This window comes from Tachyglossus aculeatus, chromosome 7 (assembly GCF_015852505.1).
Source record: "Tachyglossus aculeatus isolate mTacAcu1 chromosome 7, mTacAcu1.pri, whole genome shotgun sequence".
NCBI classification, from domain to species: Eukaryota; Metazoa; Chordata; class Mammalia; order Monotremata; family Tachyglossidae; genus Tachyglossus; species Tachyglossus aculeatus.
In genome coordinates, this window is record NC_052072.1 from 38,981,740 (window position 1) to 39,053,828 (window position 72,089).

The window sequence follows — 72,089 nt, forward strand, 5'->3', positions numbered from 1 at the left end:
GAAGGCCTCTTGGAGACGATGTACTTAGTCTTTCCAAGCAACATGGTCACCATGGGGGAGAAAGCCTAGTTAGGCTTCCTGCATCATTTTCAACAAGCACATTGGTGAGCAGTAGATGGCTACTGCTTCTCTACAGCAGCTGATGATGCTTTGGGGGATTGAGTCAATCAATCACATTTATTCAGCACTTACTGTATGCAGGACACTTTACTGAGCACTTGGGAGAGTACAATATAACAATAAACAAACAAATTCCCTGCTCACAGTGAGCTTACAGTCTAGAGGACCGTCTAGGTTCCACCTCTTTGCTGTCCCTTTGTCTTGGTTGTTGCATTGGGTCAGCTGCCCCATCTGCCCTCAGCTCCACACTTGGCCTGCGGATCCCTGACTGCAACCAAGTGTTTATGGGAAACACAATAGCTCCTAATTAGCTTGGCTCCTGTACAAATTTGTCTTTCTTCTTGCCAAAAAACCACTTCTCTGTTCTTCTTTCCCTTCAGTTGACTGATGTGGATTTCCTGTCCATGGTTCCCTCTGCTCTTTAAGTTAGCTCTGCAGATAAATTCCAAAATCATCTAGCACTCGTTAAGGGCTGAACCACCACTTTAATTAGTTTCTCCTCCTAGTTAAGCGGTTTGATATGTGAGTAATCTTCCCGTTGCACACGGGAAAAACTGAGTCTAAGTATTTTAGTATTTATTTAGCCCTTGCCCAGGGGTAGAAACAAGAGTTTGTGATCAGCCAAAGTCCACCATCCCACAGGGCTCACAAGCTAACCTATCCCCTTTTATAGATGATGAAACTGAAACTGAGAAGTCATTATTATTAATAATGATAATAATTATATTGTTGTGATATTTCTTAATAATAAGGGTATTTGTTAAGAGCTTACTATGTGCCAGTCACTGTACTAAATGCTGGGTTGGATACAAGCAAATAATAATAATAATTTTGGTATTTGTTAAGAGCGTACTATGTGCCAAGCACTGTTCTAAGCTCTAGATGGATACAAGGTCATCAGGTTGTTCCACATGGGGCTCACAGTCTTAATCCCCATTTTCCAGATAAGGTAACTGAGGCACAGATAAGTTAAGTGACTTGTCCAAAGTCACACAGCTGATAGTGGTGGAGCTGGGATTAGAACCCATGACCTCTGACTCCCAAGCCACCGAGCCACGCGGCTTCTCTGTGGCTGCTTCACAACCACGCTGTGTCCAAATCAGGTTGGACACAGTTCCTGTCCCATGTGGGGCTCACAGTCTCAATCCCCATTTTACAGATAAGGTAACTGAGATCCAGAGAAGTGAAGTATCTTGCCCAAGGTCACACAACAGACCCAGTGGTGGAGCCAGCATTAGAACTCATGACCTTCTGACTTCCACTCCATTGCTCTACCCACCATGCCATGCTGCTTTTTCCATGAAACGGGAATTAAAACCATGAGTCTCAAGTGTTTACAACATGTCAAACACAGTTTAAAGGCCCAGGGTAGATCCAAGACAATAAGGGTGAACACATGAGGCTCACAGTCTTAGTAGGAGGGAGAGCATTGAATCCCCATTGTACAGTTGAGGAAGTAGAGGCCCAGAGAGGTTAATCAATCAATCAATCAATCATATTTATTGAGCACTTACTGTGTGCAGAGCACTGTACTAAGCGCTTGGGAAGTACAAGTCGGCAACACAAGGTTAAGTGAGTTGTCAGAAGTCACATAGCAAGATTTTGGCAGAGCTGGGGACCAAATTCAGTTGTCCAGACTCCTTGCCATGCACTTTCCATTAGACCATTTTACTGCCAAAGACTAAGTAAGGCTAAGGCCAAAAAATGGTAAACTGATTTATCTGCTGAAGGCACTTGGAAAGGGTAGAATTCAAGGATCATTCTTTAAATGGTCTTTACTGAATGCCTACTGTGTACAGAGCAGAACACTATATTATCACAAGAGAGAGACTGTGTGTATCTCTCTCTCTCAAGGTTTGGGGAGAAGCCCCTGGGCTTGTATGTTTCCACTTTCTTCTCTGCCTGCTCTGCCCTGGCAGGACTGGGGGTGCCTTGGATGGCATAGAGGGGAGGTTAAGAAGCCTGACACCATTTGAGTTCTCCATCCACTCAGCCAAACCCTATGGCCTGATTAGATAGTCGTCACAATTTCTTTGATTCTTCCTTTGTGATGCAGAAGTTAACTGGGATGCTTGGCTTCCCTTAGTTCAGGTGGGCAAGTCAAGCAGTTTTATGCAGCACCTAGAATTAATCAATAAACCCTTTGAATGTCCTCAGTTGGGATGAATTGAATTGAACTTTAGGTACAAATATCTCCTTCATGAAAGATTAACAGGGTTGGGTAGAGTTTCCCTTAGAGAGAGGAATGGTGTCAGATACTGGCAGTTCTGCACAGGGTGGAGAGCTGAGAAGGAGCAGACTTAAAGCTAGACAACTGCTCACTTGTAAATAGTTTAATCTTTTAAATATTTTATTTGTTTCCTAAAACTTGCAGGGACTGGCTCACTTCCACTGAAGTCCCACAGTGTGGTAACAGGAGTTAATCTGAATATAGACTGGATGGGGAAGTAAAGAAAGAGTTCCACTTTTCTAGGAAACAGCTAGAAACTGAGTTCTGTTCAAGACTGGAAACAATTTTAACAGGAGTATGTCTTGTTCCAGAGAGTAAGTGGTCTATAATTTGAGCAGATTGGAGATTGTCGGGATCAGAGTTCAGAGCAGGGTTGGGGGAAAGGGAGAGGCTTGAGGGATCTCTGGTCCTCCTCCAGCAGTCAAGAGCCAGGGTGGGGCCTAGGGCTAGGAAGGGCTTCCTATTTGTTTCCCTCTCAGTTGGGGTTGCCAAAGTGACCTTTGGCTGACCATGGAAAAGTAGGTGGAGCTTACCAAAGGGCAAGACCATGGGAGCTTGCTAAAGGGCAGCCCAGTGATCCTGCTGCTTGCACAATTCATGAATTGTTCTCTATTGATATGCTAAAATAGAAAAGAGACAAATCTAGTGAATAAATAGAAAATAGCATGGCCTAGTGGAAAAAGGACAGGATTGGAAGTCAAGACACCTGGGTTCTAATTCAGACTTCATTACTTATAATAATAATAATAATAATGATGATGATGGTATTTTTTTTAAGTGCTTACTATGTGTGAAGCACTGTTCTAAGTGCTGCGGGAGATACAATAATAATAATAATAATGGCATTTATTAAGTGCTTACTATGTGCAAAGCCCTGTTCTAAGCACTGGGATGGTTACAAGGTGATCAGATTGTCCACTGGGGGCTCACAGTCTTAATCCCCATTTTACAGATGAGGTAACTGAGGCACTGAGAAGTGAAGTGACTTGCCCAAAGTCACACAGCTGACAATTGGTGGAGCTGGGATATGAACCCACAACCACTGACTCCAAAGCCCGTGCTCTTTCCATTGAGCCACGTTGTTGGGTAGGGACCGTCTCTCTATGCTGCCAACTTGTACTTCCCAAGCACTTAGTTCAGTGCTCTGCACGCAGTAAGCGCTCAATAAATACGATTGAATGAATGAATGTGTGACTTTGAGCAACATTGTCTAGTTGATAGAACATGACGAGCCTGGAAATCAGAAGGACTTGGGTTCTAATCCCAGCTTTGCCATGTGTCTGCTGTGTGACTTTGGGCAAATCACTTTACTTCTCTGTGCCTCAGTTCCCTCATCTGTAAAAAATGGGGATTAAGATTGTGAGCCCAATGTGGGACAGGGATTGTGTCCAAACCCAATTACCTTCTATCTACTCCAGTGCTTAGTACAGTGCCTGGCACTCAGTAAGTGCTTAATCAATCTTGTATTTTGCTGCCGAGTCGTCTCTGACTCATAGCGACTCTATGGACACATCTCTCCCAGAAAGCCCCACCTCCTTCTGCAAAGATTCTGGTAGCGTATCCATGGAATTTTCTTGGTAAAAATACAGAAGTGGTTTATCATTGCCTCATTCTGCGCAGTAAACTTGAGTCTCTCTCCCATGCTGCAGCTGCCAGCACAGGTGAGTTTTGTCTTGTTGCAGACTGCCTTCCAAACAATCAATCAATCAATCGCATTTATTGAGCACTTACTGCGTGCAGAGCACTGTACTAAGCGCTTGGGAAGTACAAGTTGGCAACATATAGAGACAGTCCCTACCCAACAGTGGGCTCACAGTCTAGAAGACCGTGCTAGCCATTGCCCAAGCTAGTAATGGAATGGTTAGGCCTCTGCTTGACTCTCCCTCCCGTAGCTGAGACAAGCAGAGTACTGGAAATTCTCCAAGTGTGATTCTGAGAGGGTCTTAACAAACTCAACAAATACCATTATTATTATTATTATTACTTATATTTTTTTGTCATGACTTCTCTGTGCTTCACTTTCCTTATCTGTGAAATGAGGATTAAATACCTGTTCTCCCTCTGCCTTAGATTAGGAGCACCATATAGATCAGGGACTCTTTGGCTTAATTAACTTGCATCTACTCCAGCATTTAGTACAGAGCTTGGTACATAGTAAGCCCTTAACAAATACCACTATTATTATCAATACTATCATCATTAACACATTTTTATCTACTAAGAGTATGGAAGGATTAAATACAAAGAGTAAACAGTGTCATGGAAAAAAACTGGATACAACAAGATGATGGTCAGAAACATTGCAGAGTGCAGAGTACTGTACTTTGTGCATAGGAGAGTAAAATAGTTATTAGACATGATCTCAGCCATCAAGGAGCTTACAGAAGTGTGGGGAAACTCTCACTACAATCAGTTATAGGCAAAGAAAACAACTAAGTATGGAGGTATGTACTTGAGTGCTGTGGAGTTCAGGGGTAGGATGACTACCCAAGTGCTTAGGAAATAAGGACTCATATACTTTGGTAAGAAGACATATAGAAAACAGGAAATCACCCCATTTTATCAGTGGCTCGATTCTCCCTTTTGAACATACTTAGGCAGTTAGAGAAGCAAATGAGCTACTTAAACCCCAGCTGTATTTGGCTAGTGAATGAGGCCTCCCCCATCCCGATACCCACTTCCCACAGTTATTTGGTGAGCATCAAGAGGGGTGTATGTGTGGGGGGGGGGAGGGGAGAAGGGAGACATTGCTGATAATTAAGTAAATTATTTGAAAGCATTTTTAAGTTCTAACCATCAATACTGACAGATTTTCCACTTCCAGGGCAATTTTTTGAAGTTACCTGGGAAGACACATTCTGTTTCCCTGTGGTCAAGCTATCACAACTAAAACCATTTCAAATTCTATGAGAGCAAACCCCTCCAAGCAGAGCAGTGTTTCTTGAACTCAGACAATTTGAAAGGCTTTGGTTGGCTGGGCAGGACTGTGGATCTGTTTATGAAAGTTTTCACTTCAATCAAGGAATTGTTGCTAAGCCATCAGACCAAAACAGCCCAAACACATCAGCCCTTGGGACCACTGGATCTTCACTTCTCTTGAGCAGCTGTGGAGAAGTGTGTGAGTATCATTTTTAGAGGAAAAAATGTCTTCAGTTTTACCATTCCTGATAATATGATTAGTGTGTACTTAGGTGATATGTCTGCTTTAAATGGCGAAGATTTTACATCTCCCCACTCTTTCTTCTGAGGCCCTGTGAACATGTCTCTTAGTAGTAGAGGCAATAGCAGGTAGCAGAATGGGCTGATAGCAGTTATGCAGCAGTGAACTTAAAAGCCTTCACTGTAATCAAAATAATGAAAAAAAAAGTCTTTAGCACTTTTTAGAAGTTTCCAAATATCTATTCTTTTCACATATTTTTAGCCAACTACTAAATTTACTGAAAAATCTGCCTCTTGTCTCTCAGAGTATACAAACACAAATCCATTAGGTAAAAATAAAAAGTCACATCAAAGAATATAGATTCATTTAGACAACATATTAGGCAGCAGTCACTGAAACAACCCTGAAGATGAAAGACCTCTCTTTGGGTTTAATCTCTCCATGTGCTTTGGAAATTCAAATCCATTCTTCTTTTTTCCCCAAGGAACAACAGCTGTGTATACTAACAGTTGTCGTGTTTTTATACATATGTCTCTGAAACTCTGATATCAGGCATCTGGTGGCTTGATAGGAAGGGGATGAACACACCTAGAGGAGATGCCAGGAAATCTTAAGCTATGGTATCCCGCTGCCCTAAATGTCCCCTTCTATGCTAACTAAGAATATGATTATTACCCAAATGAGATTACCTGATTATGCTAGGGATGCAAATATCACAAGGGGGGTCTCAGATAGTCAGCTCTGAATGGCTCTCTCCTGCATTCTGCGATTAAATAACCTTCTTAGTCATCAACCCCATAGAGGGGAATGAACAACTTGTCTTCCGTTAAACAGCCGACAGGATTTTCTTCCCTGTCCCAGCATGTCTTTCCACTTGTACGCTCCACCTGTCCTGCCGAATGGCAAATTAGATATCAGAAGTGTTGTTGCATTTAGACTGGTGTCTTGTGTACGAGTGTGAGGTGTGTGCGTGTGTGTACTTACACATACTTCCCATAGGCTGTAAGCTTGTTGGGGGCAGGAATGTGTCTTCCAACTCTGTTGTACTCTCTCAAGAGCTTAGTGCAGTGCTCTGCACAAGGTAAGTTCTCAATAAATACTAGTGATTGATTTATAGCACTGTATTTATCAAAAGTACAGCTTATTTAGAATTGTAACTCAGTGACAATCGATGGCCTGATTAAAGGGTTCTAGTCACAGCACCCCTTTCCCTAGTTCATGCATTCGTTCATTCAATCGTATTGATTGAGTGCTTACTGTGTGCAAAGCATTGTACTAAGTGCTTGGGAGAGTAAAACATAACAATAAACAGACACATTCTCTGCCCACAATAATCTTACAGTCTAGAGGGCAAGACAGACATTAATATAAATAAATAAATAAACTATATAGAGAGAAAGAATGGTTTTGGGTGATTTCCTCCACCTCTCTGTGGTACTCTGCTAGTGAAAGGAATTTGGGTCAGTTATGGAGTGAGGAGTAGAGAAGAGAAAAATCCAGAATCGTATTATTTCTCCTTAAGGGGTACAGTAACCTGGGTATTTTTGAAGAAAACTCAAGAGTCTAAGTATGCACATATTTTATGCATAATAATAATAATGATGGCATTTGTTAAGCGCTTACTATGTGCCAAGCACTGTTCTAAGCGCTGGGGGGATACAAGGTAATCAGGTTGTCCCACATGGGGCTCATAGTCTTAATCCCCATTTTCCTGATGAGGTAACTGAGGCAAAGAAAAGTTAAGTGACGTGCACAAAATCACACAGCTGACAAGTGGCCGAGTGGGGATTAGAACCCATGACCTTTGACTCCCAAGCCAGTGCTCTTTCCTCTGAGCCACGCTGGGTACCTAATCAGATGCAAGTCCAGTGGTGACTCATCTAGCTATTTTATACACCTGGACTTGGCCCTTGGGAAAATTCCTGTGGAGACCACCCAACCGGAATGTGTTGATTATAGAGACGGTCGAGTATGCCTAAATGATTATTCATAATATTTGCCTGAATATTTATGAGTTCACAATCATCCTTGGCCGAAGAAAGACATTCTTATTTTCTTTTCCTTTCTCTTTACGACCCAATTTTAGGGGTGTGTGAAAGAGAAGGGGTGGCAACGGAGTGGGAGGGAAGCCCCCCTTCAGGAAAAGGAGAGCCTGGGGAGGCGGAAGTAGCCTATTTGTTTAGTGCGGGAGTAAATTATGTTAATCCACTGCCTGTTTGTATTTCTTTAGAATGTACTAGTAGAAGCAGAGAGTATATAAAGTTCCTTCATTGTGTTGTGGGAGTGTCATGCTATTTGAGGTTGAGGTGAGAAAACACTGCCAGGCAGATGGAACCTGCTTTTGGGGTGAAAGATTTTTTTCGGCTATTTATGATAATTAGTGGGAAACGTTCCTCAAGCATTTCAGATGATGCTGTAATGAAGCTGAGCAGAATGTCCCCGCTTTGTTCCCTTGAGACCATTAAAAATCTCCCTTTCCATTGAGGGCAGCCCCCTTCCTTAGCTTCGGTAATGCAATGTTGAAAAGGCACAATGGAATAAAAGTAACTCTGGGCAGATTGGAACGCCCCTTTTATACAGAGACCTTTCTAGTTGAGATTTTCTGGGTTATAAACCTCAGCGCTCACAGGGTTCTTGTGCAGGTTGGAGAATGCTGATCCTTGGGGTGATTTTGATAACGAAATGTTTCCTCCTTCCCTGCAGCCTCATGAAAAAAAAGAAATGGAGCTCAGATCTGTAGTGTAGGCACTAAACACACAAAAAGGAAGACAAAAGCATACATTTTTTTAAAAAATGGCCTGGCCACAGTTAGGAGTACAGCCAATCCACTTTGTGAACATTACTTATTCTAAAACAGATGTGGCTCCAACAGATGCAGATGGTGTAATATTAAGCATCAAAGCACCACCACTGAAATTTCAGAGAGGGACTCCACACCTGAGCAGAAGAGAACAAGTTTGGTTTCCAGGACAGACGTCTTCTGATGGGCTGACTCCAGCTTTTCTTTTTTTTTTTTTAACACATCCCGATGCATTTGTCACTGTCAGGAAGAGTTAGTTGATTGTTTCATTCCTTCCATTACTTTCTGGTTCTCTTCCTTTCCTTTTTTTAAAAAAAAAAATAAAAAAAGTTAGCCAAGAAATCCTCTAGTTTTAGTTACAAAGAAATTCCACTCTTGTGAAACAAATGGGAAACATTGATGTCTCTAGCACTCGTTTTTAAAGGTAAACTTGTATACTAAATATTAGAAATCAATAAGAAAGGAAAAAAGTCGATAGCATTTCACAAAGTTCTGGTGGGATTATTTCCAAAGGAATGGCCCTTCCTCTGCTTTTTAAGATTAGAAAGTTTAGTCTCCATTCCTTTTTCAGTAATGACAAATTTTTATTCCTGCAGGGTCTCTAGAGAAATTTGTTTCTTAATTGACCCAAGCAAGATTTAAATCTACCAGAATGTATCATTTCTGTTAAAAGCTCTGATTAGAGTGATAATAGTCCCAGTTTTTCAACATGCATAAATATCTTCATTCTATTCCATCACAATTATGTTTATAAACTGTGAACTGGAATCACTTATCCAGTCTAGAGGTGTAATCATTCTTGGGGAGTAGTTGTTGAATGTAATCTTTGGGAAATCGGTATTCCCTCCACCCTCAGCCCCACAGCACTCATGTAGGAATCCTTAATTTATTTATTTGTATTAATGTCTGTCTCCCCCTCTAGACTGTAAGATCGCTGATTGATTGATTATTGTAGCTATTTAACAAATAATGGAACTGGATCATTAGAATGCTACTATGTCATATGTTGTTCTGCCTGTGGTCCTGAATTTGGAGATTGAAATTAGTCTTGGAGAATCCTTACCCAAGAAGAGAAATATAGTAAAAACCATAGATTTTAAAAGAAACAAATGATCTCTCCCTCCCCCACAAGTGTGTGTGTGTGTGTGTGTGTGTGTGTGTTACCTCTAATCTAGGGGCAGGGAGCATAGCCTGATAGAACTTGTTTCCACTTGAAATAATTGCAAACTCTTAAAAATATATACCCTGGATTTTATATTACACAGATTCATTTCATTACAAACCGGGCTTAACCAGAGCTGAAAACACTTAAAACCATCTTAACATGTCTCAAAAAAAAAACCCCTCTAATTTCAATGCTTCCAGGAAGCTACTGTCAGAATGGACAATGGGCAAATTACGAGAGAAAATCAGTAGTGTCCCGAGGAGAGGTTAAGGACGGAGAGCACAGATTTCCTTTGAGCTGGCTTCTTGCTACCGTGTCATCTGTTCCTGGCCTAATCAAGTTATCATATCAACCCTGCGTCTCCTGGACGCCATCACTTTCTTTGAATGAGAAAAAAAATTTGCAGACAAATTTCTAGCAGCAGGAAGTTGGTGCTCTCCTGTGTGGCTGGATAAAAAGTACCTGTAACCTCTGCATGGCCTCCTCTCTGTCTCACGCTGAGAAACTGCTTCATGTTAGCACCACGCTGGTTTTGGAGCCTGCCATTTAGATGGAGCCTGAGAATGGGTAGGAGGAGGAGGAGGAGGAGGAGCTGGGGCAGGGAAGGAGTTCTGAGTGGTAAGCTTTTGTGTGTTAGATAATACACCAAGTGCAGCAGTATCGGAGATTAACCGCATAGAACAGTGCTTTGCACACAGTAAGCACTTAATAAATGCCATTTAAAAAAATCCCTGAATAGGCAGACACTCTCCTCTGCAGTTTTAGCTTACCAGACGTTTTCAAGACTCTGAGTTATGAATTAGGAAGAACACGAAGACATGAAAAGGAGCTGTCTTGGACCTATAAGTTGTTGCATGGATTATATTTGAAAGGTGTAAACTCATTGCTCCATTTTCTACCAACATAGAATCAGGGCAAACCCTGGAAAATAGAATCAACTGAAATTTTAGCACCACACACAGATCTGTACTTCTGAGCCCTTAGGCATCATGGCATGTCTCTTTCTGACTCAGCTAAATCAAGTTTTTGACCCCTTCTCAGTCAGTAGTATTTATTGGAGAAGCAGCATGGCCTAGTGGATAGAGCATGGGCCTGAAAATTAGAAGGTCATGGGTTCTAATCCCAACTCCACCACGTCCACCACTTGTCTGCTGTGTGACCTTGAGCCAGTCACTTCATTTCTCTGTGTGTCCTTTACCTCCTCTGTAAAATGGGGATTGAGACTGTGAGCCCCATATGGGGTAGAGGTTGTGTCCAAGCTGGTTTGCTTGTATCCAGCCCAGCACTTAGAACAGTGCCTGGCACATAGTAAGAACTTAATGAGTACCTACTGAGTGCCTACTGTATGCAGAGCACTGTGCTAAGCGCTTGGGAGAGTATAATGCAACAGAGTTAGTAGACAGGTTCCCTGCCCACGAGGAGTTTAAGGTCTAGAGGACTCTCCACCGAGATTGCTCTCTGAGATCACCAAAGACTAACTTTTAGCCATGATTAAAAGCCTATACTCCATTCTGATTCTCTTTAACCTCTCAGCTGCTTTTGACTGTGGGCCACTTTTTATTTCTTGAGACACTTTCAAGCCTTGGATTTGCAGACCCTTTACTAATCTTGTTCTTCTCCCACCCCTCTTATTGTTCCTCGGTTTCATTCAGTGACTCATCCTCAGCCTCTCCTTGTTCTTTCCATGGGCATCTAGCAAGGCTGTGGTTCTTTTTTTTAATGACATTTGTTAAGGCAGGCACTGTACTAAGCGCTAGGGTAAATAGAAGCTAATCAGGTTGGACACGGTCCTTGTTCTAATTGGAGCTCACAGTCTTCATCCCCATTTTACAGAAGAGATGTTGGAGGCACAGAGAAGTGAAGTGAATCGCCCAAGGTCACACAGCAGATAAATGGCAGAGCTGGGATTAGAACCCTGGTCTTTCTGACTCCTAGGCTCGTGCTCCATCCATTAGGCCTCACTGCTTCTCACTAGCCCAAACTACTTCTCTTGACTCACATCTCTTCTCGAAACCCTCCACTGCCTTTCTGTGTCCCTCCATATCAAGCAAACACTCCCCCTAATCATCTTCAAGGCTCGCCAACAACTTGCCCCACCTTACCTCCCTATCTGCTTTCTTCCTCAACTATTCCCCAACTCGCTCTCTTCATCCCTCTATACTGTATGCTCGTTGTGTGCAGGGAATGTGTCTGTTTATTGTGGTATTGTACTCTCCTAATTGCTGGGTACAGTGCTCTGCACAGAGTAAGTGCTCAATAAATATGATTGAATGAATAAGCTTCTAAATGTATCTCCTGTCCACTGACTCTCCTGTCTCCATCTCTTCTCTCATGCTGTTGTTTGTTGTAATTCTCTCCCTCCCCTTCCTAAGTCTAACAGACTACAACTCTCCCCATCAGTCAATCTACTAATCAAATCTATGAGCGCTTTTTATTTGCAGAGTGTGTACTAAGAGCTTGGGTGTGTACAATACAACAGAATTAGCAGACATATTCCCTGCCTATAATGAGCTTACAGACTAGAGGGGAAGGCAGATATTAATATGAATAAATAAGAAATGTATAATATATAATTTAAAGATAATTAAATTCACATTCACAATCCTCTGAAGAAACCTGCCTCCTCCATCAAGTCTTCCCTAATTAATTCCCAGTACCCTAAATAATCTAAAACCTTGGCCACTTCTTGGATTTTAAAATGTATTTCTACTCATCCTCAGCACATCTATCCAATTGTATATTCGGTTATTTATACTGCTAACTCTACTAGTAAATATTTTTATGTCTTTCACCTCCATTAAAGCATGAACTCCTTGCAGGGAATCACATCCTTTGTTTTGTGAGGGCTCAATAAATATTACTTCTCAATCAATCTATTGACTAAACATTTTATTAAATTTATTTAATCAATTTATTAAATTAAATTGTTGAATTATTTAATCAACTTATTTATTAATTATTAATTCATTCATTTTTTTAACTATGTTAAGCACTGTTCTATGTGCTGGGGTAGATACAAGGTAATTAGTTTGGACATGGTCCCTTTCCCACATAGGGCTCACAATCTTAATTTCCATTTTACAGATGAGGAAACTGAGGCTCAGAGAAGTGAAGTGACTTGCCTAAGGTCACACAGCAGACAACTGGCAGAGCTGGGATTAGAACCCAGGTCCTTCTGATTCCCAGGCCTGTGCTCTATCCACATGGCCACTGCTTCTCAGCATTTACTAAGAACTTATTGTGTGCAGACCTCTGAACTAAGCACTTGATCATTGTACTAAATAGAATACAATAGAGTTAGTAGACAGGTTCTCTGTCCATAAGAAGCTTTCAGTCTACAGGGGTTGTCACCAAGTAGGGAGTCTATGTTTTCTGATGGAGGGAGGAAGAGAACTAGCTTGGCAGATGTATGGAAGGAGGGCATTCCAGGCCAGGGGAAGGACCTGGGCCGGGGGTCGACAGCGGGACAGGTGAGAATGAGGTACCGTGAGGAGAAGAGGTGGTCGGGTCTACTGAGAGCTCACTTCCTCCAGGAGGCCTTCCCAGACTGAGCCCCCTTTTTCCTCTCCTCCTCCCCACCCCCCCCGCCCTACCTCCTTCCCCTCCCCACAGCCCCTGTATATATATTTGTACAGATTTATTTCTCTATTTATTACTTGTACATATTTACTATTTATTTTGTTAATGATGTGCATATAGCTTTAATTCTATTTGTTCTGATGATTTTGATACCTGTCTACATGTTTTGTTCTGTTTTCTGTCTCCCCCTTCTAGACTGTGAGCCCGTTGTTGGGTAGGGACCATCTCTATAGGTTACCGACTTGTACTTCCCAAGCGCTTAGTACAGTGCTCTGCACACAGTAAGTGCTCAATAAATACGATTGAATGATTGAATGAACGTTGGTATTTGGGGCACTGTACCTCAGTCTCGCCTATCTTGCTACTGACCTCTGGCCTGGATTGCCCCTCCCTTCTCATATCCGAAGACAGTAACTCTCCCCGCCTTCAAAGCCTTATTGTAGGCCTTCCCTGACTAAGCCCTCTTTTCCTTTTCTTCCACTCTCATCTACATCATCCTGGCTTGCTCTCTTTATTCATCCTCCTTCCCAGACCCACAGTACTAATGTACATACATTTACATTAACAATTATTTCCCCTTCTAGACTGTGAGCTTGTGGAGAGGGAATGCATCTGTTATATTGTTATATTGTACCTTCCCAAGCACTTAGTACAGTGCTCTGCACACAGTATGTACTCAATACATACGATTGATTGTGAGCTCGTTGTTGGGTAGGGACCATCTCTAGATGTTGCAGATTTGTACTTCCCGAGCACTTAGTACAGTGCTCTGCACACAGTAAGCGCTCAATAAATACAATTGAATGAATGAATGATTGATTGACTGACACCTTTTTTACATCACTATGAAGCCAACTCAGCCCAAAGAGGATCCTATCTTGCTTATTTGTTGGCAATCCATCCTGATTCTGATACTCATCATCAGGAACCTGGGTTAGATGTCTGATTCATTGATATTTCTGCAGTGAAAATATGAGGTAACCCAAGGCAGTGCAATGTGATGGGTCATTGTCTCTACAGCTTGCATTGTCAAGAAATTGAACAACCTACATCTTTGTGAGAAGGACTCACAATTAATGTGGATGTGAGAGTTTTCTAAACCAGGACTAATCACTGTAAGTGAACTGTGTAGCTCAAGTACACAAACCTGAACATCTGACTGAAACTCGTTCAGTAATTAAGTGATTGTTAAGCTCAGCTCTTTATGTTAATGAAGTAAGTTACTTGTGGGCAGGGAATGTGTCTGTTTATTGTTGTACTGTACTTTCCCAAGCGTTTGGTACAGTGCTTCGCCTGCAGTAAGCACTCAATAAATCCAAATGAATGAATGACGTTTTTCGTGAAACTCATAGGTCGGCTGGAGGCCAGTCTTGGATGTTTTTGGATGGTACTGGAACTGGTTTGTGTGAAAGTTGAGGGAAGTGGTGAATTACTCTTTTTGACCTTGGAATTGCATTTTACTCTCATGTGATATTTGCTGTACTTCTTGCTGGTCTTCAAACAGATCACCTCTGATTTTCTCCTAGCTCCCTGTGGTAAGAGAAATGATAAAATGTGTATAAGCCTTGCTCCATGGAGCATGCAACTGTGCTGAAGGGAAAACTTGGCAAAGGAGAGAAAGTTGGGTTTCTTGAAATTTTACTAAATTTGAGCCTACGTGAAAGGTACTTTCCACTGAAAAATATTTCAATTCTGGTTTCTTTCTGAATGCTGGACTGTTCCACAGTAGCTCTGGGCTACTTTTTTGGATACTGTTGTTAAGCACTTACTATGTATCAAGCATTGTTCTAAACACTGAGAACTAATCAGGTCAGACACAGTCCCCATATGGAACTGAACTCACCATTTAAGCATTGAATCCCCATTTTACAGTTGAAGAAACTGAGGCACAGAGATGTTAAGTGACTTGCCTAAAGAACGCACAGCAGGCAAGTGTCAGAGACATAACAGAGTCTTATCATTTTAAGGCTGGATTGCCCACACAAGCCCAGCAAGCTTTTCCTAGTGGAACTTCTCCTAGAAGGAAGATTTTTTGTGTAATTTGGGGGGTCTGCTTTCTGTGGGAAGTGGAGCACTTGAGGGAAGAGGATAGGACACTTCTCTTACCCAGGATGACTCTGCTCTTACACATATTCAACACATCATTGTGATTTTGTCTTCTCTGGCCAGAAGATATAAGAAGCACACCTTAGAAAGGAAGATATTCCTTCACCAAGCCACAAGGATGCTCCAAAGGAAGCTAATCAATCAATTGATCATATTTATTGAGCACTCAATGTATGCAGAGTATGGTATTAAGTGCCTAGGAGAGTACAATGCAATAGTATTGGTAGACACAATCCCTGACCATAAGGAATTTACAATCTAGAAAGGGAAACAGATTTTAGACTGTGAGCCCGCTGTTGGGTAGGGACCGTCTCTATATGTTGCCAACTTGTACTTCCCAAGCGCTTAGTACAGTGCTCTGCACACAGTAAGCGCTCAATAAATACGATTGATTGAATGAATGAATATTCAAATAAATTACAGATTGTATACATAAATTCTGTGGGGCTGAGGATGGGGAGTGTATAAATGTGCTTAAGAGCTACACACCCAAGTGCGTAGGCCATACAGAGGAGAGGGTAAACAGGGTGGGGAATGAGGGGATAGTCAGGGAAAGCCTTTTGGAGGAGATGTAATTTTAGTAGGACTTTAAAGATGGGGAGGATTGTGGTCAGTCGTGTAAGAAGGGGGAGGGAGTTCCGCCAGAGGTGAGACAGACGAGATGGTGGTACGGTGAGCAGTTTGGTGTTAGAGTGGAGCGTGGGGTTTGGGTTGTAATAGAAGATGAGTAGGGTAAGGTAGATAGGGGAAGAACTGTCTGAGTGCCTTGAGCCAATAGGAGTTTCTGTTCAGTGTGGCGTTGAGTTGGCAATCACTGGAGGTTTTTGCGAAGAGGGGAGACCTGAAATGAAGATTTTTTTTTTTTTTAGGAAAATGATCTAGAGAGGGGAGAGATAAGACAAAGTGAGATGAAAGAGAAAGTTTAAAGGGGTGCAGACCCAACTGCATAGGCAAAGCAGAAGGAAGGGAGACTTGGATGAGGAAATGAGAGGTTGGTCACCTGAGACATTTATTTCAGGAGACATTGTATAGCAAAATAAGGATTAGAATCTCCTGTAATCACTGTTAAAAATAAAAGGTGAGGGGGAATCCTCGTTATGGTTGCTTTGATCTTATCGTTTTTTCAGTTTAGCTTTTCTATCCTCTTGATGTTTTCTCATTCCTTCTCTACTCATGAGAAGCAGCGAGGCTCAGTGGGAAGAGCATGGGCTCTGGAGTCAGAGGTCATGGGTTCAAATCCCCTCTTCGCCAATTGTCAGCTGTGTGACTTTGGGCAAGTCACTTAACTTCTCTGTGCCTCAGTTCCCTCATCTGTAAAATGGGGATTAAGACCGTGAGCCCCATGTGGGACAACCCGATTACCTTGCATCCCCCCAGCGCTTAGAACAGTGCTTTGCACACAGTAAGCACTAACAAATACCATCATCATCATCATCATTCCATAGAGGGAGTCCATTCTCTTAAATGCTCTAGTTTTCCTAAGTATTGAGCCCTGTGTCTCATAATCATGTATGGAAATGGGATAGGAAGAAAGAGGAAAAATTTATGAGAATGGAGTTCTGATTTCTTCCAGCCCCATCATTGTGCAGATTCCTGGATTGTGTATGCTTGATTTAACAATAATCCAGTCAGGATTCCCATTGTAAAGAATTTTCCTTGCCCAGCATGGCAGACGATACAGGATATTTATTTCAACACTCTAGTTTAAGCATGCCAGGAGCAAACCCCTATTCTCTCTGGCATTTGTGTTTATTCTCCTCCACTAGGCCTGAAGAGCTGCCTTTTGGAAAGCTTTATCTTCTAGAGAATGAGGAGGAGTTGCTATGGAAGTGAAGCCCTACAGCCTGTCTCCTGCTTTCAAGGGGATGATTTCAAGTGGCAGAGCAGGATCTGTGACTGAATCCCCCTATCAGTCAGTGGAAATTGTTTCGTCTTCACTGTGCTTTGTCTATGGTGGGCGTTCTTCATGAGCCAAGTTTGATATGGTAACCTCAGCCACAAAAATAGCCAAAAATCCAAAAATAGGGAGAACATCATTTAACCACTCACTTGTATTTAATGGCTGCTTACTGTGTGCCGAGTACTGTAATAAGCGCTTGGGAGAGAACAGCGTAACAGAGTTGATAGACATGTTTCCTGCCTGCAATGAGCTTACAGTCTAGAAGGGGATGGAGCTGATGAGAAAAGGCAACATCCCTTCTCTGATGAACCTGATTTTTTTGGCTGAGTTCAGAGCTCCAAATTGCCTTTCCCCCTTTTTCATTGCTGATTTTTTTTTTTTGGGGGGGTGACATGGGAGTAGGAAGGCAACAAGGAGGGAGGGGCCTTGGATTGCACCCCAACAAATTATTTCTAGAAGTGTTTGCTTGCCGCCAGAAACGAAAAAAGCGCAGGTACAGAAGCCTGGCTCATCCCCGACCTTTCACATCTTCGGACAGATGTAGAGTGAGCAGAGAGGTGGGGGCACAAAAGGGGGCCCCCGAGCTGGCCAGAACAGTGACCCGGCCTGTCAGAGCTACCTGCTGCTCTGGACAATGCAGCCCGAGGCTCGGGGCTTGCCTTCAGAGATGAGGAGAAAAGGGCCCCGGATAATAATGAGTCCAGCTACCGCTGCTCTCTTCAGAGAACTGAGTCAACTTTTAAAAAAAAGTCCTCTGAAAAAGTCTTGGATAATAAAGAAGTAACAAATGAGGAATAAAAGGCTATAGAAGACATCTTAACCCAGGGATGAAAAAAAATGTCAACATCTGTGGGGCTTTCTGCACAAATAGACCAAAACCCTAATGAATACCCCCTCGAAAAGGCATTCACTTGAGGAAAGGCAAAAGGCTACATTTTTCTATGGAGGCATAAAGATTTTGATGAGTCTGCCCTTTCCCTTTCTAATGCTGTTGAACCAAACACTAATGTTCATCTTCAGCTTTATTAAAGAATCAAGGGTGGGAAAAGAATGGAGTATTAGGATGATCTTTATCCCAGAGTTTATGGGGATGGTGGATTTAGGAGCCGGATAGATGTCTGCACATTGAGGCGAGGAAGAAAAGCAATGGGAATTAGAGAAAATGCTGTTTAACAAGAGTTTCCATTGACAGCATCCTTTAAGAAAGACTGGGACTCCAATAAAAGTAATCCTCTTAACACTGACTTATATATGTTTTTACAAAACAGGGAAATATAATATGAATGCGGTAGTCATTTTTGCTAAAATACTTGATAAAAACACAAAGGTGCTTAATTTTTATCTCCAACATTGACTTGGACTGATTGGTGTTGCTTGTTCACTCATAAGGCAGCCCAAAATTGGAGTTCGCAAGGCAAATGTCTTGGCTTTGTGAGGGGAAACTGTAGGCAGAAAGAGTTTTTTTTTTCTTTTTTGGAACAATGACAGTAAGGTTTGTACAACCTCTGGCTGTTACTTTGAGCCCACGAAACTTTAGCAGGAGCATTAGGAGACTAAAACATACTTGCGTTTGAGGTTCTCTCCGGGCAACTTGGTTTCTTTGGTTATATTATTTGCTGGATTTTCAAATGACTTTTAGAAGGCTGGAAGGAAGGTTACATCCCCTCAAGGGGTACTGAAATCTTGACCAAAGGCAACAGCCTGAATGAATGATGTTAGTGGTTGTAAAAATACATTGTCTCACCTGAGATTTAGGTGTTTGGTAATGAATTATGTCACATTGTGTCCTGGGCAGAGAGCAATGAAACCGGACTTTGGCAGTCAGTGGTGCTCTCAGTCTGTGCATACATCTCTCCTTGACATCTAAGAGTCACATGGAAAGCTCCTGCTTCTTTTCAGATTAGGTGCCTTGGTTGAGATTTGATCCAAAACTGTAACAGGGGATGCAAGTGAATGGAATTTGTCCTCTGAGGCTGTTCATAATCAGTCACGTGTGCCAGAATGTGGGAGTGTGGATCATGTTTCTTCCTTACTGAAGGGTTAGGGAGATATTTTAAATTCTACTTTATGGCGGAGTACTATATAGTGGAGTAATATGTTGTAAAGCAGGGGCAGGAAATGTGGGGCAGAAGTTTATCGGCAAACTGGCCTTGCACACTGGTTTATGCCACCCTAGAAGGAGTGGGAAGGATTGCTTTTCCCTTAAAAAAAAAATTGTATTTGTTTAAGCGCTGCCAAGCACTGTTCTAAGGGCTGGGATAGATACAAGGTAATCAGGTTGGACACAGTTCCTGTCCCACATAGGGCTCACAGGCTGAATCCCCATTTTACAGATGAAGTAACTGAGGCATTTCACAGAGAAGTGAAATGTCTTACCTAAGTCACACAGCAAACAAGTGGCTGAGTCTGGATTAGAACCTAAATCCTCTGACTCCTAAGCCTACACTCTTGCCACTAGGCCATGCTGCTTCCCTATGTCTTTGGAAAATTCAGTTTTATTTGTGTGTGTTTTATAATTCTGGCACCCACTAGAAAGAGGCCCTGGATGTGAAATCCTGAAATTAATAATTAATCAATGGTATTTATTATGTACAGAACACTGTATGCAGCATTTGGGAAAATGCAGTACAACAGAGTTGGTAGACATGTTCCCTGCCCACCCCAAACTTTCAGTTTAGAAATGAGTTACAGTCTAGAGTGAGAATCTGAAAGATCCAAACCGCTTTAAGCTTTGAACCTCATTTTTAGGAAAAGGAGATGATTACAAATGTCTTCGGAAATACGAACTTGCCTGCAAATGCCCAGGAGCAATTACGTCCCATATGTGACCACCCTGTGCAATCGGACCTGGGAGGTGTGATCCAGTGGGGTCTCTGAGTCCAGTTCAGTCTTTCTGGAGTTTTCCCTCAGCCCTGGGAGAGTTGAATCCAGCCTCCCCTCTCCCAGCAGTAGTTTATTTCCTCCCTCTAAAGAAGAGCCCTTTGACAGTTACCTAATCCATGAACGGATGAAAACAGAAAGACTAATCCGAATCTAAACAAAGTTTAAAGGAAAAGCAGCCCAGTCCCGCACACACGTGCATATGCACAAACACACCCCCCAACATTTGCTCTCACCCTCACGACAGACCCAGCCTGATCTTGAAAATCCTACCCTGGGTGATGTCTGCGAGTCTGAAGCAGCCAGACAGTGATGCTGCTGCCTCGACAGTAGTTGCCGCAGGGAAAATAACTTTCTCCATTGACATTTAGGATCTTATGATATGTCATCGAAGACAGCAATTACTGTACATATGCTGGGATGAAAAGCCCCTGCCTGCCCTACCACACACAAAACCTCCATTTTTTTCCCTCATCCAAACAATAGTCATTTGTGCTTCTTAAAACCCTCACCCCCGCCCCCTCACCTCCCCCACCCCTGCAAAAAAAATGCCAAAAAAACCCACCCAACCAAACCAACCTCAAAAGGCGCTCAGTTTGGGGAGCCTGTAGGCTAGAATGGGAAGAACCGAACCATCCATCTGCCTTTCCTTCCTGACATTCTTCCCCTTCAGACAGAGTTAGATTACCCCAGGGGGAAATCAGGCGTTTTCTTGGTATCTGTGGTATCTGAACTTTTGCAGGGCTTGGGGGAAGAGGGGAGAGAGAGCGAGCAGTGCTAGTCTATGACTCAGCCCCTCCCAGTCCCTGAAAGTCCTGCCTTTGGAAGGCCTTCTCCCAGAACCCGCATTTTGTGGGAGCTGTGTGTCAGGGCCTAGCATCAGTTCCACCAAAGGCATCTAACCTTAGGTCATCAGTGACGCCTGGGTTGAATTATAATAACAATGGGGCAGCCACCTGTGTGGCTGAGGGAGGATTTGGTTGCTATACTGGGTAATTGAAGACTTTGTGTATTTTGGTATCTGAATGATCTAAGTAATATGCTAGAGTCAAACCAGACTAACCTCTACCTTGGGGCACATCGGTAAATCAGTACCATCTTCCTTCAAATTGGCTTGAAAGGCTTATTCATTCATTCGTTCATTCATTCATTCAATCGTATTTATTGAGTGCTTACTGAGTGCAGAGCACTGTACTAAGCACCTGGGAAGTACAAGTTGGCAACATATAGAAACGGTCGCTACCCAACAACGGGCTCACAATCTAGAAGGGGGAGACAGACAACAAAACAAAACATGTAGACAGGTGTCAAGTCATCAGAACAAATAGAATTAAAACTAAATGCCCATCATTTACAAAATAAATAGCATAGTAAATATGTACAAGTAAAATAAATAGAGTGATAAATCTGTACAAACAAATAGACAGGTACTGTGGGGAGGGGGAGGAGGGGGGGGGCGGTGGGATGGGGAGGAGGAGAGGAAAAGGGGGGCTTATCTTCCAGGACCCACTGTGGTCTGTTACCATCCTTTCAGTGATGGCAGAAGTGAAAGGAGTTATGGAGTAATGTGGTCGGGTATCTCCCTGTAGGTGGGATTGGCAAGATTTTGGGAGTTCTGTCCTGTCACCCTAAAAGCCTAAAGCAGGGTACATTATGGTTTCTGTCAAGGTGAAAGGAGGGAGTCATCAGCTGATGGGAAAGACTGCTATCTCTTCAGCAGCCTGAGCTGTGACTCTGCAGGAGCAGACAGACCTGTTGATGATGATAATAATAATAATAATAATAATAATAATGATAATGACATTTATTAAGCGCTTACTATGTGCAAAGCAGTGGCCAGAGCTGTTGCAACCTCCCAGCCTGAGGACCGTTTCTCATCCTGTCTCTGGTGACCAGGAATATGGTCGCACCGTGGAAGGGCAGGATGTCTGAGGAATACAAGTTGAGGGCCATCTTGCAGCGTGGCTCAGTGGAAAGAGCAGGGGCTTTGGAGTCAGAGGTCATGGGTTCAAATCCCGGCTCTATCAACTGTCAGCTGTGTGACTTTGGTTAAGTCACTTCTCTGAGCCTCAGTTACCTCATCTGTAAAATGGGGAATAAAACTGTGAGCCCCCCGTGGGACAACCTGATCACCTTGTAACCTCCCCAGCACTTAGAACAGTGCTTTACACAAAGTGATTAACAAATACCATCATTATTATTATTATTATTATCTTCAATCCTCTCCCACTGCCCTTGGAAGATCTGCCTTGGACCTCATGTTTCCCACTGCCACTACTGTCACTGATGCTGAGGACTGTGGGTAGCCTGCATTTCCCAGTCTCTCATCCACTCCAGATGTGTATATCCCATTTAAAAAGGGTGGTTCCGACTAGAGCACATTAAGGAGGCAGGTTAATTATTACTTGGCTGAGAGAACAGGGTGAGCCAGGTTAATTAACAACCCCACTGTAGCCCAACGCCTGGCGCCATGACTCCTACGGCACAGGCATTGAAGAGTCATTTAGGCAGTGGGAGGTGAGAAGGGGCATACACATTTGCCACCTTCCAAAAGTTTTCTGCCATGGGCTAGGGCGTTTTTGGCCTCAGTCTAAATCTATCCCTGCCAAAGAAGCCATTGTGAAGCCACAGAGAAGCTTTTCCTTTCCCTGGTGACATTTTACTGGCAAGAGTTGAGGCTATTTTAGTGCAGCAGTTATTTGCTCTTTTGATTTCTTGAAATAGTTAGACCAGCTAAAAGAATAGCTTTGCAATCCACAGAGCTAAGACTTTTTTGTTAAAAAAAAGCATTAAAAGAAAAGATTATTTAAGGCCAATGATCTTGGTTCTGTTGTATCTGCCAACTGGTGGAGAGAAGTGTGTAACGTGAATTTCTTTTCAAGGGAATTCCTATAAGCCAAGCATAGTGCTTGGCAACCAACCCAACCCCTGGAGCAGAAATACATTCATTAGTGGAGTCAAATTCCTTTTCTCTACTGGCTATCACATTTGAGGGTCAAGCTAGCAGCCTGGAGTTCCTTAGGTAGCTCTCCTAAACAACGCAAATGAGCTTCTCCCTCTGGGTGATCTGATTTGAGCAGCTCTGAGTTTGTAGCTGGCGGACATGCTGTTTTTCCTCCCCTTATCTGATGATGATGAAGAAAGAACATAGAGGGAAGAAAACCAAACCACTTTTTCAGTGAGTGACACTGAAAGAATGATGGGGGCTTTAGGCATGACTCAGAGTTGAACATTTCCCCCTGACAAGAGCTATTATTTAGAGGAATGAGCTCTTCTTCCTGCATGCTGAAAATATTCATGGATTTTGTTCTTATTACTGATGGAGTGAATTATCTCAAATAAAGGAGCAGCTTGCTGCTTCTCCCCACCCCCACGCAGGACGTTGGGCAATGAAAGGACAAGAAGCAATATACTGCTGGGGCAGCCTCCCGTATCCACGGCCCTCTCAGCTAGCTGGTGGCCATCAAGTTTCAGGGTAATAACCGATCCCTCCCACGGCACCTCAGTTTACCCAACCCCCTTTTCACCAAGGACTCCAGACGACTCAAAATGGCCCAGGGACCCGTGGATCGCATCGTGGGCCTTGGCACTAACCCTCGAAACCTCTTCCAAGTAGCGCCTTTACTGTGCTCTGTGTTGCTCCTGGAAGTCGGGGTGGCTTGCCCTATTCAGATAGGAAGCCCTGAAAGGGATCCAAAAGCCAATTAGAAGGGAGCGTGGGCTGGAATTTGCTGGGCAACTTCACTCATCAACTCACGCTCTCTATGGAGTATAAGGTTACTTGGGCTTGGCCGGTTGGGGGAGGGCGTGCTGATGGATGAGGATAGGGCAGCAGGGGAGGGAAGCCCCCCTCAGATGGCCCAGGTGAAGAATAGCTGGCCGCTTGCCTGCTCTGCCTTCAACCTCCCATCACCTGACATATGATTCCTCCTTATCCTAGTGTTAAAAGACAAGCAGGTCTTGCGGAAAGGTTTGGCTCCAGGGCAGCGGTATTGACTGAAAGCAAGGGGTTAGACCCCTTCCATGTGGACACGTGCTGGAAACCAAGGCTGAGGTAAGCCAAGCCACCGGGAAAAACAGCTTCGTTTAATTCCATTATTTAATATGTTTATTTTAGTGTCCCAGCTGTGGGTTCGAGTGTGAGGAACTTAGGCTGGGGGTCAGGAAAAGTGAATTTTAGGCTGGGCTCCAGGAAGTGATGAGCTGGACAAGTTCTTCAGCCTCTCTGAGGAAAAGGGCAATTATTCCCTGCTCTTATCTGCTTCTCAGGGTGGAGTGGCTATCAAGAGAAATACTAGTTGGGCCACTCCTTTAACGCTTCATAGGAAAGTTCTGTGATAAACCCATGGCACATCATTCTTCTTTTTTCTTCATTTTGTAAGTGAAATGTTCCAGTAACCAAGACCCACCTCCCAAGACTCTCCGTTTCCTGGAATTTTGGATCAGACCTGTGAATGGGCCAGCAACCTGAAACCTTGGGCCTGAGATGGGGCAGCCCAAAGTCAACCTGGAAGATTTCAGACCTCTAGAACCCTGCCAGGAGAAGGGAGGGAAGGAAAGACAGCCAAGATAACTGGGACACTCCCATCCATCCGGCCAGAAAGGTATCCGAGCCGAGCAGGCTGCAGGGTGATTCAGATCTCACATCTCACTTCCAGAGGGCACAGTCTTGCAGTCAGTCAGTTGTATTTATTGAGCACTTACTGTGTGCAGAGCACTGTACTGAGCATTTGAGAGAATGTAATATAACACATTCCCTTCATTCATTCAATTGTACTTATTGAGCGCTTACTGTGTGCAGAGCACTGTACTGAGCATTTGAGAGAATGCAACACATTCCCTTCATTCACTCAATTGTATTTATTGAGCGCTTACTGTGTGCAGAGCACTTCACTATACTATGCAGAGCACTATACTACTATACTAAGTTTGGGAGATTACAACAGTATAACAGACACATTCCCTGCCCACAAGGAGGTTACATTCTAGAGGGGAAGACAGATATTAATATAATAATAATAATAATAATAATAATAATAATAATGACACAAGCATTTATTATGTGCAAAGCACTGTTCTAGGTATAGGAAAATTACAGATATGTACATACCTGTATATATGTGCAGGGGGGTGGGTGCCTGGGCTACATGATGGTGATGATGGTATTTGTTAAGTGCTTACTATGTGCCAAGCACTGTCCTAAGCGCTGGAGCCCACAGCACCCTTGGAGGGTTCCCACTCCACTTCCAGTTTGGCCCAGTTCTCGTCCAGCTCCATACGAGGAGGCTGCAACCTCGGGGAGGATCAGACCAAGCCAGGCACAAACTTTAGTCAATCAGTTGTATTTATGGAGCGCTTACTATGTGCACAGCACTGTGCTAAGCACTTGGGAGAGTACAATACAGCAGAATTAGCAGACACGTTCCCTGCCCACAACGAGCTTCCAGTTTGGCCTACTTCTTATCCAGCTCCATACGAGGAGGCTGCAACCTGGGGTGGGCTCAGACCAGGCTAAGCACAAGCTTGATTCAATCAGTCCATCAGTCAATCGTGGAAACAGCATGGCCTAGTAGAAAGAGCACGCCTGGCAGTCAGAAAGACCTGGGTTCTAATCCCAGCTCCAGCTGCTGTGTGACCTTGGGCAACTCACTTCGATTCTCTGTGCCTCAGTTACCTCACCTGTAAAATGGGGATTAAGACTGTGAGCCCTATGCAGCACCGGAACTGTGTCCAACTTGATTAGCTTGTACGTACCTAGAACAGTGCTTGACACATAGCAATCATTTAATCAATGCCATCATCATCATTATCATCATCGCATTTACTGAGCACTTACTATGTGCTGAGTACTGTACTAAGTACTTGGAGAGTATAGTACACCATCAGAATTAGCCCTGAGAGAAGCAGTGTGGCTCAGTGGAAAGAGCCCGGACTTGGGAGTCAGAGGTCATGGGTTCAAATCCCAGCTCCGCCGCTTGTCAGCTGTGTGACTTTGGGCAAGTCACTTAACTTCTCTGGGCCTCAGTTACCTCATCTGGAAAATGGGGATTAAGGCTGTGAGCCCCATGCGGGACAACCTGATCACCTTATATCACCCCAGCTCTTAGAACAGTGCATTGCACATAGTAAGTGCTTAACAAATACCAAAATTATTATTATAATGGGCTCACAGCCTAGAGGCTGTAACCTGGAAGGACCACGGTGAGCTGAGCCTGGATTTCCTACCCCTTCATGACCTTCTTTTACCCTACCCAGCAGAACATGCCATGTAGTGTGATCACTGAAGGTGCTGTGGAATGATTGGTCTGACTACTGAAGGTGACATGGAATGATCAAATTAACAAGTAATTATTGTTCTTGGCATTTTCTTGCTTCAAAACTCTAACCTCATAAAACGAGTTAAAAAATTGGGGTTTAGCAACCACTTTCGGCTTTCAAAAGTGAAAACCAGCATGCCACAAACAGAAAATGACCAATAACGAGTGGGGGAGGGGAAACCAATCATCAGGTGCTGTCAGCCTCTCTTCCAAAGCTGAAATGCTCTTCCCACTAAGAAGAATAAACCTAAAAAAAAAGGGTTTATTCTCAACATATTTCATTTGCTCTTTCTTAGAACTCTGAAGCATTTACATTTCTCAGCATGGAAATTTGATGTAAATGAGCCACTAAGACACTGTATTTATTGCTCCCTTAAAGTGTGCTGTGGGCAGAGCACTGTACTAAGCACTTGGGAAAGTACAAGTCCATCTGTTAGAGCATTGGTCCAACACAGGATTGTTTGCTTTCGTATTTCCATAGCCACCATAGAGAATGTTCACTAGAGTGTTAAAGATATTTGGAACAGGGAACGTTCTGACAAGCAGGGGACCTCACTGTATTGAAACATTCCTGATTTCTATTCTGGAGCAGCAAAGACACAATATAGAAGTCTTGAACCTCTATTGATTCTGAGCCCATGTAGCATCTCCAGACATCACGTCACATTTCTTCCGAAATCACATTGCTTTCCCTCCTGAAAGACCCACACTGTCAGAAGAACAACAGCATTCTTTCCAAAAGATGTCAGGAAAACACAATTTTTAGGAGAGCTGACTGCGTTTTAAAATAGCTCCCATTCAGGACAGTCGCTACAAACCTGAATTGGTTGGCAGTCCCAATTCAACTTGGTTCTTTTCCCATTTCTTCCTCCCCCAAGCCCCACCCCAATCATATGTTACGTCTAATTGCATTTATTCCCCCTTGGCCAGTTTCAACTTTCCCGGTACTTTTGGAAGGTAAGTCAAAGTGAGATAAGGAGCAACTGCAGCAATAATTTCTTTGCAGCCCATTAATCAAAAGAAAAGGAGTAGAGTGTAGGGGAGAGGTTGGGGGAGAGATTTAAGCCTCTCCTCCTGTGTAACTCAGGTTTAATTTGCTGGTGAGTCCTTGAAGGAAAGCAGCGGGTCATTCATTAAGCGTTAACCTTTTGCAGGGGCTGTGGCTTGGATTCTCTCTCTCTCCCTCTCTCTTTCTCTCTCTCTCTCCTCTCACTCGCAGCTTTTACACTAGCAACAACTCTGCAGCTGCTGGTTCTTTGTGCACACACACAACACGCACACACCACGGTTGACTATTTGTGAGTCCCCACTTCCTGTATCTTTGAATCCAGGAGCGTTTGTGCCCCCAGAGAGGAGCTGCTGAATGGGGAAGTCCACTTCCAAGGTGACCCTTGTCCAGCCCAGAGGATTCCTTTGGGTCAGCGACCCCACGGTAGCAGCAGGGTCCACGAGAAACAGGGTGACTTCATGAGAGTGGAATTTGGCTTCTGACGTAGAACAGCGGGCCTCAAATTGGTGTGTGGCAACAGGGTGACCACCCATCCTTCAGAAAGTTAGCCCGTCACACTTTTCTCTTCTTTTCGTGGCATGCTTGTTTTTCTTGTTGTTGGAAAACAGGTTGATGTATTTAGCTGTGTGGCAGAATGTCTCAGCTTCTAAGGGCCTTATTTATAAAAAGAGAGGTACACTTCTATGTAAACAGCACATTACATGGGGATAAGACAGTTTACAAGCCATTACGCCTGCATGCCTTGATACAAACATAGGCACCTTGTCCATGATGATAATACTTACAATATGTGTAATGCTCCAGGCAGTACCATGAACTTCTGCTCCGGCCAAAAGCTTGTGTACTGAATAGCTCTCTTAGGCAGGGCTTGCTGATTAATACCAGGGCTAATCGCAGCCCATTCTAAACTTTTACTTACTAATTCTGCAAAGTGGCTAGGTTTTGTGGAAATAGAAAGTCATGGAAACGAAGGACTGGAAGGGAAGTAGCATGGCCTTGAGAAAAAAGCACTAGCCTAGGATTTAGAGGACCAGGCAGCTAATTCCTGGCTCTGCTGCTTGTCTATTGTATGACCTTTAGCTTGTCACTTAATTTCTCTGAATCAGTTTCCTCATCTTTTAAAGGGGGGTTAAATTCCTCTTCTCCCTCCTTCCTTCACAAGATCCCTAAAATTCATCCTTTTCTCTCCATCCAAACTGCCACTACACTGATCCAAGCACTTATCATATCTCTCCTTGACTACTGCAAAAGCCTCCTTACTAATCACCCTGCCTCCTGTCTCTCCCTTCTCCAGTTCTTACTTAACTCTGCTACCTGGCTCAGTTTTCTAAAAAAACAAATTTTCAGTCCACATCTTCAAGAACCTCCGATGGTTTCCCATCCACCTCCTCATTAAACAGAAGCTCCTTACCATCAGCTTTAAAACACTCAATCAGCTTGTCCCCTCCTACCTTACTCACTGATCTCGCTCTAAAGCCAAACTATCAGTGTACCTCGATCTGATCTAACTTGCCACCTTGATCCCTTGTCCGTGTTCCCCTTCTGTCCTGGAACTCCCTCCCTCTTTGTTTATAACAGACCTCAACTCTTCCCCACCTTCAATGCCCTATTAAAATCACATCTCCTCCAAGAGGCTTTCCACAACTAAGCCTTCATTTCTCCCTTCTGAGTTGCTTGTGCACTTGGTTCTGTATCTTTAAACACTTGATATTCACCCAACTCTCAACCCCACCACACTTATGTACATATCTGTAATTTACAGATATCTGTAATAATAACAGACATCTGTAATCTGTAAATTCAACTCCCCCGCTACACTGTAAGCTCTTTGCTGAGCGGGAACACGCTTATAAAGTCTGCTGTATTTTACTCTCCCAAGTGCTTAGTACAGCATTCAATAATTACCAATGATTGATTTATTGATTATTGAGACTGTGAGCCTCATGTAGGATAGGGACTGAGTTCATGCTGATTATCTCATCTCTCCTCCGGGGCTTAACAAATACCTCAGTTATTATCACCATACCATAATTGTCATTTTGCAAAAATATCCACAATTAGGAAGAGTTCAGTTCAAAGAGCTATCGAAAAACTCAGCAGATTTTCTCATACGACTATAGCATCAGGAATAACATGGCCTTGGAAAAAGCCCAGGCTTGGAAGTCAGAGATCACGGGTTCTAATCCCAGATCCACCACTTGTCAGCTGTGTGACTTTGGGTAAGTCACTTAACTTCTCTATGCCTCAGTTACCTCATCTGTAAAATGGGGATTAAGACTGTAAGCCCCACGTGGGACAACCTGATAACTTTGTATTTATCCCAGTGTTTAGAACAGTGCTTGGCACATCATAAGCGCTTAACAAATGCCATTATTATCATTATTATTATTATTATATTACCTCCCCTCCCACAAACACCTGCCACATTTTTATTTATTTTTATTTTTTTTTTATAATCTCCATCTCATTTTTCCTAGGGGAAAAAAACCCTGAGTATGTTGAATTGTTTTAGTTCCTCTTAGTGGGAGTAAACTCCCTCAGCCCCTAATTCTGGAAATAAACATTTTGACATCATCATCCCTAAAGATTTTTGAAAAACTGAAGGGAGAACCAGCTACTAACCTAAATGCTTGAGTCACTTAGCTGAATGATGGCCCCATTGATCATGACATCCCTGTCAGCGCTTGGGTTCCGTGAGGGAAAACTGTTAGCCAGCCCAGGGAGAGGGCAGGTGAACAACTGAAATCTGGTCTGATCAGCGACTGGGGAGTTTGCTCTGTGACAGGAAAGTTCAAGGCCTGTGGACGGTTAGCTTTCCAGGCAACAGATGATTGTTGCCTGGGTGTCACTTTCCTGTGTTACTGCGGTATTTGTTAAGTGCTTACTATCAACCAGTCACATTTATTGAGCACTGTGTGCAGAACGCTGTACTGAATGCTTGGGAGAATGCAGTATAACTTGGTTGGTAGACATATTCCCTGACTGCAAGGAGCTTACAGTCTAGAGTGCCCAGCCCTGTACTAAGCACTGGGGAAGATATAATCAGATTGGACACAGTCCCTGTCCCACCTGGGGTTCATAGTCTAAGAGGGAGAGATAGTGGGTATTTTATTCCCATTTTACAGATGAGGAAACTGAGTCCCAGAGAAGTTAAGCGATATGCCTTGGTCACACAACAGGCAAATGACAGGCCCGGGGATAGAACTTAGGTCTTCTGATTCCCAGGCATGGGCTCTTCCAACTAAGGCATGTTGCTTCTCTTTGAGTTTAGATGATCTGATGTGTTACCCAGGATATCAAGGTTAACAGTAAGCAGGGTGTGTGCTCTTGTCTTTATGATCCCTTCTCCGTTCATCCTCCTCCCTTCCCTCTAGTCTGTCCCAACTGACTGTTAAGCCAATAGACCTAGGAAATTGGACTGCTTGTTGCTGTCACATTCATGGAAGGAAGAGGCCCAGGGGTGGCCTCCTTTTTGGAATTTAATCATTAAAATATGCCCACTCCTTTATTCTTGGATAATGGAAAGAATCAACATTACCTTGGAGGAGCAGTGGGAGGAGACAATACACTGCATATTTTGCAAACCATAAGTTACACTGGGCCATATGTGCATTAGGAAAACATGCCAGATTTTGAAACTTTCAAGTCGTAATGACATTTATTAAACACTTATTAGGTGCCAAGCACCACTAGGTGCTGAAGTAGATATAAAATAATCAGATTAGAGTAGTCTCTGTCCCATATGAGGCTCACAGCTTAAGAAGGTTGGAGAGCAGGTGTCACCCTCATTTTACAGATGAGAAAACTGGAGTACAGAGATGTTAAGTCATTTGCCTATGGCCATACGGGTGGCCAGTGGCAGAACTAGGAAAATAACCCAGGTCACCTGACTCACAGCCCTTTTTTCTTCCACTCGGCCACACTTCCTCGCCTTTCTCCTCTCTACTCTTCACGAGTTAGTACAACTGCTTTTGGACACAGCCATTTGAATGCCCTGAATATTCTGGAAAAAGCTGTATCAAACACACCGATTCTGGACAGCCTGAGGACATTTTCTCTCCTGGAAATTGTCTTTTAATCTAACAAATATGGTAAGATGCATAAGGCACTTGAAAGTTTCAATTTGCTGCTATTGTTTTTGATTTCTCTCCAGAAAAGATTAAACCTGCTTGGAATCCAATGGACTTTTATCGCCAAATAGGATCTTACATCCTTTCTTTTTCATTTTAATTAGGCAGCCCCTCTTTGTTCTATTTCAGGCTCATTCATCATCACTGATTTTCCATCCTCATGCCTGGGCTCCAAGCCCTAAAAACAAAGACGTGGATGGCTTCGCGCCCAACAGCACTGCCATTTTTCCGATGTACCCTGAAGCTTCCTCACGAGGAAACACAAACAGGTCAGTGTAATGACAGAATTGCAGACTCGTGTCTGAATCTTAGTTTGAACATTTCTGCTTTCTGATGAAGAGAGGTCCAGAATCCAGACTGCTCTTCACTTCACTTGTGAGTGTCCTAAAATGGTCCTCCCTCAGACTTCTCACTCCAAGCAGCGTCCCCAGCCCAGAGCCTGGGTAGAGATTCATGCATGAGTCTGTTACTCCTGAAGAGAACTAAGTTGGAAGAATTGCTCCCATTCTTTCTATTTTGACCTGTGCTCTGTCCCTTGGAAGACCTATGGTTCAGAAAGGAAGCACTATGTAACAACTCAGCTCAAGAATGGCCTAGTGGATAGAGCATGGGCCTGAGGTCAGAAGGGGGTCATGGGTTCTAATTCTGGCTCCACCACTTGTCTGATGGGTGGCCTTGGGCAAGTCACTTCACTTCTCTGGGCCTCATTTCCCTCATCTGTAAAATGGGGATTGAGACTGTAAACCCCGCGGGGGACCAGGACTGTGTCCAACCTGATTTACTTGTATCCACCCCAGTGCTTAGTACAGTGCCTGGCACATAGTAAATATTTAACAAATACCACAGTTATTATTATTATTAAGAAAAAACAAATGGGTTGAAGTTTCAATCCGAGTAGTCAGTCCAGCTGTATGTAGGAAGACAATTCTGGCTGACAAGTCTGGCTTTCCTACAAGGCTGAAAAAAGGTTGTCCAGATATTGACGTCTGTGTCTCAGGAGTCCTGCTACCTCACTTGGAAGGTTGGGCTTTCTTCCTGGAAACTGTCCTCTCACAGAACCTGGGCCCAACTCCAATTTTGCCTGGTTCATCCCAATTCCCTTGGTCAATCAATTAATCAATTTCCTGAGTGCTTACTGTGTGCAGAGCACTGTACTAAGCTCTCGGGAGAGTCCAAGATAATAGAACTGATAGACACATTCCCTGCATCGAATGAGCTTATAGTCTGATTGGGGAGATGGACATTAATAAAAATAAATAAATTACAGATATGTTCATATGTATAACCTCTTGGCTGGCCTTGTCACCTTTCCAGCTTCTGACTCATTTTTCTTCATCTATCCCTCAAAAAGGGGCCTGAGTTTATCCGTGGCTGAGAGATTAGCATTCAGGCCCCTACAATCCAGCCACCTAAAGAAGAAATTCAGAATAGCAATGCTAGACTAGATGGCCACCCAGAGTCCTGAATTTTGATTCAAGTGGCCATACTACTGCATGACTGGACTGCTTAGTTGCAATGGAAAGAACCCGGGCTTTGGAGTCAGAGGTCATGGGTTCAAATCCCGGCTCCACCAACAGTCAGCTGTGTGACTTTGGGCAAGTCACTTCACTTCTCTGTGCCTCAGTTACCTCATCTGTAAAATGGGGATTAAAACTGTGAGTCCCCGGTGGGACAACCTGACCACCTTGTAACCTTCCCAATGCTTAGAACAGTGCTTTGCACATAGGCGCTTAACAAATACTATCATTATTATTAATAATAATAATAATAGTTACAATTGTGGTAATTGTTAAGCACTTACTATGTGCTAGGCACTGTATTAAACATTGGGGTAGATGCAAGCAAATCGGGTTGGATTTGGATACAGTCCCTGTTCCACGTGGGGTTCACAGTCTCAATCCCCATTTTACAGATCAGGTAACTGAGACACACAGAAGTGGAGTGACTTGCCCAAGGTCACACAGCAGGCAAGTGGCAGAGCTGGGGTTATAAAGGAAGTCCTTCTAACTCTCAGGCCCATGCTCTGTTCACTAGATCACGCTGCTTCAAATCCCAGAAAGGCATAGAAGCTCTGCCAATTACCAGCTATGTGACCCTGAGCAAGGAGCTCAACTTCTCTGTGCTTGTTTCCTCCTCTGTAAAAATGGGATAAAATGCTTATTACACATGAGCCCCGCAGGCCTGGACTGTGTCTGACCTGATAATGTTGTGTCGGTCCCAGGACTTAGCACAATGCTTGGCTCATAGTAAGTGCTTAACAAATACCACAATTATTATTGTTACTAAGGCTAACAATAATGATAATAGTAATCAATCGATGGTATTTATTGAGCACTTCCTGTGTGCAGCTACAATACAATAGAGTTGGTAGACACGTTCCCTGTTGACAGGGAGTTTGCAGTCTACAGGAGGAGCTAGCAATTATAGTAGATTAAGGGGAGGGGAAATGGAAAAGTAGGAAATGGTAGAGTAATGATAATATTCATTCATTCATTCAATCAATCGTATTTATTTTTTTATTTTTTTAATGGCATTTATTAAGTGCTTACTATGTGCAAAGCACTGTTCTAAGCGCTGAGCACTGTTCTAAGAGCACTTACTGTGTGCAGAGCACTGTACTAAGCGCTTGGGAAGTACAAGTTGGCAACATATGGAGACGGTCCCAACCCAAGAACGGGCTCACGGTCTAGAAGGGGGAGATGGACAACAAAACAAAACATGTGGACTAATTAATAGGCTCCCCTGGGCTGAGCTTCCCATGTAGATAAAATGGCCGGCTCTGGCATGACCCAGGGAGATTTGTCAGTGATGGACACAGCACAGGCCAAGGGGCTTCCCCTCTGTCAAGGACGGCTCGGCTTTCCCTCGGCCCCCCAGACAAGGGATACCTTCCTCAGCGACTGCAGCAGGGACAAAAAATGGAGCCTCTTCAAGCTTCGCCTCCTCCCCCAAAACCCCGCCTGCACTCTAACCCAGGGGTTGGAATGGCTGTCTGTAATCCTCGGAAGGGGCTGACAGGAAGGGAAAGGCCATAAGGAGCTGCTTGAACTGTAACACTAACCAGCAACGACTTGCAATCCTATCTGCCCCTGAGTAAGCAGAACGTCTGGCCGGGTTGATTTAGGGAGTGTTGGAAGTCTCTGGAGTCTGAGGCTGGAGATATTATCAGCTTGGGGCATGTTTTCTGGGTGGCAAAGACCAGCTGTTGGACAAGTAAGACCCGACTTGAACTCTAGTTGGGATGGGCTCTTTGCAAACTTGCGAAGAATTCAGCATCTGGTTAAGGCTGTTAAAAAATCCAAACAACCCATCTTGCCATAGGAAGAAAATTCTTGTTATCAGAACTCCTCCAGAAGACCAAAGATCCCCAAATTCTCATCAGATGGTTTCTTGGCTCACTCAGAATTTCATCCAGTGAGTCAGTGAATAAATAGTTACTGAAAGTCCATTGTATTAGGCACAATGACTAGGTTGCAGGAGAAAATTATCTCCTTAGTTCTCCCCTCTCCCTTCTAGGTATCGCAGTGGTATAGAAGCAGCATGGCCTAGTGGATAGAGCATGGGCTTGGAAGTCAGAAAAACCTGAGTTCTAATTCCAGCCTTGCCACTTGTCTGCTGTGTGACCTTGGACAAGTCACTTTCCTTCTCTATGCCTCAGTTACCTCATCTGGAAAATGGGGATTAAGACTGTGAGCCCCACATGGGACAGGGACTGTGTCCAGCCCAATTTGCTTGAATCCATCCCAGCCCTTAGTACAGTGCCTGGCACATAGCAAGCACTTAATAAATGCCATCATTATTATAATCATTATTACTCCGGAGAATTAATGAATTTTAAGCACGGGGCAGGATTGGAACTAGCAGTGCTTGCTGAAAAGAGACTCTTTGTAGGATTCCTCACATTTAATTGCATTAATTACAATACTTTCATTCATTCAATCATATTTGTTGAGCACTTACTGTGTGCAGAGCACTGTACTAAGCGCTTGGGAAGTACAAGTCGGCAACATATTGAGACGGTCCCTACCCAACAACGGGCTCACAGTCTGGAAGGGGGAGACAGACTACAAGTAGACAGGTGTTAAGAGGTTACTATTTGACAAGAGCTGTTCTAAGCGCTGGGGTAGTTACTAGTTAAGCAGGTTGGACCCAATCCCTGTCCCACATGGGGCTCACACTCTTAGTCCCTATTTGCATCAGGATGAACTCAGAAAGGAGAAAAGATGTCTACATTCTTCAGTTTTGACCGAAACATAAAACACTTTTCTCCCACATAGTAAGCGCTTAACATTCATTCATTCATTCAATCATATTCATTGAGCACTTACTGTGTGCAGAGCACCGTACAAAGTGCTTGGGAAGTACAAGGTACCTCAGTTACCCTCAGTTACCTCATCTGTAAAATGGGGATTAAGACTTTGAGCCCCACATGGGACAACTTGATCACCTTGTATCCTCCCCAGAGCTTAGAACAGTGCTTTGCACATAGTAAGCGCTTAACAAATACCAAAACTATTATTATTATTACAAGTCGGCAACCTATAGAGACGGTCCCTACCCAACAACAGGCTCACAGTCTAGTCTAACAAATGCCATTATGATGATGATGATGATGATGATATGCTGGGCTTGCCATTCCCAGCTCTGCCATTTGCCTGCTGAGTGACCTTGGGTGAGTCACTTAACTTCTCTGTGCTTCAGTTTCCTAATTTGTAAAATGCAGATGCAATACCTCTTCTCCCTCTCATGAAGACCATAAGCCTCATGGGAAGGAAGGACTGTATCTGGCTTAATTATTTTGTACTCACTCTAGCTCATAATACAGTGCTCAGTACATAATACAAAATTGTACATATTTATTACTGTATTTATTTTATTAATGATAAGTATATAGCTATAATTCTATTTTTTCTGATGGTATTGACACCTGTCTACTTGTTTTGTGTTGTTATCTGTCTCCCCCTTCTAGACTGTGAGCCTGTTGTTGGGTTGGGTAGGGACCGTCTCTATATGTTGCCGATTCGTACTTCCCAATCGCTGAGTACAGTGCTCTGCCCACAGTAAATGCTCGATTGAATGAATGAATGAAGGAATAATAGTTGCTTAACAAGTAATACTACTAGTAATAATAATAGTATGTGCTAAGCACTTATTATGTGCCAGGCACTGTACTAAACTCTGAGGTTGCTACAAGATGTTGAACACAGTTTCTGACCCACATGAGGCTCAGTCTAAGTAGGAGGAAGAACAGGCATTTGATCCTTATATTACAAAGGAGGAAACTAAGGCACAGAAAAGCTAAGTGGCATGCTTAAGGTCACACAGCAGGTACTTGATGGAGTTAGAAACCAGCTCCTGTGATGCCCAGGCCTGTGCTCTCTCTCCTCTAGGCCACTATTCAAGGCTCTATTTCTCCATCCTGGATGGACTTTGTTCTGACGACTTGACACCTGTCTACATGTTTTGTTTTGTTGTCTGTTTCCCCCTTCTAGACTGTGAGCCCGTTGTTGGGTAGGGACCATCTCTATATGTTGCCAACTTTTACTTCCCAAGTGCTTAGTACAGTGCTCTGCACACAGTAAGCGCTCAATAAATACGATTGAATGAATGAATGAATAAACTTGAGGTCAGTCCCCCTTACAATGCGCACCTGTTCTTTCTCCAGATTGAACTTCCAAAAATAGGTTATATGACCTCCTCTGTGGCACAATGTATTCAAATAAATAACATAACACAGAGAAAACAATGGTCCTGTCCTCAAGGAGTATCTCATTTAGGATGGGAACCAGGGTGAACTCCTCCAGGCCTACACACGTACTGGGACAAAAGCACATGAGGACACAAACACATCAGGACGTAAATGCATCAGAACACACCCATCTGAAAATACAGCAGAAGTGATGTGTCATTTCTCTGACACATCAGGTTTGGCTTAGTTGGGGAAAACTAGGTAGAGAAATGGGCTTGTGGATGCATTTGAGAAGCAGCATGGTCTAGTGGATAGAGCACGGGCCTGGGATTCAGAAGGACCTGGGTTCTAATGGTGGCTCCGCCACTTGTCTGCTGCGTGACCTTGGGCAAGTCACTTAACTTCTCTGTACCTCAGTTCTTTCATCTATAAAATGGGAATTAAGACTGTGAGCCCTGTGTGGGACAGGGACTGTGTCCAACCTAATTTGCTTGTATCCACCCCAGTGCAAAGTACAGTGTCTGGCATATAGTAAGCACTAAACAAACACCATGATGATTATTATTTGAGACAACAAAAATGCTTTCTATGTGTATCTTCCAAAGCTATCAAGGCACCTTCAGGGTTGTAAGTTTTCAACTCTACTTTCTATAGGGGGAGTATGAGATACCAAGAAGTTCAGGGACTTATCCCAAGGTCACACAGTCAGGGGTAGAGCTGTTTTTTCTGCCTCACAGTCCTTTAGACCATACTGCCCTTCTAAAGAATGGACAGACACTATTCAATTCATTCATTCAATTGTATTTATTGAGCACTTACTGTGTGCAGAGCACTGTACTAAGCACTTGGAAAGTACAATTCAGCAGCAAATAGAGACAATTCCTGCCCAATAACAGGCTCAAAGTCTAGAAGTTGGATCAGGGTAGTTGAGTCTCCATTCTCAAGGAATGGCCCATGCAAGGTTTTGGAGGTGCATGGGGGAAGATGCTGTCTGGGAAATGATGAGGTGGTCTGCAGGGTTGGAGAGGCAAGTTTGTATAAGGGAGGATCCCTGGGGGAAATAACATTTCCCATCATCCAGGCATCCAGCTGGCTTGCTTTCCTCTTGACATGAAAGGAATCACTCCAGGGCCTCACGCGGTGGGAGTCCAGAGTTGTCGTGAATGTCAGATGGCAGCTGGGAGGAGTGCCGACTCAGTTCCTCAGGACGATGCCAGCTGGAAAGATGCAGACGGGGAGACATCCTCTGGATGGGCCCAGCGGAGCTGTCAGAGGAAAGCTGCCGAATGACTCTTCCGCCGGCCGGAAGCCCCAGCTCTAACGGCTTGTCCAGGAAGCAAAGCTTTGGCCAGCTGAGCAAGGTCAAATTTCTTGGGGTTGCGTGTTCATGTGCATGTGTGCACAGCAGTGGAACTTGAGAGGAAAGAGCAGGCGTCCCCTAGGGAGAAGGTGCTGGGTTGGGCTCATGCGGGGGTCTGGGGTGGGGGTCTGGTCACGTTGAGAGAGGAAAAGCATTATTAAGGACGAGGAAGAAGGAACTCCTTCTCAGAGGAAGGGCAAGGGAACACGGAACATGAGCTTTACTTTTGTTCAGCCAGCTGGCTGAAGGATAAGGGAAGACCTCTTTGTGTAGGCTCCAGAAGAAATAAATTCCTTCCTCAGTCCTCATCCTCCAATGCCAGCACGGACCCTTCCCCCAATTCCCTTGTCAGGAAAACATGGATGTTGGAAGGAATGGGCATTCATTCCCAGCTTGGTGAAGCCTTATCTGTGACTGAGTGGTCTTTGAAGAGTGAGGTTACCCACTTGCTTTCCAGGAATTTCAGGGAACCTTCTCAAGTGGATGTGTGTGTGTGTGTGTGTGCATGTGTGTGTGTGTGTGTGTGTGTGTGTGTGTGTGAGTGCTTTCTGTGTGTTTAGGTCCTTATATGTTGGTATATAATTCTGTATGCGCATTTTGTAGCTAACGATTTTGAGCTCATAGGCAGTATAGTAGTATCATTTAAAAAGCCGAGCTATGCACTGAGAGAAGGTTATGTTGCCATGAAGGTGTATGCTTCCATTCTGAGGGCCTGCCAAAGTGAAAGAATGCTTGTCACCTTCCTTTCCTTTTTTGCAAGGGGTTGTGAAGAATGACCAAGCTATCTAATGCTCTTCAGGAATGAGAAATTAATGATTAACTAGCTGGCATCCAGTAAAGGTTAAAGATATTTTAGCATTCCCCTGTCTGTCTCTTTCCCCTTCTATTTCTTCCTTATCCATTTTGCACTGTTTATCCCTCTTTGTTCTGCTCTCTTTTACTCCCCATTTCCCAATCTAATCAACGTTTCCCCTCCTCTTTGTCTCTCACCTCCTTCCCTACCACCTCATCATATACCCTACCTTCTCTTCCCCTGCTCCTCCACTCGGATCCTCCCTTTTCTCTTCTGACACTTGCCGGGTCTCTCTAGTCATTTACCTCCTCCTCTCTTCCTCTAAATTTTTGACTCTAATCCTATCCTCTGTCTGCCTTCTTTGGTTCATCTTTTCTGGATAATGTCCCATGCTATTTTTCTCTTCCTCTTTCACTCTGCGACTCCCTTCTCTTTGCCTCCTCCTATCATCCCTCTCTTGATTACCCCCCAGAGAATCTGTGTAGCCTAGTGGAAAGAGCACGGGCCTTGGAGTCGGAGAACTCAAGTTCTAATCCTAGCTCTACCATTTCCCTGTTGTGTAACATTGGGCAAATCACTTAACTTCTCTCTGCCTCAGTTTCTTTATCATAAAATGGGGGTTAAATACCTGTCCTCCCTCTTATTTAGACTATAGGCCTTATGTGAGACAAGGACTGTGTCTGGCTTAATTTATGTTGTGTCTCCTTCAGTGTTTAGTTCAATGCTTGACACAGTGTAAGTGCTTAACAAATACCACAATTAGTATTATTAGCTTATTATTTTGGTATTAAGCACTAACAACGGGTGAAGCACTCTTCTAAGCACTTGGGTAGATGCAATCAAGTTGGAAACAGTCCCTATCCCATATGGGGCTCACAGTCTACATAAAAGGGAGAACAGGTAATTCACCCCCATTTTACAATTGAAGAAACTGAGGCACAGTTAAGTAACTTGCCAGAGGTCACACAGCAGACAAGTGGCAGACCCAGGATTAGAAGCCAGGTCCTCTGATTCCCAGGCCTGTGGTCTTTCCGCAAGGCCACACTGCTTCTCTCATTCCCCTCCTCCCTCTCTCCTCCATCTCTTCTCTGCTGACTGACAAGTTCTAACTCTCTCATTCACCCAACTGAATGAAACTCTGTCCATCCCTCCCTAGCCCAAATGTGATTCCAATCAGATAGAATCTGAAACTTTGGGTCCAGCCTTCCTGGGCCGTGAGATTTTATTCCTGGCCCATGACATGACTGACTTTTTGGTGGCAGCAGTCCCCAGCAACATTGTTCCAAGGCTGGGACTGCATGAGAAGCCAGGGCACAGTTCTGCCCTGGTGCCAGCAGCAACTACCTGAAAGGATGACAAGTCAGACTGAAATTTCCTCATGTTCAGTGGGAGATAAAACCCAAACATAAAAACTTGACTGTGTATTTCATCCTTTTCTTTCCTGTTGTCTTTCTGTTTCACTCCACAATGGGCAAAGGGGTCGGGGGGATTGCGAAAGAGAATAAAGGAAGAGGTTTAGCCTGGTGCCAGCCTTCTCAAGACCCACGAGATCTGTGAGCTGGGCCTAGCCCTCAGAGGACTGTTTGAGGGGCCACACTGGCCAGGCCTGCATGGCCGGTCTCTATTTTAAGGTTTTTTTCCTTTAAATGGACACGTTCATTTTCAACCCAAGTTGGAAAGTGCAAATCTAACATTCAAAGCCAAATTGGCCTTTTGTGGAGGGAAATGCCATAATAATAACAATTATTATTATTATAATGATAATAATGGCATTTTTTAAGCACTTACTATATGCAAAACACTGTTCTAAGTGCTGGGGGGATACAAGGTGATCAGGTTGTCCCACGTGGGGCTCGTAGTATTAATCCCCATTTTACAGAAGAGGTAGCTGAGGCTCAGAGAAGTTAAGTGACTTGCCCAAGGTCACACAGCAGACATGTGGCAGAGCCGGGATTAGAACCCGTGACCTCTGGCTCCCAGACCCGTGCTCTTTCCACTGAGCCACACTACTTCTCTGTGTCACCATGTCACCACATACCTGCTAATTCTATCCCTAGGGCTCCCCAGAACTTCCCAGGAACCCTGCTCTCAACACTTTCATTGGGCCCTCTGATGGTATTTCAGGCTTTCCCTGACACCAGTCCTGCCCCTCTCCCCTTGTCATCAACTTGTGGAGCCTCCTTGCAATCTTCAGAGTCCAGACACCTGGCAGAGGGTAAGGACAAGGACCCAAAGCCTCCAGCATCCAGGGCAGCGACTGTCAATAGAGCAAATGCCCATGACCATCCAGAGGCCCGTGAGGGCATGAAATCCCACAGCCAAGAATCCATCACCTTTCTGGCACAAACGGATGGCTTTCAGCTCATTCAGAAAAGTTATGACAAAAAAAGCTACCTGCAACTTACCCTTTCTTTGGAACCTTGGAATTATGTGGACCGTTGTGGAAACACGTGCTGTTACACGATGTAGGTTTGGGATCTAGTCCCTCAAATGAGGATCACTTTTGCCCAGTCACTGACATGTGGAGCAGTTTTGTTCGGGCTTTGTTCTCTTTGGCTTAGTTCCTTTTCAGGTGGCACATTTGAAGCTATGATAATAATAATAATAATAATGACATTTGTTAAGCTCTTACTGTGTGCAAAGCACTCTTCTAAGCACTGGGGGGGATACAAGGTGATCAGGTTGTTCCACGTGGGACTCACAGTCTTAATCCCTATTTTCCAGATGAGGGAACTGAGGCCTAGAGAGCCCAGAGAAGTGAAGTGACTTGCCCAAAGTCACACAGCTGACAAGTGTCAGAGCTGGGATTAAAACCCATGACCTATGGCTCCCAAGCCTGGGCTCTTTCCACTGAGCCACGCTATTAGCTGGTTTTCCCCATTGTCCCCTTAAGGGAAAAAAATTAATTAATTCATTCAATCATATTTATTGAGTGCTTACTGTGTGCAGAGCACTGTACTAAGCACTTGGAAAGTATAATGGAGCAACAGATATAGACAGTACCTACCCAACAACAGGCTCACGGTCTAGAAATGAAAAGAGCTTTGTTCTGGGAATAAGGAGATGCATGCTTAGCTTTGACTCCACTACTAATACAATGTGTGATTGTGGATAACTCATTTAACTGCTCTTTGCCTCAGTTTCTCCATCACCTCTTAGACAAGTTTGGAAAATTGATGAAATATTGAGGAGGCAGCAGAGCAATTTTGGGATGGCAAGTGTGGACTTCAAGTTACCTTTCAAATCAGATGTGTGGGGCATTTCAGGTTCAAGTGAGAAGGTTGAATCTGTGAGGTATTCATTCATTCATTCAGTTGTATTTATTGAGCGCTTACTGTGCGCAGAGCACTGTACTAAGTGCTTGGGAAGTACAAGTTGGCAACATATAGAGACAGTCCCTACCCAACAACGGGCTCACAGTCTAGAAGGGGGAGACAGACAACAAAACAAAACATGTGGGCGGGTGTCAAGTCATCAGAATAATGTCATCAGGTATAAACTAACTACACTTTAAAAACAAACAAAAAAACCCAAACCTTTCTTTCCAGAGACATTAGAAAGAAGTGGGAGAGCAACCTCAGAGAGGGTGAGGAAGGAAGGAACACTTGTTCACTGCTGTCCTAGACAGAGTAGCCAAGGGGACAAGCTCATCAATCAATCAAGTAAATATTAACTAAGACAATGATCTCTAGCCAGAAACAGGAGTAGAGAAGCAGACTGTGAGCCTACTGTTGGGTAGGGACCGTCTCTATATGTTGCCAACTTGTACTTCCCAAGTGCTTAGTACAGTGCTTTGAATACAGTAAGTGCTCAATAAATACGATTGATTGATTGATTGATTGATTGATTGATTGGATACGTGGCATATGGGGTTCTAGTCCCGGCTCCACCACTAGTCTGCTATGTGACCTTGGGCAAGTCACTCTGTGCCTCAGTTACTTCATCTATAAAATGGGGTTAGTGAGAATCTGGAATACGGCAGAAGATAAGATGTTTTGGAAAAAAATATATCCATAGAGTTGCTATGGATCGAAAATGACTAGACAACCTTTGATAGTAAAAGACTGTGAGCCCTCTGTGGGACAGGAACTGTGTCCAACCTGGTTTGCTTCTGTCCATAGCACTTAGAACAGTGCCTGGCACATAATAAGCACTTTACATGCCACAATTACTATTATTATTATTATTATTATTAACGAAAATAATAATAATAATCATCATCATCAATCGTATTTATTGAGCACTTACTATGTGCAGAGCACTGTACTAAGCGCTTGGGAAGTACAAATTGGCAACATATAGAGACAGTCCCTACCCAACAGTGGGCTCACAGTCTAAAAGGGGGAGACAGAGAACAAAACCAAACATACTAACAAAATAAAATAAATAGAATAGATATGTACAAATAAAATAAATAAATAAATAAACAGAGTAAAAAATATGTACAAACATATATACATATATACAGATGCTGTGGGGAAGGGAAGGAGGTAAGATGGGGGGATGGAGAGGTGGACGAGGGGGAGAGGAAGGAAGGGGCTCAGTCTGGGAAGGCCTCCTGGAGGAGGTGAGCTCTCAGCAGGGCCTTGAAGGGAGGAAGAGAGCTAGCTTGGTGGATGGGCAGAGGGAGGGCATTCCAGGCCTGGGGGATGACGTGGGCCGGGGGTCGATGACGGGACAGGTGAGAGCGAGATACGGTGAGGAGATCAGTGGTGGAGGAGCGGAGGGTGCGGACTGGGCTGTAGAAGGAGAGAAGGGAGGTGAGGTAGGAGGGGGCGAGGGGATGGAGAGACTTGAAGCTGAGAGTGAGGAGTTTTTGCTTGATGCGTAGGTTGACAGGCAGCCACTGGAGATTTTTGAGGAGGGGAGTGATATGCCCAGAGCATTTCTGGACAAAGATAATCCGGGCAGCAGCATGAAGTATGGATTGAAGTGGAGAGAGACACGAGGATGGGAGATCAGAGAGAAGGCTGATGCAGTAGTCCAGGCGGGATAGGATGAGAGCTTGAATGAGCAGGGTAGCGGTTGGGATGGAGAGGAAAGGGCGGATCTTGGCAATGTTGTGGAGCTGAGACCGGCAGGTTTTGGTCACGGATTGGATGTGAGGGGTGAATGAGAGAGCGGAGTCGAGGATGACACCAAGGTTGTGGGCTTGTGAGACGGGAAGGATGGTAATGCCGTCAACAGAGATGGGAAAGTCAGGGAGAGGGCAAGGTTTGGGAGGGAAGAGAAGGAGTTCAGTCTTCGACATGTTGAGCTTTAGGTGGCGGGCAGACATCCAGATGGAGGTGTCCTGAAGGCAGGAGGAGATGCGAGCCTGGAGAGAGGGGGAGAGAGCAGGGGCAGAGATGTAGATCTGGGTGTCATCAGCGGAGAGATGATAGTTGAAGCCGTGGGAGCGAATGAGGTCACCAAGGGAGTGCGTGTAGATCGAGAACAGAATTTCAATTACTGCTCCAAGAGCGTCCAAAGCCCTCTTCAAGAACATCTCAACCCCACAGACTGTTGGATGGTAAACACTGCTATCTGCTTTGGTAGTTTGCTATCATGGGGTCAACTCATGGGTCTAGTGAGTTCCAAGCCCACCAACTTGTGGAAAATGTCAAAGGAGCTCCACCAGCCCTCTGGCCTCCCAGCAACCTTCCCCATTTGGATCCATTTTGAGCCACAAGAATGCACTGGCTTTGTGATTGAGTGCCGTTACTCACTTATGATGATGATGCTATTTGTTAATAATAATTATGGTATTTGTTTAGTGCTTACTATGTGCCAAGCACAGTTCTAAGAACTGAAGTAGACACACAGTAATAGGTTGTCCCACATGGGGCTCACAGTCTTAATCCCCATTTTACAGATGAGGTAACTGAGGCCCAGAGAAGTGAAGTGGCTTGCCCAAGGTCACACAGCAGACAAGTGGCAGAGCTGGGGTTAGAACCCACGACCTCTGACTCCCAAGCCTGGGCTCTTTCCACTAAGCCACGCTGCTTCTCCTAAGCACTTACTCTGTGCCAGACAGTTCTAAGCACTGGAGTAGTTACAAGTTGATTGGATTGGACACAGTGCCTGTCCCACATAGGGCTCACATTCTTAATCCCCATTTTACAGATGAGGGAACTGAGGCACAGAGAAGTGAAGTGACTTTGCCCAAGATCACATAGCAGACAAGAGGTGGAGCCGAGATTAGAACCCAGGTCCTCTGACCCCATGCCCTGTGCTACTTCCAGTCCTTATTGGACTTGGAGTCTGGTGGCCACCATCCCAAGACTAGCATTAGAGAAGCGGCGTGGCTCAGTGGAAAGAGCCCGGGATTTGAAGTCAGAGATCGTGGGTTCAAATCCCAGCTCTGCCACTTGTAAGCTGTGTGACTTTGGGCAAGTCACTTCACTTCTCTGGGCCTCAGTTACCTCATCTGTAAAATGGGGGTGAAGACTGTGAGCCCCCCCGTGGGACAACCTGATCACCTTGTTACCACCCCAGCTCTTAGAACAGTGCTTGGCACATAGTAAGTGCTTAATAAATATCATCATTATTATTATTATTATTATTGTTTCCTTGTTGCCCACATTATGCTGATAGTTATCAGTCAATCAGTGGTATTTATTGAGCACTTTACTAAGCACTTAGGAGAGTATAATACAACAGAAAGTTTACACACATTTCCTGTGCAAAATGAGGTTACATTCTAGAGGAGAGAAAGAGCCATATCTTTTTAACTTGCCCTCAATTGGTTGAAATCACTATGTTTATTAATATGTGGCTTAATGGAAAGAGCACAGGCTTGGGAGTCAGAGGTTTTGGGTTTTAATCCCAGCTACGCCACTTAACTTCTCTGTGCCTCAGTTACTTGATCTGTATAATGGAGATTGAGACTGTGAGCCCCACGTGGGATAAATGGGCTTTGGAGTCAGAGGTCATGGGTTCAAATTCTGGCTCTGCCACTTGTCAGCTGTGTGACTTTGGGCAAGTCACTTAACTTCTCTGGGCTTCAGTTACCTCATCCATAAAATGGGAATTAAGACTGTAAGCCCCATGTGGGACAACCTGATCACCTTGTATCCTCCTCAGCGCTTAGAACAGTGCTTTGCACCTAGCGCTTAACAAATGTCATTATTATTATTATTATTGTATCTATTTCAGTGCTTAAAACAGTGCTTGGCACATAGTAAGCACTTAACAAATATCATCATCATCATTATTATTATATGCATCATATATGTATTATATATTTATATAACTTGAACAGAGCCCCCAAATCAACTCACAGAACCCGATTTGCTCGTATCCACCCCTGCACTTAGGACAGTGCCTGGCACATAGTAAGCGCTTAATGAATACCATAATAATTACTATAAATGATTATTATCAAAGTTACAGCTTGGTAACAGACATAGAGCATTCGCCATCCTCAAACCAACTCCCAATATACATGAAGCAAAGATTTGACTGTTGGTTAGTGCCCATTATCTTCAGGCTTCTGCTATTGTTTACCTTTTGGATTAACTAAAGGAGGTTATTTTCACTTCTACCCAAAGACACTCTTTATTTGCAGAGTGGAATTCACACCTCCTCTTTTAAGTCTTGCGGTTTGTCATCTTTTTAAAGCAGATTAGTTCATGTATCCTCATTTTTTCTTGCAAATGATTGATTTAATTGTTTTGCATAAAGTGTCTGTGTGCCTGTTTATTTGGCTGGATTATGGAATCATTATCATTACAGGAACCCCTAAACCAATGTTCAGCCCTCCCCCGCCCCGCAGAGTTCCAGAATGCCTCTTCCTCTGCATGTGTGTGGGCAGGGAATGTGGCTACCAACTCCGTTTTATTGTATTTTCCCAAGTGGTTAGTACAGTGCTCTGCACACAGTAAGTGCTCAATAAGTAGGATGGATTGATTGATATGTGTACCCCTACCTCTGTCGGGAAAGTGACAGTACAGTCACAACAAGAGAAGCAGTGTGGCTCAGTGGAAAGAGCTTTGGAGTCAGAGGGCATGGGTTCAAATCCCGACTCCGCCAGTTGTCAGCTGTGTGGCTTTGGGCAAGTCACTTCTCTGTGCCTCAGTTACCTCATCTGGAAAATGAAGATTAGGACTATGAGCCCCCCGTGGGACAACCTGATCACCTTGTAACCTCCCCAGTGCTTAGAACAGTGCTTTGCACATAATAAGTGCTTAATAAATGCCATTATTATTATTATTATTATTAAAAAGGTTAGAGTGGGGTGGAGTGGGGAAGGGTGTGGCATTGCCATGGTCTTTATAAGCCCCTCTTGGAAGCATGTTGACCTCTGTAGCCATAATAATAATGATATTTATTAAATACTCTGTGCCAAGCTCTAGGGTGGATACCAGATAGTAAGGTTGGATACAGACCCTGCCCTCCTTGAGGGTCACAGTATAAAAGGGAGGAGGAGCAGATATTTTATCACCGTTTTACAAGATGAGGTCATTCCTCTGAATTAAATGGTTTACTCAAGGTCACAAGTAGACAAGTGGCAAAGCCAGGACTAATAATAACAATGTTGGTATTTGTTAAGCACTTACTATGTGCCAAACACTTTTCTAAGTGCTGGGGGAGATACAAGGTCATCAGGTTGTCCCACGTGGGGCTCACAGTCTTAATCCCCATTTTGCAGATGAGGTCACTGAGGCACAGAGAAGTGAAGTGACTTGCCAAAGGTCACCCAGCTGACAAGCGGCAGAGTGGGGATTAGAACCCATGACCTCTGACTCCCAAGCCCAGGCTCTTGCCACTAAGCCATGCTGCTTCTCGACTAGAAACCAGATCTCTTGTCTCCCACTCCCATGATCTTTCCACTAGGCCACACTACCTCTCTAGGTATTCTCAGGTCCCCTGAAACCAGTGAGTACTAATACTTCAAGTGGTCTTATAATAATGATGATGATGGTGACAGTAATGATAATAATAATAATGGTATTTGTTAAGCACTATACTATGTATCAAGCACTGTGCTAAGCACTGGGGTAAATACAATACAATCAGAAAAGGCCCAGTTTCTGTCCCATATGGGCTTTACTTAGAGCACAAGCCTGGGAGTCAGAAGGACCTGGGTTCTAATTCTGATATGCCACATATCTGCTGTGTGCTCTTGGGCAAGTCCCAGCGCTTAGAACAGTGCTGTGCACATAGTAAGTGCTTAATAAATGCCATTATTATTATTATTGTCACTTAACTCTGTGGCTCTGTAACCCTCATCTGCAAAATGGGGATTCATTCACTCATGCGTTAAATCATATTTATTGAGCGCTTACTGTGTGCAGAGCACTGTACTAAGCGCTTGGGAAGTACAAGGCTGTGAGCCCCATGTGGGACAGGGATTGAGTCCAACCTGATTACCTTGTATCTATCCCAGTACATAGTAAGTGCTTAACAAATACCATAAAAAAAGTGGGGGGGGGGGGAGAAAGAACAGGTATGTTATCCCATTTTGCAGGCTTATCAACTAAGATCTAGAGAAGTGAAGTCACTTTCCCAAGGTCACATAACAGACAAGCAGCAGAGGTGGTCTTTACACTAGATCCTAAGCAATATCTTATTTCCTTAAAAAAGCTCTCTGGGGCCCCAAAGGGCCAATGAATCTTCCTAAGGTGCTTAGCCTACTCTGGTGTAATAGTTTGGGCACAGGGAGAATGTGAATCAATAAAAAGCTTTCTTTCCAGTTCTCTTGCATGTAAAAAATATCTACACTTTGGCCTTAGGGATAGGTGCCATCAACTCATGAATACATTTGGTGTAATAGGACGTTAACTTTGAGTGAGGCTGCTATTTGATTAAATTACTCTTCAAGAGGTTCCCTTGGCTATCAGAGCTAAACACTCCCTAGGGGCTTAGATAGTGGCATAAAAACTGGACATTATCTAACAGTCTTGGTTGTAGCCAGCAGTGAGTTTAACATGATTTACATCTGATATTTGACTTCTGACAACTTCTGATGTCCTTTGGCCCTAGTGAATGCCAAATAAAATAAAAGGAGATCAGGGCTGCAGGAACAAGGAAGGGTGAAAATCACCTTTGAGCTGCTATTGTTCTTTCTCCTTATGTCTCACACTCTGACATTCCTAGGATAATAATATCTTTCAGTATCCTTGGAAAGAAATCCCAAATGCAAACACAGGGGCTTGTCAACATTGGCCTTTTTTGAACATGTCCTGGGGGGTTTACCAAAATCTCATCAGACTGGTGACTCCCCTTGGGAATTAGAGGCCTCCTGAGATGATGCTACTGCAAAACGTTGATTGAAATTTCACACACACCTGTTTGCACACCAGATTTAATTAGGTTGGTTCTCCTTGCACCAACCCAATATAGCAGTTAGTGGAACCTATCTGCTCCTACCCTACATAGCAGTTAGTGGAACCTATCTGGTTCTTTTTCTTTGTTGTCGTCAAAAGTGGGAAATAGATCAAGGAGAATTTCCTTCTAGAGGTGATAGGTTATGGTGCTATAGGCAAAGTAGTGTATTGGAACAAATGCGAGGGAAAATTATTACCTTAGATTTAAAAATAAAATTAAAATGGAATGGAAAGGGTTTATTCTTGAGGTATGATATTGAAAATTGATGTGAAATGTACACTATCACCCATGTATGTATTTTTTACCCACCCTCCTGTTTGTTTTTCTTTGTGTAGTCAAAGTGTTTATGGGAGGAAAAGAAAAATCTCCCCAGAGAATCAAGCAATATAAATCATGAATGGACTACAATGGAAAAAGCAGAGAGTACTCAGAGAGGACCTTTCCTCTTCACATGTATTCTTCACACCTCCTACACTCATTCTCTGCCTCTGCCCAGGGCAGTTATACTAAGAAATATCCCTTCTCCCCTTGGCAAATTATGGAAAGCTGTGCAAGGACATAAGCGAGCCATGTTTTCTTGATTTCTTAGCATATTTTAGCATTTCCATAACACTTCATCAACAAACTGTTGTGCTTTGAGAGAAAGCTGGCAAGAATTGTCATCCCCATTTTGCAAAGGAAAGATTGGAGGTCCAGTGAGGTTGGGAACTTCACAGCTCATGTTCATCCAGGAAATGAGCCAGAATTAGAGCAGTTGAGTGAAAGAAAGGTTCAGGCGTTTGTATGGAGTCACTTTCTAACATCAGGTAAAAATGATACTGGAGTCAGAATTCTTGTTTCACTGATTAATTGTGCCAATTGGAGTGGAAGTGAGCAGTGGCTGGAAGAGATTATGCTCTCTCTATTTTGAGGAAGGAAAATGTATTCAGAGTAGTATTCTAAAGAATTGTGTCAAACTGAGTAATTGAAATTCAGATTGGTAAAATCTCTCACTTATGGTCACCCTCCAATTGCTTTGGAGCAGGAAGGAAATACAATACAAATATTCTAAGTTTTCCTTCCAAATGGTTGCTTAGTTGTCATGCTTTCTCTTTGACATGACATTCCAAAACATACCTAGATGAGTGATTTATTATTTGTCTCAATCTCAGGTGATGGAAATCCTTACTTTATCAGAGCTCTATAACCACAAGCAAGTCTTTCAGTGCCTCAGTTTCTCCATTTGTAAAACAGGGATAGAGGCCTCTCAGTGCAGCTTTTCTGAAGATGAATTATCATTAGATGACTTTAATATATCCAGAATAAAAATGTGCAAACTCAAAGTGCTGTAGTTGCCATTGGGCAACTCTAGTCTGTGAGCTCCTTGTGGGCAGGGAGTTTGTCTACCAACTCTGTTATACTCTCCCAAGCGCTTAGTACAGTGCTCTGCACACAATAAGCACTTGACAATATGAATGACTGAAGGATTGATTGATTGATTAGGCATGTTTTTATTCCTGGCTGTTGGGCCAATGGAAAGAGCACTGTTCTGGAAATCAAGAAGGCAACGCTCTAGTCTCAGCTCTGTCTATGTCTGCCTAACATAATAATAATAATGATATTTGTTAAGCACTTACTATGTGCCAGGCACTCTTCTAAGCACTGGAATAGATACAAGCTAACCAGGTTAAACACAGACCCTGTCCCACATAGGCTCACAATCTTAATCCCCATTTTACAGATGGGGGAATTGAGGCACCAAGAAGTTAAGTAACTTGCCTAAGGTCAAACAGCAGAAAAGTGGCAGAGCTGGGATTTGGACCCAGATCCTTCTGGTTCCCAGGCCCATGCGCTATCCATTGGGCCATCCTGCTTATCTGGATAAAGACAACATTTGCTCTCCCTTTATGCTGTACTCCTTACCCGAGTTGTGAATACACCTGGCAGGGCCCACAGACTGTGAATGGCACTGCACATGCAAGCTACTGGCATCATCATCAGTTCCTCTTTTCAGGCTCTTAGTCCTGAAGATTCAGCACTGAGGCTCAACTTCATTCCTGATTAGAAATTCTTCTAGACTGTGAGCCCATTGTTGGGTAGGTATTGTCTCTCTCTGTTGCCCAATTGTACTTTCCAAATGCTTAGTACAGTGCTCTGCACACAGTAAGCTCTCAATCAATACGATTGAACGAATGAATGATATTCATCAACACTATCATCATCATTGTCTTATTATTCTAGGTGCCCCAAAAAGGTGAGTTAGAAAACAAACTCTCAGAGGAATTTCTGGATAGGATTCTGCCTATAGACTTTCCACATTGTAATAATAATAATAATAATAATGGTATTTGTTAAGTGCTTACTATGTGCCAAGCACTGTTGAAAGAGCTGGGGTAGATACAAGGTAATCACATTGTCCCACGTGGGGCTCACAATCTTAATCTCCATTTTCCAAATGAGGTAACTGAGGCAAAGAGAAGTTAAATTACTTGCTCAAAGTCACACAGCTGACAAGTGGTAGAGTCAGAATTAGAACTCATGACCTCCGACTCCCAAGCCCGGGTTCTTGCCACTAGGCCATGCTGCTCTGCTTGTAGAAGCCATGTTGTGTGGTAACTCTATACACCTAGAGTTTTTCCAAGTCTCTCTTCATAAAATCAATCAATGGTATTGATTGAGCGCTGTGGGCAGAGTACTGTACTAAGCATTTGAGAGTTGTAGAAAAATAACAATTGAAGCTGCCAGACTACTCGATCAGAATCTGCCAAGGGCAAATTCAGGGTATGTGTTGGCGGGGTGGCTTACAAGTGGAAGACACCCAGAATAACTCGCATCTGGGGGAAAATGAAGGGCGGTGAGGGCCCTGTGACTTCCCTTAGAAAATTTAGGGTAGCATGTGTGTCTGGGCGTGAGTGTCTATCCGTGCGAGCGGGTGAGTGCTCACATCTCCGGCTCAGATGTCTTGGCTGTGGGCTTGACAACTGAAACCCAGCTGCTCTCTGGCCGGAGAACATCCGCTGTGGAAATCTGGGAGGAGCTGACAATCCCTAAAGACAGTTTACACACGCTGCCAGCAAGAGCCCCTGGCCCTCTGCCTAATTCACTGCAAATGTTCTTTAAATCTGTTTCTAATTTGGATCTCTCCTTCTCTACACCCCCTGCTTGCCCTCCCTTAATCAGCCCCACCCCCTGAATTTGCCTCACATAAGTCAAATTATGCTGAATAATGGCTGAGGAGGGGGAAAGTGCTAAAGGTCGCTTGTGTGCTGTTGCTGTGTGTAATAATGTCATAATTTACATAGGGAATAGTGAATGAATCAAAACCAATAAATTTTGGCTGCACTCAGAGCTCGAGTAGCTCTAAAACTACACACCAGTTCAGATGAAGAATCCCAAACTGTAGTATCACTCAATAATTCATATTAGGGATGGGCACTGAACATGAAATGCACAAGTTAGAGTTGCTTTAACTTAGCATTTTCCTTATTTTATTGATTATATTTGGCAGTCTGGATCTTCAGTGGGCCGCTAATGTACTTCAAGATTTTGTGATCATTAAATATTAAAGGAAAGAGGTGTATGTGGCAAGATAGCATCTTTTCAATATCATTATTTCAAGTCCTGTAACGGTTCTCACTCTTACTCCAGGTTTCAGTCTAGCAGGTAACCAAAGTAATAGGCTGTTAAAAATTAAGGACAACTAACAGGCAATCAATCAATCAGTCAATTAAGCGGTAGCATTTATTGAGCATATACTGTGTGCAGGACACTGACTTAAGAGCTTGGGAGAATACAATAGAGTTAGCAGGTATGTTTCTTGCCCTCAGGGAGCTTACAATCTCACAGAGGACACAGTGACTAAAATAAATCACAGGTAGGGGGAAGGAGCAGAGCTTAAAGATATATATATAAAAGGTGTTTTGGAGGGATAAAGGGAATGATGAGTATCAAAGTATTTAGGGGGTAATTCATTCATTCAATCGTATTTATTGAGCACTTACTGTGTGCAGAGCACTGTACTAAGCACTTGGGAAGTACAAGTTGGAGTGCATAGGTGACAGGGAAATGTAGACATGGCAGTGGGGGCAAATAGGTGGATAGATAAGGGATTAATCAGGGAAGGCCTCCTAGAGGAGATGTAATTTTAGAAGGGTTTTGAAGCCCGGGAGAGCAGTGGTTCAGGGAGAAGGGAGGATGTGAACAAGAGGTGGATGCTGAGAAAAAGAGAGAGGAGCAAAAGGCACAGTGAGTAGGTTGTCTTTGGAGTAGCAAAATATTCAGGCTGGTTTGTAGCAGGAGAAGGGCAAAGATAAACAGGGATTTTAAAAGCAGCCTGGAGAATTTAATAGTGAAGGATACTGAAACAGAATATGAGAGAAAATCCCCAGTGTCCTACTGCTCTCAGATCTTATGGCTCACGTGGACCTTACAAGAGGCGTTCTCAGCATGTTGGACTGGAATGTTAACCACGGTGAGCTCTTAAAATGAAAAAAAGGAGAATGTTGGAGCTTCTGCTCCTGCTTCTGGAAATTCCAGGCAGTAAAACTCTGTAATCCTTTTAAGCTGCATTAGCATCAAGCACCCTAAAATGAAGAAGCAGTTTCCTCAGGCTGACCTAATAATAATAATAATGATGCTATTTGTTCAACACTTTACTATGTACCAGGCACTATACTAAGTGCTGGGGTTGATACAAGCATGTCAAGTTGGACACAGTCCCTGCCCCACGTGGCGCTCACAATCTCAATCCCCATTTTACAGGTGAGGCTCAGAGGAATGAAGTGACTTGCCCAAGGACACACAGCAGACAAGTAGCAGAGCCAGGATTAGAACCCATGACCTTCTGAATCCCAGACCCTGTCTGTATCCACTACACCGTGCTGCTTTAAATCTGGGCAACTGCTACACTGAAGCAGAATGCCCTGACAATGTGCCATCAAGACTTATGGGAAACAAAACACAATTACATAAATATGAGGTCATTTCTGAATCCAAAATTCATTTAGTTCAAGGTGTGTCTTCTATTTCATCCTCTGCTCTAATTCCCTTATCTTGTAACTCTGGTTCAGTTGTCTGGCTGCTTAGAATAAGACTTTACATAGTGTTGACACAGCATCTTTCCTGGAGGACTGTTTTTACAAATGTTACCTTGCTAATCCTTCCAAAAAGTTGGTGAGGGGCTGGAAGACTATGATGGGATAATCTCCAGAGTATAGCTGAGGTGATGGAGGCCCAGAGAGCTTAAATGATTTGAACAAGGCTCCACATCAAGCCAGTGATAAAGTTGAGTGTAGAAAACAGAACTACAGCCTCCAAATCCAGTTGTCTCTCTAGCAAACCATATTTTCTTGTAAATTACATTTATTTCTCTGGCAAATCAAGTGGACCCCAGTTGCCTGCACCCAGATGCTTAATATTTCAATCACTCGATCAACTAATGGTATTTTTTTTAACATTTACTGTGTTAATCACTTGGGAGAGTACAGTAATCACTTGGGAGAGTATAGTACAATAAAGTTGGTAGACACAATCCCTGACCACAAAGAACTTACAGTCTAAGGACTCAGAATGTAGATCTCACTTCTTCTGTGAGAAGCCACTTTTAAACTTTATCAGGGAATGCAGTCAAATATAGATTGACCTCCTTTCAATCAATCAATAGAATTTATTGAGCTCATACTGTGTGCGGAGGAGTATTCTAAGTGCTTGAAAGAGTATAGTAGAAGACATTATCCCTGTCCACAATAAAAATAAAATACTAAAATAAAAAGCTATAGAATGAAACCAATTTAGCTTAGATTTCTACAAGACCATTCTGATTTGTCCAAAACTCTTTCCAGAGAAAATGAGGCTGGTCAAAGCAGACACGTGTAATAAAATTTGATGTGAGGGCAGGGGTGGCAGATAATAAGGAGCTGAGAACAGGCTAAACACAGCTCCGAAGAACAGATTTTTTTTTCTATTATACTCCTTACATTATATTTTAGGGCTTGGGGATTTTTTTTAAAGTAAAATTAGGATATGGAACAATCCTAAAGAGAAATCATTGTTTTGGAAGGTTGTCATCATTTCAAAAGATGACGTGCAACTAGATGTTTATTGTGATACTTTCCTGAGAAGGGCTAACCTTGATGATGTGAACACATTCCTCTAAATTACCCTAAAAGTTATTGTTAGAGAGCATTTTCCATTCAGCTTTGGGTGGTTTCTAGGCATGACTTTGGTCCATTTTTGCTGTGATTGCCTCGAGTGCCTGTAATGCTTTAATGCTAGGGTCAGTCAGTGTTCTCTAATTTAGCGTGCTTTTCAGTCACAGCTTTGTTTTTCTAGTCCTGTATTCTTTTTTCTGCATTATCTGTCCCTACCCTCAGGTATAGCAAGCAGAAGCAGCCTATGTCTAGTCCATAGAGAGGTGAAAGCAACAGCACAAAAAACACGTAGGTGCCACCCTGCCACACTTCTCTGTCGGCGATCATTTGTCTGGCAACTACCTTCTGGCAATTTACCCTTCTGCTTTATAAATGAAGAAAATGAGCCCTCAGAGGCTTGATTTGTTTCAGGTCCCACAGCAAACCAGCGGTCCAGATGGGAATTGAAACCAGCAATCCTCAAACTCACCACTCTCCTAGGATACAACTCATTACACTGGTCATTCTCAACATGAGAACCCCTTCTTCTGTCTTCAACCCTTAGGCTTCCTTCCCTCCCAAGGCATGACAGACATCAAACTCATCGTTTTTAAGATCAGAAAGGCTTGGAAATAGACATTAGCTGGAGCGAACTAAGAAAACACACAGAAGGGCAATTAAAGTGTAAGCATAATGGTAAGTTTGCCTTTAATGGTTTGCAGCTGCAGCAATTTTTTTCTCTGCTTCTGCCCAACTCCTGGGGCAGCCTGTCTGAATTTCTCATCCTGACCAATTAGATCCCCATGTGTGCTGCAGGCGTGAAAAAAAATAGAAAGTGAATAATCCTTCATTCTCCTCTGCCTCTGGAGCAGCTTTGATCCTCTCAGTGAGATGGCCCTGTTCCATTAGAAAACGTATCAGTTCTCAGTTGCCATTTTTACCCCACCCCCTTCTGCTAGTACTCTTTTCTCCAAATGACATTAACCTCCACATAGATGCCTATGAAATGACCACAATTCATCTTCAGACCTTTCTGATCAAAGCTGTGTGCTTTTTTCCCCCCTTTTCAAACTTTTTGCCACACAGTTCTTCCTTTCTAATGTTGGTTTGCTGCCAACGGTTCCAGGCTGAAATCAAAAGAAATACCCCATTAATATCAGCTCTCTATAACAAGGACTCTATTGTTTAGCTCAATTCAGAATACCTATGTTTTTTTAATAATTGGAGGCTAGCAGCCTCAAAAAACGGGGAGAGATGGAGCAGAAAAAAGGAGGGAGTAAAAGAATCCCGTAGACTTAAAACTGTAAGGAGAAACCAAATGACCCTGGAGATCAAGGGAAATAACACTGAATGGATTTTACTTTTCAATTGCTTAAGAGACTAGTAAAGCATTATGTAGAGGGAACCGATAACAATGTTAGGCATAGTTAACTCAGTTGCATAATCCTGCATCCTCCCTAACTGCCTTGGCTTAATAACCCCAGAGTTGTTTATGGTTTTGTTTTGTTGGTTTTTTTTTAACAACCAAGAGTGCAACCTCGAGATAGAACTACTATCTTCTAGTGGTGTTTCCTTTCAGTCCACATTGCAGTTTAAACTGAGTAGTCTGTGTGGCCCACTCAAAGGAGCAGAGCCAAGCCCTCTCAGGAACCTTGTCCAGCTAGGTCATTACTAGTTGATGTCTGGTGACCTTTGTAGGAAGCAGGTCATACTTCTCTTCCAGGCCCTCGTGGACACATGTCCAGATCACAGTAATCAGTCTCACAGATGGACTGCTCTACAAGGAAGACCAAAGACTCAATGGATCCTGCAAGCTGAACTGCTTTCTCAGCTCCGGCCATCTGGTTGGGATTATTTAGGGGTAAACCTAATTCCTCAATCATTTTGATAAAGGTTGGGAAGCAGCCTGGCCTAATGGAAAGAGCACAGGCCTGGAAGACAGAGAACCTGGATTCTAAACCCGGATTGACCACTTGCCTACTGTGTGACCTTGGAGAAGTCATTTAACTTTGCTGTGCTTCAGTTTCCTCAACTGTAAAATGAGATTCAATCCCTGTTCTCCTTCCTACTTAGACTGTGAGCCCCACATGGGGCAGGGATTGTGTCCAACATGATTACCTTGTAATTACCTTGGTGGCTTAGAACAGTGCCTTACTGTTACTAAGCACTTGACAAATACCACAATTGTTATTATTATCATTATTATTGCTAATAATTATAGCAATAAATACTGCTAGTAATAATGATAATAATAATAATGATCAGGGCAGGGTGATCCATCCCTCTATTCTGCTTCCGGGTGACTCATCCCTAAAGCCTTCTCTCAGTGCTCATAACCATGTTATTGATCCACTTAAAGGATTATAAAAACAATTAAGATTGGAGTGGGCATATTATAGTTAAAGAATGACGTCATAATAATAATAATAATAATAACAATAATAAATTGTGGTACTTGTTAAGTGCTTACAATGTGCTAGGCACTGTACTAAGTGCTGGGGTGGCTACAAGCCAATCGGGTTGAACACAATCCCTGTCCCATATGGGGCTCATAGTCTCAATCCCCATTTTACAGATGAGGCCCAGAGAAGTGAAGTGACTTGCCCAAGATCACACAGCAGACAAGTGGTGGAGTTGGGATTAGGCCTCACCATAGACGTCAAATAATAATAATAATAACAATAATGGTATTTGTTAAGCGTTTACTATGTGCAAAGCACTGTTCTAAGCACTGGGCGGATACAAAGTGATCAGGTTGTCCCATGTCAGGCTCACAGTCTTAATCCCCATTTTACAGATGAGGGAACTGAGGCACAGAGAAGTTAACTGACTTGCCCAAAGTCGGGCAGCTAACAATTGGCAGAGCAGGGATTTGAACCCATGACCTCTGACTCCAAAGCCCAGGCTCTGAAAGATGCTACTGATGTGAATGGTATCTAGCAGTTGAGCAACAAAAGCAAAATAACCAGTGTGGGAAGAATCTCTTCAAAAAATTACTAACCTGGGCTGGCATCATCTGTTGATGAATGGTTTAATCGTTTTATTCTGGCCTCCTTAATGGGGAAAATAGGACATCCTGTCTGGAAGAGTGAGTTTTCCCATACTTCAGGACTCTTGGCTGGGCAGAAGACTACCAGGAGATCTCTCAGTGTGAAAAATGTATAAAATAGATGGCAGGAGTAGCCAAACAACCCAGCCTGCTTGAACTCCATGACTCCTTAATTGACCATTGATTAGAGTGTCAGAGGGTCTGCAGTGTTCCCTAGGAAGCTCTACAGTCAAGGTTAGAGATCACTCCCCGGATTGTCCCCTGCCCCTAAAAAAGAAAAAAAAAACTCTTTACCAGAAACCTTCAGTCAATTTTTAAATAGAATTTATTGAATTCCTTCTGCGTGCAGAGTACTATACTAAGTGTTCAGGAGAGTAGAATAGAATTGGAAGACATGATACCTGCCTTCTAGTTGGCTTAGTGGAAAAAACCCAGACTTGGGAGTCAGAGGTTGTAGGTTCTAATCCCGGCTCCGCCACTTGTCAGCTGTGTGACTTTGGGCAAGTCACTTCACTTCTCTGTGCCTCAGTTACCTCATCTGTAAAATGGAGATGAAGACTGTGAGCCCTATGGGGGATAACCTGATTACCTTGTATCTACCCCAGCGCTTAGAACAGTGCTTGGCACATAGTAAGCACTTAACAAATACCAATGTTATTTATTATTTATAGGTAATATCAGATAGGAGGGAGTAAGAGAGTATATATTAAAGTGGTAGGAGGGCAGTTATGAGCAACTATTTGCTTAGGTGGCATACGATTGCTCATATGGGAACTGGTGGGGGGAAGCAGCATGACCTAATGGAGAGAGCCCGGGCCCAGAAGTCAGAGGACCTGGGTTCTAATACCAGTTCTGCCACCTGTCTGCTGTGTGACCTTGGGCAAGACGCTTAACTTCTCTGTGCCTCAGTAACTTCATGTGTAAGATGGGGATTAAGACTGTGAGCCCCTTTTGGGACTTGAACCTGCTTAGCTTGTATCTACCCCAGCACTTAGAACAGTACTTGGCACATAGCAAGTGCTTAACAAGTACCATAATTATTATAAAGTAGAGAGATTAGTCCTGTGCTTTTTCCTCTAGGAAACACTGTGCTCGTCAATGTCTTTGTGTCATTCAGATGATTAGATTTCATATATTTCCACCTCCTCTCATGTGTCTGTTGCCAACCTCCCGCCCTCCCTTCTAGATTCTAAGTTTCCTGAGAGCCAAGGACCATGTCTTGTTTCTTTCACTGCATTCCTCCCAGCTCCCGAGACAGTGTGGATGGAAGGGGTAGATTCTAGAGCTATTATGAAGGTATTATGGAGGAAACAGAATGGCCTAGTGGAGAGAGTATGGGTCTGGGAGTTAGAGGCATTGGGTTCTAATCCCGGCTCCACCATATGCCTGTTGGGTGACCTTAGACAAGTCACTAAGCTCCCTGTGCCTCAGTTACCTCATCTGTAAAGAAGAGAAAATAATGATAATGATCAATCAATCAATCAATCGTATTTACTGAGCGCTTACTGTGTGCAGAGCACTGTACTAAGCGCTTGGGAAGTACAAGTTGGCAACATATAGAGACCGTCCCTACCCAACAGTGGGCTCACAGTCTAGAAGGGGGTGACAGAGAACAAAACCAAACATATTAACCAAATAAAATAAATAGAATAGATATGTACAAGTAAGATAAATAAATAGAGTAATAAATATGTATAAACATATATACAGGTGCTGTGGGGAAGGGAAGGAGGTAAGACGGGGGGATGGAGAGGGGAATGAGGGGGAGAGGAAGAAGGGGGCTCAGTCTGGGAAGGCCTCTTGGAGGACGTGAGCTCTCAGTAGGGCCTTGAAGGGAGGAATAGAGCTAGCTTGGCGGATGGGCAGAGGGAGGGCATTCCAGGCCCGGGGGATGACGTGGGCCGGGAGTCGACAGCGGGACAGGCGAGAACGAGGCACGGTGAGGAGATTAGCGGCAAAGGAGTGGAGGGTGCAGGCTGGACTGGAGAAGGAGAGATGGGAGGTGAGGTAGGAGGGGGCAAGGTGATGGACAGCCTTGAAGCTGAGGGTGAGGAGTTCTGCCTGATGCGTAGGTTGATTGGTAGCCACTGGAGATTTTTGAGGAGGGGAGTAACATGCCCAGAGCATTTCTGGACAAAGACAATCCGGGCAGCGGTGTGAAGTATGGATTGAAGTGGGGAGAGACAAGAGGATGGAAGATCGGAGAGGAGGCTGATACAGTAGTCCAGATGGGATAGGATGAGAGCTTGAACGTGCAGTGTAGTATTTGTTAAGCACTTACTATGTGGAGATGTGGACTTTGTCCAACCTCATTATCTTGTATCTACTCCAGTGCTTAATACCATGCCAGGCATATAGTAACAACTTAAAAACTACCATTTTTTTTTAAAAAAGGTGGAATTGACAGGATTTGGTGGCGGATTGAATATGAGGATTGAATAAGAGGGATGACTTGAAGATAATGCCAAGGTTATGGGCTTATGAGACATGGAGGATAATGGTGTTGGGATGGGAAAATCTGAGTGTGGACAGGGTTTGGGAAGGAAGATGTGGAGTCCTGTTTTGGTCATTTAAAGTTTGAGGTTTTGGTGGGACATCTGAGAAGAGATGTCCTAAAGGCAGGAGAAAATGGAAAGTGCAGAGAAAGAGAGAGGTCAGGTCTGGAGAGGTAGATTTGGGAATCATCTGCATAGAGATGGTACTTAAGGCTGTAGGAGTGAATGAATTATCTAAGGGAGTGGATTCAAGCATATTTATTGAGTGCTTACTGTGTGCAGAGCACTGTACTTGGATGTAGATGAAGTATAGAAGGAGACCCAGAACTGAGCCCTGAGGGACTCCCACAGTTAGAGAGCAGAAAGCAGAGGAGGAGCCCACAAAAGAGACTGAGAATGAGTGGAAAGAGAGATAAGAGGAGAACCAGGAGAGGACAATATCAGTGAAGCCAAGGTTAAATAAGGTTTCAAGGGCAGCTGAGAGATCAAGGAGGATTTGGATGGGGAAGAGGACATTGGTTTTGGCACAAAAGAGGTCATTGGTGACCTTAGAGAGGGATGTTTCCATGGAGTGGATGGGGAAGAAGCCAGATTGGAGGGGGTCAAGGAGAGAATTGGAGGAGGGGAAGTGGAGGCAGTGGGTGTAGACCAACTTGTTCAAGGAGATTAGAGAGGAATGGTTGTGGAGAAACGTGGCAATAACTGAAGGGTGTTGTGAGGTCCAGGAAGGTTTTTTTCAGGATGGAGGATACATGGGCATGCTTGAAAGTAGTGGGGGAGGAACATAGGAGAGAAAGACAGTTGACTGTGGCAGTCAGGGAGGGAGGAAGAAGGGAAGGGGCAAGTGTTTCATTATATAAGGTGAAGGGTTAGTGTCGATGAGCAGGTGGAGGGGGTAGATTTTGAGAGGAGACAGAAGATCTCCCCTTGTGGTACTCCTGGGAAGGATGGAGAATCAAGTCAATCGACCCATCGTGTTTACTGAGCACTTACTCTGTCCTGAGCACTGCACTAGGTGCTTGGGAGAGTCCAATATTACAGAATTGGTAGACATGCTTCCTGCCCACAGGGAGCTCACAGTCATATAGTGGGATGGGAGGAGGATGGGACTGGAGAGGTGCAAGGGAGATTTGGGGGAGATTACACCTGAAGGTTTCAAATTTTTCAATGAAATGCATGGCTAGGTCCCTGGGGACAAGAGATAGATGTAGGAGGGCAAGGGGCTTGAGGAGGGAGTTAATCATCTGAAATAGCTGGTGTGGGCAATAGGAATTGGAGTCAATAAGGATGGAGAAATATAGTTTCTGGTTGGAGGAGAGTGCAGTTATAGTAGGGGAGGATAAGGTGGATGTGGTTGGCCAGATGGCTGGATTTCCTCCAGCAGCGCTCCATGATGCTCCTTCCACTAGACCAACAGCAGGGCTCATTTCTAGACTGTAAGCTCGTTGTGGGCAGGGAATCTGTCTTTTATTGTTATATTGTACTCTCCCAAGTGTTTAGTACAGTGCTCTGCACACAGTAAGTGCTCAATAAATACAACTGAATGTATGAATGAAAGGGCTCGGGATAGGTTAGTGCTTGCCTGGGCCTCCAGAGAGTGAAAGTGTGGCTTTGCCTTTCCACCCCTTCTGCTCCACCAGACTGGGTGGAAGAGCATCCAGCTATACAGGGGTAATCGTTGTTCTTTGCCAGTCAGTCAATAATAATGACAACGATGGCATTTGTTAAGCATTTCCTATGTGCCAAGCACTGTTCTAAGTGCTGGGGAGGTTACAAGGTGATCAGGTTGTCCCAGAGGGTGCTCACATTTTTAATCCCAATTTTACAGATGAGGTAACTGAGGCACAGAGAAGTTATATGCTTGCCCAAAGTCACACAGGTGACAGTTGGCGGAGCTGGGATTTGAACCCATGACCTCTGACTCCAAAGTCAATCATATTTTCTGAGCACCTTTTGTGTGCAGAGCACTATACTAAGCGTTTGGGACACTACAATAGACAAGTTCCCTGCCCACAACGAGCTTACATTAGAGGGGGGAGACAAAAGTTATTTTAAATAAATAAATTGCCCAGTAAGATTTCTGCTTTTGGGGCCTGGCGGTTTCCTCAGAGAAACCTAGAAGGGCATGAGGTATGTCCAAATCCCCACCTAAGCTCAAGTATGCCTTTTTTAGCCACTCCTCTGCACAGTCTAGCCACTCTAGATTGTAAGCCCATTGTGGGCCAGGAATGTGTCTGTTGATTGTTGTATTGTACTCTCCCAACTGCTCAGTACAGTGCTCTGTACACAGTAAGCACTCAATAAATACGATTGAATGAATGAGTGAAATCTGGTAGTGACAGGAGTTGCTTCAGGCTCAGAAATTCTGTTATGTGTGCACCCGAGAGTTTGGTGTTGCGATAGGTACATTCATTCATTCATTCATTCAATCGTATTTATTGAGCGCTTACTGTGTGCAGAGCACTGTACTAAGCGCTTGGGAAGTACAGGTTGGCAACATACCCAACTGCGGGCTCACAGTCTAGAAGGAGGAAACAGACAAGATGACATATTAACAAAATAAAATAGAATAAATATGTACAAATAAAATAAATAGAATAATTAATACGTACAAATATATATACAGGTGTGGTGGGGAGGGAGGTAAGGTGGGGGGGTGGGGAGGGGGAGGAGAGGGAGAGGAAGGAGGGGGCTCAGTCATTCAGGTACATGCCCGTTGGAGTCATGAAAACATACAGAGGAAGAGGGGTGTGTTTTTTTTTAATCTGCCTACTAGAGAGTCAATCTTGACGTCAGTAATAATAAAGAGTGACAATGATAAGAATAATAATCCTTTGGATTTCTAGTAGGAACTCGAAGTCGCCTTTCGGGATAATTTGGCCTTTCATTGGGTCCATGCAGGGCTCCCAGCACTCAGGATGCAGGTTTCCTCGGGGAGGTTTCTTCGGGGCAGGCAGAGGGGGAGGAATTTATAGGGCCTGAACTCTTTTGAACTGTAATGCGAAACAGATCCGCAGGCGCCTAACAACGACAACAAATGCCAGTAAACTCGACATCAGTGTAAAAGCCACCTTGTCAGTGTCAGGCCGGGGTGATTAATGACTCTTTAATCCCATTGCAGGATACCTGACAAAATATGCTCCAGCCATAAAGGCAGAACAAACCTAATTAGCACGATCTGCCCACTTGCGAGATATGGGCAGCAAGGAAACCGAATGGCATCTCGAGGAACTTTCCTCTTTGCCTCTCATTTTTAAGCTTGTAAAAAGAATGAAGTGCACACAATGGAAAAGGAACTTAGTCAAAAGAAGGGGGCTGACCAATGAATAAACATGCAGGTTACTGTGTTGATATTTCCCTGAATGCCATTCCGAAGCGAGTATATAGGGGGTTTAGATGCCAAGGGCCCCAGTATTGTGAAGTGGGAGTGACTTGCCATTTGAAGTCAAGGTGAGGACACACTAAGGGCAGATGGAACCTGCTTTGTTTGTGAAAGAGTTTTTCTGCTATTTATGATAATCAGTGGGAAACACTTCTCAAGCATTTCAGATGATTCTGTAATGAGGTTGGGCAAAATGTGCCAGTATTGTTGGGCCTGGACAATTTAAAGCCCCAGTTGCCACATTAGCAGCCCCTTTCTTTACATGAAGGCCTTTGGAAGTTGAAAGGGGACAATGAGGGAAGAGTGAAAACACCACAAAGAGAGCCTTTTGTTTTGGGTTCCTTTGAACCTCCTCAAAAGCCCTGTTTCAAGGGGTGTGTTTGGTCTGTCTTTCAACGTTACTGAACCCAGAATTGCCTGTTGTTTAGCAACATAGAAAGCTGACCTTAATTGACTCTACTGCTGGGTGAACTTTGTAAATCACTCCCTTCCAGCATGAAATTTCAGGAAACACAAATATATATTAAAACTACATGTAGAATCATTTCTCTAAAATACCCGTCTAGTGCATTTTGATGATCGATCCATCAGTGTGACATTTTTGTGTTATCTCCCTTTGCCTGGCAATGAGAACTTTCTCAGCCAGAGGATTTCTGAATGCCACAGAAGCACCAGCAAGGTGGAAAGCCTGGGCCATTTATAAGCCAGCTTTGCCCCCTTCTTGCCTTCTTCAGGTAGCCTGGGGCTACAGAATCAGACTGGAGAGGATCAGGGGAGTCAAACCCATGTTCCAAATCTAGGCAAAGTCCTGGGTCAGCACAAATTTTATACTTACTACTACTACTGCTACTTCTAATGATAATTGTAGTATCTATTAGGTGCTTACTATGTGTAAAGCACTCTACTAAGCACTAGGATAGCAACAAGATAAACAAGTCCCACACCGAGCTCCCAGTCTGAGTTCTACTCAAAGGTGGAGCATGGCATAATAATAACAATAATAGTAACAATAATAATAATGATGGTATTTAAGTGCTTACTATGTGCAAAGCACTATTCTAAGCACTGAGGAGGTTACAAGGTCATCAGGTTGTCCCGAGGGGGGCTCACAGTTTTAATCCCCATTTTACAGATGAGGTAACTGAGGCACAGAGAAGCTAAGTGACTTGCCTAAAGTCACACAGCCGACAGTTGGCGGAATCGGGATGATGATGTCATTGATAAGACACTGTTAGGATCCTGGGTATTATTGCCATTTCTGTCACCTCAATGAACCCAGTTCTCTTGGCTGTCTTAACAGTACTTGCTCAGAAGATACTTGGAAAATGCGAAATTTTATAGCCAATTTGATCATACTACAGTGATTCAATTTCCAATGCCGCAGGCATTAAAGGTTCCACTAAAAGTTGTAGAGACTAAAGATTTCCTTCTCTGCTTCAGTGAAGAAATCTTCTCTTTGTGGAGATTGGTAGTGGTAATAGATTAACACTGCCTTGATTCCTTATATACTCTCTGAATGAACAAATATCTCAAAATTATATTGTCCTTGGAAAAATTTAAGTGCTTTCAACATGAGTTAAGAATTGGCAGAGATGGTTGTTGTTGTCTTGTGCTGTCGAGTCTTGTCCGACCCGTAGCGACGCCATTGACACATCTCTTCCAGAATGCCCCACTTCCATATGCAATCGTTCCGGTGGTGGATCCACAGAGCTTTCTTGGTAAAAATACGGAAGTGATTTACCACTGCCTCCTTCCATCCTGTAAACGAGTCTCTGCCCTCAACTCTTTCCCATGCTGCTGCTGCTCAGCACGGATTACTTTAGGCTATATTTCATAGATTTGGTCAGTTCTGATCTAAGGTCATAGATGTTTTCTTGAACAAAATAGTATTATAGAAAATTCACTTTAATAGTTCTCACACCTTGAATGATTTACTTACAACTGCTTCTTTCTATATCAGAGCTAGTTGCATCAATATTTGGCATACTGTGGGCGAACATTCCCTAATTCTTCCATAGTATGCCACCCAAATTTCCTAATGAAAATACTTGTTTTATCAGAATGGGTTGAAAGGGGAATATGGAATGGTGAGGGTAAGGGATTCTTTCTCAATCCTCCCCACTCAGGGTAGAAAATAAATATCCCAAGAAACATTACAAAGAAGGTATATCTCTCTATTTTCAGGATGGGACAGACATTCAGTCGTAAAAGCCCGGTGATTTTAATACGCTCCCATTGGCATCTTTTCTTAATTTTTGCCCAGTGGTTCCATGAGCCAATATTTTCCCCCTCTGTCTGTCACCCATGCAGTGCAACCAGCACAGGTCAAAGTTTTGGTAAACTGTAAAGGAAATACAGAGTTAGACATTCTTCCTGCATTAATCAAAATGCCTACAGAACTTTTTGGAAGCCTGACTGATAAAGGCTAATATTTCCTTTCTGAAAGGAGATGTCTCTTCTGTAAAGACATCCCACCACCAGTGATGATGTTTCATTTGATAAGACTAGGAATCTTACAGTGAAATAAGTAGAAATTGAGTTAATAGCATTTAAATACATTCTATATTGATAAGAAACAATTTGCAAGATGCAACAAATACATCTCCTGCCACTCGTCTCCTAAGTTGAATATCCAACACTTTTTTTGTGGCTTAGGATGCTTTGCTCTTATAGTTTCCTCTAAAATGAAGCTTTGGGTCAGATTTTTTTTTCCATGATCTTAGGGTATTAGATTCCCTTAGTCAAAGTGAGCAGTGAATGTTAGGACTTCTGCGGTTTCAGAGAGCAGATAGCCCTGATCATGATCTGGACCATGTCAACATTTTATTGTTTTTCATCCTGAAATCCTAGTAGGTTTTCGGAGTTGCAATTCTTCCTGATCTCCTAATGCCTTTTGTTGAGACACAACAAATTCCTCATCTAAAGCAAACAAAGTGATTCAGCGAGAGAGAAGCCTGCTAACCTTCATCCCCAGGTTTCACTTGGTTAAACTTTCATTCTGCGGAGAAATTAAACATGCGGGGAGGGGGAGAAATTCAGCAGAGTCCTCAGTAAATGATTGACATACACTTAACTAGACAACTTATTTGTATGATACCAGGGGGCTGATACATTACCAGATATAATTTGTAATCTCCCGAGGAGAGGTTAAGGACCGAGAGCACAGATTCCTTTAAGCTGTCTTGGTGCCCCTGTGTCATCTGTCCCTGGCCTTAATCAAGTTATCATATCAACCCAGTGTCTCCTGGACCCCGTCACTCTCTCTGAATGAGGAAAAAATTTGCAGACAAATTTCTAGCAGCAGGAAGTTGGTGCTCTCCTGTGTGGCTGGATAAAAAGTACCTGTAACCTCTGCATGGCCTCCCCTCTCTCTCACGCTGAGAGTTCAGTTCAAGTTAGCACCATGCTGGTTCCCTTATTTGATTACGCCTCTCATGCCTTCTTCGGGGGAGGCATATCCATTCAGTAACAGTACCAACTGGCTTCCTACTAAGTACAAAACATTAAAGCCTGTCTTTTGTGAAATCCTGGTGATCCCAAGTGGGTGTATATGTAGAAGTATATATACAGAGCTAGAGATGTGGCTAGCAGGACTACCTCGTGACTTCATATTCCCTTCCTTCTATCTCGCCTCAAAGTCACAGGATCAGCATTTTGAAGTTTTAGTGATTTTAAAAAATAAGAAGATTCCCACCATGTATAATGCCATCTTATAATTAAAACACAAATGACTGCATATCACTTTTTATCATTACACTGCACATCCAATGGTTTATTTCATTGTCCGCTGTTGTTTGTTTGTTTCAGCACTTTATACTCAGGTACTGTACACGGTCAGCTTTATGCATATATCTGAATGTTTAACCACCTTCCACTCTTATTAGTTGAATAAAATGCTGTATATGGTGCATGTGTATATTTTATGTAACTTTAAAGAGTTTAAAATATTTATTTTATTTATACAATCCCCTCCCCCCCAGAAAATAAGAACGATATTTCTTAGACTTTGAAGAAATCTGATAGAGAAATGCTTTTGAGGGGTTTGTGACTTTCATGTATTCCAGAGGAAGAGAATCACCTCCTCTCTTGTCCAAGCACTAAAATTTTTAGATATTCCTAAATGCATTTCTGGAGAGCCTAACACCGTCTTTGACAGGGCTGAAAAGCCTCAGAGGAAGAAATAAAACTGGGCTTTTCATGAAAATTTGAGTTTCTACCTTGTATTAAGTCCACTACCTTTTTAGAGATGGGTTGGGAGAGTGAAAACAACCTGCAAGTTATCATTCATCTATTCATTCCTGAAAACAAATCTCAAGATGCCTATTGATTTATTTCCTCTAAGAAGGCAAGAATCCTTGAGAGCCCAACGCATTAGGGCTTGTTAGCGTTTTTACTGAGAGAAGAACTTCCATTCCAAGTTCCCACACGGGTTTTAAAGTCAAAGAGTAGTCGAGACGGGGGGAGCGGGGAGGGGGACTTGCTTTTATTTTGGGCCATAAAGGCTTTCACAATGTGTACTGGAATTTCAACAGTTAAAAGATCTTTCTGGACAAAGGGCGCTCAAGCCGTAATCTGGAAATAAATTTAATTTTGTGAATTCTTTGGCAGGCCAGGACAAAAGCCCAGGTATGGAGCCCTGGCAGGGGGCTGACCTTTCCAAGCTGCGGGCAAACAGGCAGGGGACCAGGGGGCACAAAGGGTCCTGGCGCTGTTCTGAGGAGAGACCCATCCTGCCAAAGCTACCTGCTGCTCCTGACAATGAGGCCTGAGGCCCCGGAGCCTGGGGCTGGCCTTGGGAGCTGAGGAAAATGGGCCCGAGATAATAACAAGGCTGTCCTTGTTTCTAAGTGCTCATGGTGGCCATTTTATCTGCCATGAATAAGATATATGCGTACCCCCTCCCCACCTCCCAGCCTCCCTGAAAGTCTTTTAGTGCCTAAACATTTTGAAACTGCTTCCCCGCAACCCCCGCTCTGTCTGAAGGGAGTTAGTGATGCTTCCTAGGCAGAACTAACCGATTATAACCTCTTGGGCTGGAATAGAGTCCCCTCCAGAGCTCACACAAGCACTTCACTCTCAGGGCTAAGATTTAGCATGAGAAGAAGTGGAGGCGACACCGTTTGGAGGTGATCGGAGGGGACGTTTGGAGGGAAGGAAGATAGGTATGTGACTGTATTTCTGCTTTTGGAACTCTGTAAGGTAAACGGTGAAAAACCAAAAAAAAATGTTTGAAAAAGAAAACAGTTCTATTTTAGTCGATGTGTTGCAGTTTTGGAGACCAGACGATAACGTATTTAACATCTACAGGTTGGAGAACATTGCCCCAGCACTGGTGCCTTGCAGTCTATATAAAGGACACACAAATATTTGTTTTAAAAGTGGAAATCAGTGAGTTGGGGACACGATATTATTCTCTCCTCATATCCAACCCAAAGCAACTGCATCCTGGGAACAAACTGGAAGGGGATGTAAAGGGAAAGCTTTGCAAAGCAAAGGCATAATTCCAAATGAGGAAACTGAAGCACAGAGCAGTTAAGTGACTCTCCCAAGGTCACAATGAAGACAAGTGGCCGAACTGGAGTTAAAACTTTCTCTCAATTTCCCAGTATCCTCACACTATTGCACCATCTCCTTTCTCTCATTGCTGCCCAAACTCCTTCACTGGGTGGTATGAACAAATCTGCTGTCTCCACCTCCTCTCGTTTAAATGCCTTTTTGGCTTTCTAAGGTCAGGTTGCTGTCCTCTTCACTCCACTAAGGCCACTCTCTCCAAGATCACCAGTGACCTTCTCCATGCCACATCTAATGGACTCTATCTCAACACTCCTCTACATGGATGTCCTGCTGGCACTTTAAGCACAATATGTCCAAAACTGAACTTATATTTCCTCCCAAATCTTCTCCACTTAACTTTCAGTTTGTCAGTTTGTTTCCAAATCCTGTGGTTTTTTCTTTTGAAATATTTCCAGATCTCCCTCTTCCTCTCCATCTAAATGGCTATCAAATTGGTTCAGGCCTTATTGACTCTATGCCCATTATTTTAGCTAGATTGTGGGGAATGCCATTTCTGGCATTTCTTAACTGCAGTAACATTTCTCAGTTACTCACCTCAGTGAACTTCGATATGTTTTCTGGCCTGAGAAAAAATTATTTTTCTTCTTTGTCAGAGGCCTGTGCGCTAACGGTTTTGATGCTTTTAATACATATATATTACTGTATATTTTACATTATAAATTATGCCTAGAAATATGTACTTTATTACTCACTATATCTCAGTCTCATCTTCCTCACTGTCGACCGCTTGCTCACATGCTGCTCCCCCTTCATATCCAACAGACCATTGCTCTCCCCACCTTGAAAATTATTGAATTCCCATCTCCTCCAAGAGGCCGCCCACCACTACGCCCTCATTTCCCCTTCTCCATCTCCCTTCTGCCTCACTCCTGCTTTTGAATTTGTACCTTTTATTCACCTGATCCTCAACCTCCCAGTACTTATGTACATATCCATAATTTATTTATGTTTTCTGTCTCCCCCTCTAGACAGAAAGCTCCTTATAGGCAGGAAACATGTCTACCAACTCTTTGTATTGTACTCTCCCAAGTGCTAAGTACAGTACTTGGAACATAGTAAGTGCTTAATACAATTTATTGATTAATATTTTGTAATACGGTATTTAGTATTTGGTATTTAGTATTTAGTATTTGGCTTCAAAGCTGTCCACCAGCTCTCCATCGCCTTGCCCCTTCCTTCCTCACCTCCCTTCTCTCCTTCTACAGCCCAGCCCACACACTCCACTCCTCTGCCACTAACCTCCTCATTGTGCCTTGTTCTTGCCTGTGCCGCCGTCAACCCCTTGCCCATGTCCTACCTCTGATCTGGAATTCCCTCCCTCCACACATCCACCAAACTAGCTCTCTTCTTTCCTTCAAAGCTCTACTGAGAGCTCACCTCCTCCAGGAGGCCTTCCCACACTGAGCCCCCCTTTTCCCTCTGCTCCCCTCCCCACCACCCCCACTCCCTCCCTCTGTCCTTCCCCCTTCCCCTCCCCAACAGCATGTGTGTTTATTTGTATGTATTTATTACTCTATTTTATTAATGTGTATATATCTATAATTCTATTTATCTATTTTGATGGTATTGACACCTGTCTGTTTGTTTTGTTTTGTTGTCTGTCTCCCCACTCTAGAATGTGAGCCCGTTGTTGGGTAGGGACTGTCTCTATCTGTTGCCAAATTGTACTTTCCAAGCGCTTAGCACAGTGCTCTGCACACAGTAAGCGCTCAATAAATACGATTGAATGAAAGAATTAATAGTGTTTCGATAATGTTCTTCCTCTTCCCTGAAACCAGTAAAAAGGTAAGTAGGCTTTAGCTTTGGTATGTGGGACTTAGATTAGCTATAAAGAACTTCCTAGCAGAGATTTACTACTAAAACCATTGTTTCTGATCTCCTATACTTTTTAAGGTGGGCACAATTATTTATTCAATCAGTCATATTTATTGAG